This window comes from Erpetoichthys calabaricus, chromosome 4 (genome assembly GCF_900747795.2).
Source record: "Erpetoichthys calabaricus chromosome 4, fErpCal1.3, whole genome shotgun sequence".
NCBI lineage: Eukaryota > Metazoa > Chordata > Cladistia > Polypteriformes > Polypteridae > Erpetoichthys > Erpetoichthys calabaricus.
In genome coordinates this window covers 243,317,912-243,390,000 of record NC_041397.2, presented here as the reverse complement: position 1 = coordinate 243,390,000, position 72,089 = coordinate 243,317,912, and the positions used below count along the sequence as shown (strand labels likewise).

At 40.9% G+C, this 72,089-nt stretch overlaps 2 protein-coding genes across 2 annotated transcripts in view; both read right to left on the bottom strand.

The window, feature by feature from the left end:
* Positions 1 to 14,754: 14,754 nt before the first annotated feature.
* LOC114650704 (G-protein coupled receptor 83-like) lies at positions 14,755 to 54,106 on the bottom strand. The gene is made up of 4 exons (XM_028800508.2): positions 53,235 to 54,106; positions 52,874 to 52,999; positions 25,632 to 25,765; positions 14,755 to 16,230 (listed from the first exon to the last, which is right to left on the bottom strand). Exons 1-4 carry the CDS (start codon positions 53,613 to 53,615, stop codon positions 15,603 to 15,605), a joined length of 1,269 nt encoding a protein of 422 aa, XP_028656341.1. The 5' UTR covers positions 53,616 to 54,106; the 3' UTR covers positions 14,755 to 15,602.
* A 15,595-nt stretch (positions 54,107 to 69,701) lies between these two features.
* Positions 69,702 to 72,089, bottom strand: part of mre11a (MRE11 homolog A, double strand break repair nuclease) — a 144,281-nt gene continuing 141,893 nt past the window's right edge. The window contains exon 20 of the mRNA XM_028800506.2: positions 69,702 to 70,428. Within this exon, the coding sequence (XP_028656339.1) occupies positions 70,372 to 70,428 (57 nt within the window). The 3' untranslated portion in view covers positions 69,702 to 70,371. The remainder of the gene's footprint in view (positions 70,429 to 72,089) is intronic.

Here is a 72,089-nt window from a genome sequence, read left to right as displayed (position 1 = left end):
AACCAACTCAGCAACAACTTCATCGTCCTACTACCCTACCAAAACGTTTTGAAGATTTTGCAATGGGTTAAAAATATAACATTGATAACTTGTTGGTGTATTTTCTTGGTTGCAGATTTACGAGGCTGGAAACGAGGATGTTTCTTTCCTGAGGGAGGGAGTAATATAAAGTTACAGTATGTTGTCACTTAAGGATTAAATTAGAAGGGTAAATGTTCATTATATTAGAATAGGGATAGGAATATACCTACATCTGCGGTGGGTTGGCACCCTGCCCGGGATTGGTTCCTGCCTTGTGCCCTGTGTTGGCTGGGATTGGCTCCAGCAGACCCTTGTGACCCTGTGTTCGGATTCAGCGGGTTGGAAAATGGATGGATATACCTACATTTACACTTGCAATGTTCACTTCCCTGTTAAGCTGTAATGCGTTAGAAAGTAGTGTTTATAAAGTTAAACATTCAAGATCTGGGAGGATATGTGAGAAGAAGCAGGATTGTTGTTGCATTGATTTGGCCCAGCCATGTGCTAGCAGCTGCAGAAAATACAGCATTTTTTTTTTAAAACAGAAATCTGCCTCCATCCAGATCTTTTTGTTCCTAAAAAAGGATTCCATCCATCTTAGAAAAGAAACCTTGTTACACTGTAATAACACAAAAAGGAAATGCGTTAGCTATTAAAATAAGAGAGAGAGAGAGAGAGAGAGAGACGGTGCTGCGTGGTAATCTATAGCAGGCCAATTAAATGCCTAACCACATGGCGGCTGCACATTTGTGCAATGCATAATTGAATGTTTACAGCATTATTCAAAAGTTTAAAAAGTTTCATTTTAATTTCCCAGCTTGATTGTAAACATACTAGTTTATGAATATCGGAGTTCAAGGACTTAAAACAATTATGTGTTCAGTAACAATCTGAACAATATAGCTAAAATAAAGCATGCTTTATGCATTTATATGCAAACACATTCTAACAGCATTGAAACGTTTCATTAGCGTGGAGATGAGTCATCAGCACTATGAGCTGGCATGTGAAAGACAAGAACAACAGCTAGTGAAGCAACAGCAAGGGGTCTGCTACCCAAAAGAGCAAAGTAAAAAGTAAATCATCCATATTGCCACTTACTTTTTAATATTATGCTGTACAATATACATAAAGATATTGTTATGACACATATCTAAAATGACAATGGGCTGTCTTTATAATTTTTGTCATTGCTGTTGTCTTAAAAGCTACACGTAGTACATGAGTTCCCAATTCAGGAAGATTTTCAATGACAGGAGCACACCAAAACTGATCAGGACATATTTTGAAGTGTAGCGTTTTAATTTTTCTTGTACATTATACAACAGTGAACATCTCAATGCTTCTTAGTGTTAGGGGTTTTCTTATGCGTAATTGGTACTTTCTATAAAAAATTATTTCAGCTTCACAAAACCTTAATAATATAATTTATATTACAATCTATTTTTTATTTGCCTCTTGTTGACAAAAAGAGCAATGGGGCAAATAGCATAATTTAAAATGTAATCAGTTATTAATTCTTTGCATTTTCAATGGATAGTATAGTTTTTATTGTTTCACCTTCTGTAACGAACATAACAGATTAATTTAAATGACAGTTTAACTAAGATTGCAGCAACATTAAATATGCTAACAAAAATACAATGGAGATAAATAGCATCATTTAAATAATGTTTATTGTGAACTCTTGCCATTTTCAAATGTATAGTTTAGCTTTTAAGGTTTCACTATTTTTCTTCTTCTTCTTCTTTCAGCTACTCCCATTAGGGGTTGCCACAGCGGATCATCTTCTTCCAAATCTTTCTGTCCTCTGCATCTTGTTCTGTTACACCCATCACCTGCATGTCTTCTCTCACCACATCCATAAACCTTCTCTTAGGCCTTCCTCTTTTCCTCTTCCCTGGCAGCTCTATCCTTAGCATCCTTCTCCCAATATACCCAGCATCTCTCCTCTGCACATGTCCAAACCAACGCAATCTCGCCTCTCTGACTTTGTCTCCCAACTGTCCAACTTGAGCTGACCCTCTAATGTCCTCATTTCTAATCCTATCCATCCTCGTCACACCCAGTGCGAATCTTAGCATCTTTAACTCTGTTACCTCCAGCTCCGTCTCCTGCTTTCTGGTTAGTGCCACCGTCTCCAACCCATATAACATAGCTTGTCTCACTACAGTCCTGTAGACCTTCCCTTTCACTCTTGCTGATACCCGTCTGTCACAAATTACTCCTGACACTCTTCTCCACCCCATTCCACCCTGCCTGCACTCTCCTTTTCACCTCTCTTCCACAATCCCCATTACTCTGTACTGTTGATCCCAAGTATTTAAACTCATCCACATTTGCCAACTCTACTCCCTGCATCCTCACCATTCCACTGACCTCCCTCTCATTTACACACATATATTCTCTCTTGTTCCTACTGACCTTCATTCCCCTCTTCTCTAGAGCATATCTCCACCTCTCCAGGGTCTCCTCAACCTACTCCCTACTATCGCTACAAATCTCAATGTCATCAGCAAACATCATAGTCCACAGGGACTCCTGTCTAATCTCGTGTGTCAACCTGTCCATCACCATTGCAAATAAGAAAGGGCTCAAAGCCGATCCCTGATGTAATCCCACCTCCACCTTGAATGCATCCGTCACTTCTACCGCAGACCTCACCACTGTCACACTTCCCTTGTACATATCCTGTAAAACTCTTACATGCTTCTCTGCCACTCCCGACTTCCTCATACAATACCACAACTACTCTCGAGGCACCCAGTCATATGCTTTCTCTAGGTCCACAAAGACGCAATGCAACTCCTTCTGGCCTTCTCTAAACTTCTCCATCAACATCCTCATAGCAAACAACACATCTGTGGTGCTCTTTCTTTGCATAAAACCAGACTGCTGCTCACTAATAATCACCTCACTTCTTAACCTAGCTTCCACTACTCTTTCCCATAACTTCATGGTGTAGCTCATCAATTTTATCCCCTGTAGCTACTGCAGTCCTGCACATCCTCCTTATTCTTAAATATCGGCACCAGTACACTTCTTCTCCACTCCTCAGGCATCCTCTCACTTTCCAAGATTCCATTAAACAATCTGGTTAAAAACTCTACTGCCATCTCTCCTAAACACCTCCATGCTTCCACAGGTATGTCATCTGGACCAACGACTTTTCCATTCTTCATCCTCTTCATAGCTGTCCTTACTTCCTCCTTGCTAATCCGTTGCACTTCCTGATTCACTATGTCCACATCATCCAACCTCTTCTCTCTCTCGTTCTCTTCATTCATCTGCCTCTCAAAGTACTCTTTCCATCTGCTCAACACACTCTCCTCGCTTGTGAGTATGTTTCCATCTTTATCCTTTATCACCCTAACCCGCTGCACATCTTTCCCAGCTCAGTCCCTCTGTCTAGCCAATCGGTATAGGTCATTTTCTCCCTCATTAGTGTGCAACCTCTCATACAAGTCATCATACACCTTTTCTTTAGCCTTCGCCACCTCTCTCTTCACTTTTGCTCCTTATCTCCTTATACTCTTGTCTACTTTCTGCATCTCTCTGACTATCCCACTTCTTCTTTGCCATCTTCTTCCTCTGTATACTCTCCTGCATGTCCTCATTCCACCACCAGGTTTCCTTTTCCTCCTTCCTCTGTCCAGATGTCACGCCAAGCACTCTTCTTGCTGTCACCCTTACTACTTCTGCTGTAGTTTCCCAACTGTCTGGTAATTCTTCACTACCATCCAGTGCCTGTCTCACCTTCCCCCTAAACTCAACCTTGCAATCTTCCTTTTTCAACTTCCACCATTTAATTCTTGGCTCTGCCCTCGCTCTCTTCCTCTTCTTGATCTCCAACATCATCCTACAGACCACCATGCTATGCTGCTTAACTACACTTTCCCCTGCCACCACTTTGCAGTCTTCAATCTCCTTCAGATCAACTCTTCTGCATAGGATGTAATCTACCTGTGTGCATGTTCCTCCACTCTTGTACGTCACCCTATGTTCCTCCCTCTTCTTAAAATACGTATTCACCACAGCCATGTCCATCCTTTTGGCAAAATCCACTATCCTCTGACCTTCTTCATTCCTCTCCTTGACACCATACCTACCCATCACCTCCTGTCATGACAACATGTCCATTGAAATCCGCTCCAATCACCACTCTCTGTCCTTTGGGTACACTCTTTTTTTTTCTCATCCATCGCACACCAAACTTGTGGGGCATATGCACTAACAACATTATCATCACACCTCCAATTTCCAGCTTCATAATCATTACTCTGTCTGACACAGGTTTCACTATTTTTAATGAATATAAACATTTTAAGAGACAGTAAACTATATCATTCATCAACATTAGATATGCTAAAAAAAATGTCCTCTGAAAATTTTTGCAAGGTTTTATTTTCTCATCAGCGAATTTTATGAACTCTTAATTCACTATTTTTAGGCTGATATGAAGCAGGCTAAGAGATGACGTTTAGTTGCCTCTGTGACTAAGCCCAAATTTCCCCAATCCTATATGGTGGGGCCGAAGCCAACTGAAATTGTGTAGATTCCTGTGTGTGGCAGCCTGCCATCTTTCTATGTCCCCCAACTGGAGTGAAGTTGAAGGCCCTGTTTTGGCTTGCTGTGTACAGCCATTCTAAGCACATATCCTGAGAAGTGCTTTTAGCTGTTAGTCAGAATATCTTGCAATACAAGTAAGCCACTCCTTTGTTATATCTCTATATGTGCTACTTGATCGAGATATCAAACACATTACTTTACCAGACACTTTCTAGTGTCATAATGTTCGCCTTGTAATTTAGAGATCATACAGCGCTCCAGATGTCACCCCACCAGCACATGGAATAGCCTAAGGATCATCTGTCTTTATTTGTGAGTTCACACAGGGCACTAAATAATCAAACATCTTAATGTTCCAGCATACCAAATATATCTTAAAGTCTTCGTCATAAAATGGATTTTCTAGCCCCCAAAACATCTGTTTTTAATTATTTTTTAAACTTAAAATATACATGCCAGAGATATACATGTTGAATTAATTGATGGTGTGAGTGAGTATGGCTGTGTGTGAAGGTGCCCTTCAGTTACCGGGCCAGTTCCAGCCTTTTGCCCAATGCTGCCAGGACAAGCAATAGCTCCCCACAACCCTGAACCCCAGTTAAGCATGTTAGTTAATGGATTTATAATGAATACAAACTTTCGCTTTGCTTATCCAGATGTTAGTATCCCATCCTCAGTAGCTTCTTCCGTCTCCTCATAGGTAACTCAAATATCATACACATCTACCCCTATGATTCTGAGCTGAATTAAGAGGGTTTGATGATGGATGGATGGATGGATAGAAGGATCGTTCTCTGTATTGCACTTTATCTGTGATGGTTCTGCTTCAACTGGAACTGCATCCAGGTCCATCCTGCACTACCATCTATGTTGTCTGCATAGCCATTTCATTTAATGTTATCAGAAAAATCAGCCAGCTCATTGTATATAAATCATCAGAAGGAAAGGCACTATTAATGAACCTCCCCCCCACCCCCCATAACCTGTTTGCTAATTTCTACATGCAAGGTAATTCAGAAACCATTCATACACTGCACATTTGAACCTGCGTTGTTTATATTCTGATGATTTGATGCTCTTAGCATACCTCATTCTTTGAAAGTCAATTAAGATAACCTCACACAGTCGTCTGTTATGAAGTGTATTTGTAGCTTTGTCACTAAATTTCTACGTATTAATACCACCTGGCCCGCCCCAACGGCCAGCTAATAAACAGCTGCCTAGTTATCTTGTTGTCTTTAATGATAAATGTCATCCAGTCTGGGCAATTTAACTGTTTTTAACGGTTTAATTTTTGTAAATCACTGAATTGTTTAATACAATCAAAATATTCCCTGCAGTTGCTGGCAGGTCACTGACCCCTTTAAATGATGATATTTTTGAATAAAAAAATTATACAGAAGCCATCAACACAATTAAACATCCACATGTACAGTTTGCACTCACCACACTCGAACAAAAGCCGGCGTGTGAGTGACAGAGCAATTAAGTGACGCCCTACACTAGGGTGCTTCACGCGGGAAGTGGCTCCACTCGACTCTGATGAGATATGTCCCAGTCATCCCATTAGAGCTCTCTAACCCTGAGTGATGGAAAACACTTTATTATTTCAACTCTGGCTCTGCCACCTATTTAGCATATCAAATTAAAATGCAGATAGCATTCATGGGATCACTGCCAAGTGCATCATAGCTGTTTCACAGTAAAAGTCCTCAAACAATAAACTGCTCCCTTTTGTCTTGAAAGTTCGCTTGTTCAAAAGCACAAAGGCAACAATTGAGAAAGGGGCAATGAGCACTGACTTTGGAGGTGCAGTGACTCCAAAACCTGCTAATGCTTTGATCAAAGATGAAATGATTATGATGGCCTAGTTGGATGTTGTCCACAGACAGGATATGGCAACTTTGTTAAGTGCACAGTGAATTAGTCTCATTTATGTCCTCTAAAGACCCTGAATTTATCAAGATATAAGATTGACAAGGTGTCCATATTGGTGCACATACAGAAGTAGTGGGAGTAGAGCAGTTAGAGGTGGCCTCAGCACTAGGCTGAATTCACACTTATAGTACAGAGCTGATCTACTGTTGTCCATCCCATCCATTTAGTCGATTCAGGGAGGGGTCCACTTCTGCCATGAAGGGGCATATGTGATTGTTAGTGGTGCTCAGACATATTGCTGTACTTGTATCAAGTATTTATATTGAACATGTCCATGCAGCATTTTGTGGCATCCAACCACCTGATGTTTCTACTCCTTCAGTGCTTTCTTCTTCTTCTTCTTTTGGCTGCTCCCGTTAGGGGTTGCCACAGAGGATCATCATCTTGCATATCTTTCTGTCCTCTGCATTTTGTTCTGTTACACCCATCACCTGCATGTCCTCTCTCACCACATCCATAAACCTTCTCTTAAGCCTTCCTATTTTCCTCTTCCCTGGCAGCTCTATCCTTAGCATCCTTCTCCCAATATACCCCTCATCTCTCCTCTGAACATGTCCAAACCAACGCAATCTTGCCTCTCTGACTTTGTCTCCCAACCGTCCAACATGAGTTGACTCTAAAATGTTCTCATTTCTAATCCTGTCCATCCTCGTCACACCCAGTGCAAATCTTAGCATCTTTAACTCTGCTACCTCCAGCTCTGTCTCCTGTTTTCTGGTCAGTGCCAGTGGTCTCACTACCATCCTGTAGACCTTCCCTTTCACTCTTGCTGATATCCGTCTGTCACAAATCATTCCTGTCACTCTTCTCCACCCATTCCACCCTGCCTGCACTCTCTTTTTCACCTCTCTTCCACAATCCCCATTACTCTGTACTGTTGATTCCAAGTATTTAAACTCATCCACCTTTGCCAACTCTACTCCTTGTATCCTCACCATTCCACTGACCTCCCCCTCATTTACACACATGTATTCTGTCTTGTTCCTACTGACCTTCATTCCTCTCCTCTCCTCTCTAGAGCATATCTCCACCTCTCCAGGGTCTCCTCAACCTGCTCCCTACTATCGCTACAGATCACAAAGTCATCAGCAAACATTATAGTCCACGGGGACTCCTGTCTAATCTTGTCTGTCAGCCTGTCCATCACCATTGCAAATAAGAAAAGGCTTAGAGACGATCCCTGATGTAATCCCACCTCCAGCTTGAATGCATCTGTCACTCCTACTGCAGACCTCACCACTGTCACACTTCCCTTGTACATATCCTGTACAACTCTTACGTACTTCTCTGCCACTCCCGACTTCCTCATACAATACCACAGCTCCTCTCGAGGCACCCAGTCATATGCTTTTTCCAGGTCCACAAAGACGCAATGCAGCTCCTTCTGGCCTTCTCTATACTTCTCCATCAACACCCTCAGAGCAAACATCGCATCTGTGTTGCTCTTTCATGGTCCTTGATATCCCCCTTATTTTGCTTTATGTTTCTTAATTCAATGCAGCTACCCCTTGCTGCTTTTCATTGATCACTATAGAGCTAATGGATGCCAAACCCCAGGTGTCACAAAGCACACCAAGCTGTCATGTTGAGATGTATTACTGGGCACCACTCACCTGATCTTGAGCCCTCTGTGACTCTACACAGTTCTTGTCATCCGTCTTTCATCCTCAGGCTCTTTCTGACCACAGAAGAGCAGACATACCTAATAAATCAATAATTCATTGTAAAAAACACTTTCTCCACAGATATAGCAATTGAAGATACCTTATCATTTTCCTGTTGTAACGTTTCACATCCTAGTTTGTAAGACAGGTAAATAACCAAGCAAAAAAAAGATATGGATTCTAGGAGGAGATTTAATGAGATACTAAATTTAAAGGTACTGTTTCATTGAAATTAAAAGTTGTTGGTCCTTATGCCAAATTAGCCACCATGAGTCATGCCAAGTACAGTGCGTACACAGATAGGAAGATATCCTTAGTATAAGTAATTAAGGTCTAACTTAAGGGTTTTTGATCTGGTATCCTTTTCTGGGAATAAAATGGCAGCACATTCATTTTTCTCCCTTTGTTTTTTTTTTTTCTTAAAGGGTTTGATACCCCCTGCTTGTCCCAGTATCATGCTGCTGTAAAGTTGTCCTAAGGTGTGCATTTAGACTATTCATTCACAAAGTGAGACAACCTAATGTGTTCTTTCTAGTCACCAGTGAACAGAGCGGAGTGATCATGATGAGAGTGATGGAGGACTTAATTCTGTTCTTGTTCAGGGCTGACCTGTCATATAATCCACTTAAATAACAATGCAAGTCATCAGTCCACAATGCAGAGCAAACTCCTCAATGTATCAGAATTAGAAATTAGACTAACTAGCAGTCATTCAATCCAGTCACGTTAACCCAAAAGATGACCTGTCTAGACACTTTATCCCCATCCCACCCTGTGATTACCTAAGTTCAGAGGCCGTTAATAATGCAAATAAAGAGGCAGCGGATCGGTTTATCGCAGAAATTTGGGAAAAAAATGTAAAACAAATAAAATTTTCATTTACCTGTTTTAGTGCCCCTACACAGATTAACACGGCAGCAGTACAAGGTTTTAGCTGCGTTTTCAGCTCCGGGGTGTTCGAAGGGCTGCCTGGAGGCCTACAGGTGCTTCCAGAGCAAGCAGTGGGGTGCAAACTCGCCGACGCTTCCGAGGACGTTTTTTGAGCGCGCTCACGGTTTCTGACAGCCAAGTGCGGTGGCGCGCTTCCGTAACCGCTGGAGGAGAGAGGGCCGCGAAAGTGATATACTGTATTTAAAATCAGATGAACAGGTCTCAAGGATTGACAGCCTCGTTTTAAAGTAGCTGGCAAAAAGGGAATTCACAGGTGTGGCAAAGTATAGAAGTGGAAACGGAAGAAAGTAAAATAGTACTTACTTGACAGAGGCTGAACGTGGAGCCCGTAAGTCACCAAGACAGAAGGGTACGCGCGCGCGCGAGCGAGCGAGACAGCAAGAACATTTAAATAGGGGGGCTGTACCTGATTAGGTTCTGATGAATGGTGCACGTCCCGAAATGTCTGATTATTGGAAGTCTGGGGGAAACGTAAAGGCAGATCGGATGGTCAAAAGGGCTCGCGATATAAAACCAGGGTCCGAACGCCAGAGGTCGTCTTTTGATCAGGTCTTCAGGTTTTAATGCAGATCGGTGCTACTAATGTATTTAACCGAGTACTGGAGATACGTACTGTTCTTTGTGTATATAGTATTTGCTTAGTTTATTCATTTTGTTTTGATTATTTTGTTTTTGCCTGTCCTTCGTGATATCTTTTGTAGCTGGAGGAAGGAGGTGGAAGAGTTTTTTTTGTTCTGTTTTGGTCTTTTCTTCACTTTTGATTTGGAAACCACTGTAAATATTATAACACCTGCACAGATTTTTCTTTTGGGAAGTGTCTTTGCACTTTACTGTGTCTGTAAATATAAATATATATTTTTTACAAGACATTTCTTTGTAAAATAGTATGGACGCTACTGGAATATAACCAATTCCTGATTTTGAATTGTTTTTGTTGTTTTTGTTGTTGTTGTCTGGGTCCCTCTTACACCATCCCTTGGTTGCTCTGTCTCATCTACTGACACCCCAAGTCGGGAGTTATACAACAGGGTCCTTACCCGGGGTGTGACCCCCCCCCCCCCCTTCTATTGGACAAACAGAGTTCCAAAAATGGACGAATGAATACTCCCCTCTTTCATTATCAAAACCTGTCATCTTGGCATAAATTCTACTAACTTAGTCAAAGCCTTAGCACAGCTGCCTCACATCTCCAGTGGCCCAGAATCAGATCCCGGCCTGCATGGAGTTCACATCTTCTTCCAGTTTCCCTGTGGGCTTTACTCTAGATACTTCAGTATTCCTGATACATTCAGTGATATGCAGTGCATTACTTATTAGCCCATTCCATTACCAAGTAATACTCTGCACCTGTAGTATCCTATCCCTTTTAATAAATTGTCCCACTATGAAAGAGGTGGATGTGAACAGCTTTGTTTCCTTCAGCCCATAGCCTTCCTAATAATGTTTTCTGAACTTAAAAAGTCTTCTGTCCTTTGTATCTTTGAATTTGCTTTTTCCATTCAACAGTGTGTGGCTGCATATCCTGGCTTTATACTAAACTAGATTGGATGGCATGGTGGCTCAGTACAGGGCACATACAAACACAGTAAGAGGTATTAAATAACCTGTACAAGGTGATCACTCATGCAGGTACAGAGAGAACATGTAAAATTGGCCACTATGAGCCTAAAATGCAAATGAATGTATCAACATGATGTGGAATCTTCCCTATTACCAGTTATCTTCAGATATAGTCCTGGTGTCTGAATCCACCAAGCAAGTTGTGCTTCTGGAGCTAATAGTCCAGTGGGAAGATTGTTTGGGTGAAGCCATCGAAAGGAAGCTCTCCAAGTACCTGGAACTGGTCAGCATCTGTCAGCGGTTGGGATGGAGTGCTACGTGTTTCCCAGTTGAGGTTGGGTGCAGGGGATTCACGGCCTGTTCTTTGGTTAGAGCCTTTAGCAGTTTGGGCATCAAAGGAGACAGGAAGAGGAGAGCCATCTGCAGCACCACTGAAGTGGCAGAGACGGCCTCAAGATGGCCATGGCTCAGGAAAGGAGAGACATGAGGTCAGAGCAGCTAGCTGTCTGGACACAAGCTGGGATCTGATCAACTCCAGTGGGGTCATCTGAAGCAGAGTGTATGATATTGAAAGACATTAAACACTCGATGATCCCAGGAGCATTACTGATGAAATGTCCAGACTGAGGCATCAGCAGATGGATATTCACAACACTAACTAAATAGCCAACAAGATGAGCCTCGAATGTAGTCTAATCCGGACCGATCAAGTCATCCCATTTTTCATTACATTAATTATTAGCTCATCCCATCTCCCCTTAGTGCCTGTAGTATTACCATCCCCAACACCAATTACATTAATGATCACAAATGTGAAATTGAATTTAATTATTAGGTTAAAAAAAAAACAACATCCAGATGTACTTTAGGTCTGTCAAGTCATAACATAATAAATTACATTTTTTACCATAATAGATAGACCTGCCCAGTGAAGATTAGACCTTTTTAATGATCCTGTTATTGGTTACATTATTTATTAGCCCATCCTATTACCAACAGATACTCCATACTTGTCGAAATCCATCACCAATACAATTTACACTATTGGCAATAAACAAACTAGTTTTTAGGAAAGTAACTCATTTCCCTGATAAAGTCAGGCCCTATTGAAATACAGCTTTAGAAAAGGAAAAAAGAAACTCATAGCTCCCTGTATAGTTTAGACATGTCAAGTTATCCATTTATAGATTTTAGAAACTACCACAAAGGATATGCCCTTCCCAAAGGTTTTCCATAACTGCCAAGTAATTCCATTATAAATTACATTACCAGGCATATGCCCCATCCAGCCTCACCTCGTGTAATCTATCCCTATCAAGCTGTCCCTTTATAAATTACATTAATTACTACAACAAACACCCTCACCTCCAATAATCTACACCAGTCAATTTATTCTGTTATAAATTACATTAATTAGTATATTAAACACTCGTCCTCCATTATACCCAGTGTACATAAAGCTCGTCGTCACCCATTTAGGAGTTACATTACAGCACATACAGCACAATCAGCACATCCTACACCACCAAGTGAGGTCCATACCTGTCAAGTCACCTGATCATGAATCACGCTAAATTATTAGACCACCCACTCCCCTCCACCTGGAGTTGACAAGGAATGTCAAGTCATAAGATTCTAAAGTACATTCCATGCACCCCCGTCCCCCACCCTTTACTCTTATTTATACCTGTCAGGTCTTCAGCTGCCTATTGTGGTCCAGACCTGTCATTGCAGTTCCATTATACATTTTATGACATAATTAGCAAAATACCTGCGCTTCGCAGCGGCGAAATACTGCTTTAAAATTTTTATTAAGAAGAAAAGTAAACCTTTTTAAACTGAGGGAAAATATACCAATAATAATTATTTGTTAAGGATCTCTTTGTATACCATGTTGTCAGTTCGGCCCTCCGGTTGTAATATGACCAAGCTGTACGCTGAGCTTACTCTTGAGCATGCAACGTATAGTTGGCCATGTGAAAAGCAATCTTGCCTCAAATCAATGCCAACCTTTTGTAGGGTCTGTCCCTGAGAGTTATTGTCATTGCGAAGCAGAGCCTTACTGGAAATTGGAGGCGTTTGAATTGAAATGGGTTTCATCGATAACTTCGCATCCAGCTTTTGAGAGTTTAAACATTCATAAACATCAAAGTGTCCACTACTCAAATCGTCACCTGTGAATCTAAGATGTTTAAGAGGCATTGGCGGTTGTCCAAAGGTGTAAAATATTTGGCCATTTCGGTACACTTGAAAGCGACAACCGAACAATTCAGCGGCAGCCATCAACTCACATGCAGAACCATAGGTGAGGGCTTAAGCATTTCACTCTTATAGTGCTCCTGTGTAGTATAATTATCTCCTGTACCGTCATCAGTCCACACCTTGAACCTGTCCCAGTTATTCAATAAATCAGACACAATGTTCCTCCGGATATCAAGAGTGAGCCTGATATGGCCGTGCAATATGTAACACAGAGAATGGAAAAGGCAGTCGCCATCTCTGGACATGGAAACCACTCGGTAAGTGACAGTTGTTTGATCGATGGTGATCACCTCAATAGACATGTTAATGGGGGTACGGTTGGAACGATAAAGGAAATGGGTACCTGAACAATGTAAACTAAGTGTAAAATACCTACACAATAACTATAATCGTAATAAACGAACAATAAAACAGCGGAGAAGCCGTGAATTAAATAAAAAGGCTGCAGTTATCAGCAAGGAGACGTGAATACCGTGGTGAAGCAAGGAAAGGAATGAAGAGACTGGAGCGACGGACGGCCTTATATCGGCAGGCAGCCAACTATGTGGGAGGCGTGGGGATGGGGGACCCAACGCCGCCTCACACGGCAACCGAGCTGCAGGCTATGAACGTATATATGTACGTAAGTAGGATTCAGTTAGCATTGGAAACCCGAATACCAAATTTCTTGAAGATGGGCCCGTAAGTAACAAAGACCGTTGGAAAGTTCAATATGGTGGCAGACAGTGGCACCATACCACCGAAATAAGTACGTGCATCGGTTTCGGTTAGCACAGGGAAGCCGCCTACCAAATTTTGTGAAAATGGGGCCATAAATAAGAAAGTTTAACATGGCAGATGTTGTTGACCGTTACGTGTAGAATTTCTAAATGAAACCTGCTTAACTTTTGTAAATAAGCTGTAAGGAATGAGCCTACCAAATTTCAGCCTTCTACCTACACGGGAAGTTGGAGAGTTAGTGATGAGTGAGTCAGTGAAGGCTTGGCCTTTTATTAGTATAGGCTAGTTGTTTCAGGTAAGGTAGACAGAAGCTTTGATGTAAGCTTATTTTACTTACTAATTATGATTATGGAGGGTGGTCACATGTTGCATGTTGATTAGCACATGCAAGTAAGAATTTCACTGTACGTGTGACAATAATTGCCCTATAAATGTATAACAAATACACCACCACCTAGTGTAGTCCAGACCTGTCATGTCATTATAAAAAAGTTTCTTTTACCCCCATTGTGGTTCACTGCCCTCAAGTCCTACCATTATAATTGACCGAGATTCTGAACCACCAGTGTTGTTCAGACCGACATAAATAAATAAATTTACACCATCCCAACCTCACCAGCCTGGCAGTCTTCACCCCTCTACAGGAAAAGGGTGGTCCATTGGATGGCAAAGACAGGAAAAGTAAGGAATCTGGGCTCAGATGAACTGCAATGGAGGTGAGTGCCAGACAGAGTTACAAGAGGAGCTCTACCTTACAGAATACATTTCAGCTCACCATACCACCTTAAGAGGACAGCAATGGACACTCCCTGGCCTCCTTTATTGACCTGTGCTAGGGTTTCACTTGCAGCTTTGTCTGATATTGCGGCTTAGAGGTAGAGGTAGTCTCCCTTACCTTTTGGCCCAAAACATTACTCTTACAGTGTAGCTACACCCCTGTCATTTTAGCTTTCTACACTGTCACACACACGTGCACATGGGGGGCAGTCAGTGGGCTTAACTGAATGTCGTATTCAGAGACAAGGCTTGACTGGGTGCACTAATTCTCTTTCTCCTTCCCCTACAGATCCCCAGAAGAGAAGCTGCTATAACTCCGCATCCGGTTCCTCCACAGATTCCACTTCCGGACACAATCCCAACCCACCTGTGACATCACTTCTGAAAAGCTCAGAAGACACACCTCTTCCTCCTTCCTACCCATAAAACCCTCAATGCTTCAGTTCTCACTCAGTCCCATATTGGACACAGTCTCGATTGACTACTCACTGTTTTTTTGATAAGCCGTTTATTCTTATTTCAAGTATCCCCCAAACCTTTTCACACCTCCCTTGTCTTTTTACAAAATCCTGACAGTGCCCCTAAATTTTCAGACATGTAATATTTGCAAGCTTGCTGTTTGAAAGCCAGTTCCCAGTGCTCCCTTCATTAAGTGAGCCACACACTTTTGCACAAAGCAGATTTTAGTGACAGAGGGGTTAGGAGCAACACAAAGGAACTTAGCACCGTGGAATGAACCACAAAGTTGCCATTTATTATGAGTACACTTCCTGGAAATGGATATTTGAACAATGAAGGCACACGATAGGTGCTTGTGTTAAGATGTGCACCAAATGACACAAACAGAAGCTAGCCTCATGCTGGCATCTCTCACATTATGGGAAACAGCAGTGAGAAGTAACATTCAGTCTCACCCTAATGAAGGGTACCACTGTGCATTAAAAGAGGCATTTCTACAGGATGGCCTTCTTAGGAAGGTCCATGTTTCTGGTAGATAAGAGAATGCCTAGCCATCCAGCCAAATGTCACCAGGCATATAAGGTGCCAATTCACAGTCTATAAAGAAATGGGTTAAAATCATGCTAGAATCCGACCTCTAGGCCATGTATACAAGTAGATTTCATGGCTATTTCTTGTTGACTAACTGACCGCCACAATAGGCTCAACTGATGAAATATCAGTTTTTCCAGAATGGATATTGGTGGTAGAGCGCAGACTCTGGGACTCCTTTACCCTGCTGTAGCTAGCATGACTCTCAGGCCAGGCAACTCGATGGTGTGATGCCGCTGTGGGCAGCATGTGATCCTGAATACTACTAGACCTCTTGCAGATGTTCAGGAGGTACTTGAGTTCAGAGCGGAAGTTCTCATTGAGCCAGCAGTAGATGAAGGGGTTGTAGCACGTGCTGCTCATGGCCGTCCAGTGAAAAGAGAAATAGAGGGCATTGCTGCTGCGAATAGCCTGGCTGGACAGGAGGAGGACATAGCAGTTTAGAGGGAACCAGCAGACAGCAAACACCACCACAACCACAACTAGCATTTTGATTGTCTTCTTCTTCTTCCTTCGGTGGGCAAAGTACTGCTCCGTGGTGACATCCCCAATTGCATTGCGATGCCAGAGCCTCTTAGCTACCAGGGCATAGGTGACCGAAATGATGAGTAGAGGCAACATGTAGAGCAGGATAAAGGTGGCCAAATCGATATATTTCCAGTAGAGGTCGGAAGGCTCAGGAAAGTCGGGGACACATAGGCTTCTGATCTTGTCCTTACTGCAAGGAAACAAGAAAAAGAGTGAATGGGGGCCTCTATGTTAGAGGAAATAGGCATAAACACAGTGAAGAAAGGGTGAACATGTTCCCAAGAATTGATATAGGTGTGCCAATGGGACCTCCTTAATCCCCTTGGGATTAATAAAGTATCTATCTATCTATCTATCTATCTATCTATCTATCTATCTATCTATCTATCTATCTATCTATCTATCTATCTATCTATCTATCCAGATCTGGTGGAAACTCACATCTGACTTTTGAGAAGGTGACTTTCCACAGAACACCAAACCACTGTAGCCTGGGTGACTTTGGTGGCAGGGGAAGTGAAGTCTTATATTACACAAAGAGATGAAAACATAACTGTGCTAATTAAAGTGACATTCCCACCTCACGTCTCTTGCCACATTCAGTATACAAGGCCACCTCAATGAATGCAGTCCTGTCAGGTTATCTGGATATTTGTCTGAAACTGGAAGGCCACAGACTGGCTGTTACCATCATGGAGGTAGCATTTAGAGTTCATCACTCATTGGGTTTTGCCTTCATCCATTAATGCTGGACTGTGTACCCTGCATGCTAAACACTTACATTGCAGTCTTATGTATTCAGAAGTAAATCTCTCAACCTTTTGTGCCAGAACTGCTGCCACATATTTTCTGATTTTACTCCATTTTGATGGCACCTTGGATGCCCACTTCATGGGCCCTATTCAACAGTGACCGTCCTCAGACTCCAGCTTATCACACTGGTCACCTCCCTGTAATGTTAACTAGACAGACTTGTGTATTGACAAATACAAAGGTGATATCTTCTTTCCTTATTAATAGTAAACCTGTACCACCCACCTAAAAGTATCTACAACATATTTAAGAAAATCCAGACGTTAAGCCCTTCCGGGGTACTGGCAGTCTCTTCAGTGTTTGCTAATACTTAGGACCATGAACTAGATTAAGCACTTCTGCGATTGCATGTATGAAAGTAGGAACAGGTGCGTTATTTTCAGGATGCTTCTTTATACATATAATGCAGTATGGTTCCTGCTTTAATTTAGATTGTCCATCTGTACGTGTGTTGCTTATTTCATGTAAAATAATGACCACTGATTGGCTAGAATTGGCAGAGCTCTTCTCCTTAAGCTCATACTCCTGGCCCACTATGCACCATCTACGTATCGAGACATTTACCCATACAGTAGTGATCTCAGCCCATTTTCTTATTGTTTGATTTAAGCATCTAATGACAAACTGATGAAGGATGTGGCAGCATACTCAACTTGAAAATATTAATATACTAGATGTAAATATTAATTTCATTTAAATATGTACTAGATATGTCCAATGATTGCTGGGATAAGCTCAAGCTGTCCTGCAGCCCTGCAACCCTGCCCTGCAGAAGTAGGTTAAGAAAATAGACGGGTGGATGGATAATAAAATATTTGGCTTTACAGAATGGAATACGAGATCGATAATACTGTTTGAATGGTTTGTGTTGTCTGCTACAAGCTAAGATATAGAAGAAATATCCTGACCTACTGGATTACCTTGCTATTTTGAGCAGTACAGTAGTACTAATGAGTCAGTAGTAATGACTTCAAATGGCAGGTTTTTTTGTATTTGCTTGGATTTTCTTCTTTTTATCTTTTGCATTTTTTTAAAATACTTTACTAAAGTTTGAAATTCATTTGCATGGATTTGAAGTTTGTTCTTTGTAGCTACATATAATACTAAATGACCAAACCTGTGCTATTCCAGGAGTTGCATGAATATAACCCAACTGCAACTACAATGTCTATTTATTAATACTTGGCAAGTAATCCACAAACATGAGTGTCTTTTCTCTTGTGAGCTTCTGCTTAAGAAGCTCCTTTGTTTCATTACCAAAGTCCAGTGTGGTGCTGAGGTCTCACCCGTTGCATGGCTGCACTCGGGTCCTAACCTGGGGTCCTGAGTTGGTTTGTCACGTGGTGGGTGCAGCAATGCGCTGTATCAGCGTGTGCTCCTAACCTCTCCTCTCCTCATAGTCCAGCGGTGGGCAATGTCGGTCCTGGAGAGCCGCAGTGGCTGCAGGTTTTTGTTCCAACCCAGCTTCTTAATGAGAAGTGGATTATTGCTGATGTAGCACTTACTGCTCAAGTGACATTTTGATGCTTCATTTTAGTGGTCTCGCTTGTTAAGGTTCCCCACCCTTACTTGCTTATGTATTTCAATCTTAAACAGCTGCATTCAGTGTTTCAATGGCTCCTTATCAGCAGTAAGTTGTAAAAGACAAAGCAGCCAGCAGTTCTCCATCTTGCTTGTTTACATTTACATCTGTGTGTGTTCATTGTGCTCTGTTTGATTTATTAAAACACTGTATTACCTTGCTATTTTGAGCAGTACAGTAGTACTGTACAGTACAGTAGCACTTACAACAGAATAGAAAAATGTGACAGACTGAAAATTACACAGTTTAGGCTTCAAATCATTTTGACAAAATACTTGGAAAGGGAAAAATCTACGATATAAGAACCTTACATTGTAGACTAACAAGACATACAATTAAATAAGATCTGAGATTGGCAAGGATTGGTTTCTAATTAAGTAATTGCATTGGCACAAAATCCTGCACCCACTACAGCCCTCCAGGACTGACATTGCCCACCCCTGTCATAGTCCAACAGAAACATAAAAACATAAATAAATAAAAAATAGTATGTGACATGGGCGGCACAATGGCGCAGTAGGTAGCGCTGCTGCCTCGCAGTTGGGAGACCTGGGGACCTGGGTTCGCTTCCCGGGTCCTCCCTGGGCAGAGTTTGCATGTTCTCCCCGTGTCTGCATGGGTTTCCTCTGGGCGCTCCAGTTTCCACCCACAGTCCAAAGACATGCTGGTTAGGTGGATTGGTGATTCTAAATTGGCCCTCTGCGGTGGGTTGGCACCCTGCCCAGGACTGGTTCCTGCCTTGTGCCCTGTGTTGGCTGGGATTGGCTCCAGCAGACCCCTGTGTTTGGATTCAGCGGGTTGGAAAATGGATGGATAGTATGTGACATATTATTACATAATGTGGAATGAGTTCTCATAAATGTTGCATCCTCATCTTACAAGTTTTATTTTTTCTGGTTGCTTTACTATATTTTTACAAATATTTTTCCGGATATAACAGCCTGCTCAAAAACGCTTTGCGTGTATAGTAGGTCACAGCGGACATGTCCAGTTTAGAAACTCCTGGTCTCTCTAGACTCCGCACACCGTGCCACATTCAGGGCTTCATCACGTCTTCTTTTAAAAAGAACAAATTCTTTAGAAACCCTTCTCTTTCCGTGAGCCCCAGCAGGCCCTACCCCTGTCCTGTGCAACCCTGATGCTGATTCAGGGCCTTCCAATTAAGATGTTGAAGCCTGTGGGGTGGCGCACACATTTGCCCTTTTCTTCTGTAACACAATGCACATTGTTCTTTCTCATGTTCACTGCTTTTTAGCAGTGGCCTCCCCCTCCTTTTTAGTGAGCCCTTTTCTCTAACTCGCTCCCTGACTGAGGACACACTAACCCTCTGGTACTCTACAGAGTGGCCTTTAAAGTTGGAGAAGGTCTTGGAATCACTTCTGAGTTCAGGGTGCGATCTATAAAGTTTCGGACCACTGAAGCTTCTGGAAGCATTTACCCTAGAACCTTGTTTTGTCATACAGTGACCTGTGGATGGTGGCGGGGTTGGGGACTAATGTATCCATGCTGAATTATATGGTTCCATTTCTTTTATTTTTTATAAAAGGTCAATGAACAATCGCAAAAAGACCTAGACAATAAGAGAGATTCTTAAACGTACAGTGAAAACCAATATGGGTTTCTATGTTGTCTTTGCACTCTGCACACTTTGTTATCTAGTTGATCCTTTGTAATATTTTATATTATATATATATATATATATATATATTTTATAACATTTTAATATTGTATATGCATCTGCTTATTATGCAAATGAGTTCACTGGGTGTTACAGCCAGCACTGATACCATTACGCAGTTGCAGTAACCAAACGTGGATAGGATGCCCACATTCAATGTCAATCTGATCCATTTTAAAGTAGCACATTAAATTTAACAGAATGTTTTTGGGTTGTGGGGAAAAACTACATGAACAAGTAAACTCCATAAACACCAAGTTCTAGGAGGTAGGACCATGTTGCTACAAAAGAGTATGATTGTGCCAAGTGTTATGAAGCACGTTTTGAGTTCTACATTTTCCTAGTAAGACCACTTTGAGTGCTAATCTTAAATGCTAGCAACACACTAGTAAATATCTTATATCTTAAACTTTGGCATATCAATTATATTTGTTATGTTCAGTAGAGAGACACAACAAGACTCAGTAGGCCAAAAGGCTCAAGTTTTCTCACTGCTGCTTTAAAAGCCAAAACAGGTTCATGTCAGGCAAAGAGGCCTCTTGCACAATTCAGGTCTCCCACTGAAAACATTTGAATCTGGTAGAGTTTCAACGCCTCCAGTCATGCGCTTCTTACATCTACATTTCAAATGAGAGCAGATGAAGAGCCATCTGCTACCAAAATGTGCAGGAGTATAAATAGACACTCTGCCAAGGGAAACACGCACATCTTCAAGATGATCAGTTGAAGACTAACAGTGTGCAGTGGGACTAACAAATGGCCATTTATATTTTAATGGTCGTCATTACATGAATGCAAGGCTGTCATTGAATTGAAGGTGTTCATCGTGAGGAGGCTGTGGCCTTAAAACCAGTAGGAACTTAGTACCTTGGATTTGGAGAGAACAGGTTCTCCAGGTTGTGTGTTCAGTACATTTATGCTTAGATCTGCAAAAACAGAAATTGACAGAGAAGGTTGATGGGCCTGCTGGTCATTTATTAGGCTCTGAACTTGAACTACCAGAAAAGATTTGTCCATGATGCTTCCCCTCATCTAAAGCTGTAAGATATCCAAGACCTGCTAAAAGATGCACTTCTCTTTGCCTCTGAAGATGTCATAACTTGGTGGCTCTGGTTCCCCAGAGACATTCATTCAGCCCTAATGCTGAAATCAGGATTACAAACTGCTTTCTTCAAATGCTTTTTACAACCACACATCACAGAAAATGTGCAAAATCCATGCAGATAACATCCAGGCAAAGGTTTCCTATGGCACTAGATCCATGATAATTATCACAATGTTGTATAAATAGTAGATTACTTAGTGTATATTCTAAACGATTTATGGTCTGTAGTGCTAGTTGAAATGGCTGTGGTCACTTCTGCATATCCATGCATCAAAGTTAGGTTCATATTTGCTAGTAACTGGTGCTAAAGCATGGCATCAGAGAGTGGCGAGTCTGGCAACATTCATCACGTTGGTCAGACATGCATATAAGGATTTCCACAGGTTTTTCTCCCACATCCCCAAAGACATTCTGGTTATTTTGATTGGCGATTCCCAATTGGTCACTGCGTGTGGATGAGTGAGCCCTGCAACGACCTGGCACCATGTTCGGTGCTTATTGCTGTCCTGCACCCAGTTCAGTTGGGATAGGATTGCCTCCCTCAGTCCCATAACCCTGAATTGCATTAAATAGGTCTGAAAATGTTAGTCTCGTTTTATAAGCTAGTTATTTCTAATGTATGATTGAATAAAGAATCTAGAGAAATGAGCGCTTGTAAGTCCAGTTATCCGGAGTCTATTGGCCAGTCATGGCAAGGTAGGCTTTGGCTCTCTGCAAGCCTAAATTGGATTAAATGGGTTCAGAAAATGGATGGATGGATGGAAGGAGGGAAGGATGGATTTCCTACATATATTTTTACTTTCCCTTCTTGATCTTTGATGTTGTTCATTCTCTGCCATTTTTTCTCTGCTGTATAGTCCTATCCTGCCCAACTGATCCCACATGTGCTCTTATAGTGTCATTTACTTAATGCAAGTTAAACAGCTTCACAAAGGAACTAGGGATGCTGCAAGCTATGAAAAGCACTATATAACATGATGCCTTATTGGTGAAACCACCAGTCGTGTCTCAGACACTTACCAAATCCTAAGGGAATGTATTTCTTCACCTTCTACTTTGTGTATAATTTTACTTACAAGTCAAGTCAAGTCAAGTTGGGGAGCATGCACTGGTGCAGTGCATTGCTGCACCCACTACACAACGAAACAACTCGGGATCCCGGTTTGCAACCCCCCAGGCAGACACGCGGTCCAGTCCCCACTCTCCGGAAATGACCCTCTATCTGCCGCAGCCAGGTGTTACGTGGGCGACCCCTTGGCCTGGTCCAGCCACTCGGGTCTCCAACAATGAGGATCTTATGAGATGGATCACCCTCGGGGAAATGCACCACACGGCCGTAGTGCCGTAAATGACGCGCCCTCACAATGCAGGAAATGTGCCTCATTCAGGACTCCATGAGCAATCACTCATTCGACATAAAGTCAAACCAACGGTACCCAAGGATTGTGTGGAGAGACACAGTACCAAAGGAGTCCAGTCTTTGTCAGAGGTCACTGGATAACGTCCATGTCTCGCAACCATATAGCAAGACAGGAAGCACCAGGACTCTAAAGACTTGGACCTTCGTCCTTTTGCATAGATATCAGGAGCGCCACACACTCCTTTCCAGTGACCTCATGACTCCCCATGCTCTCCCAATCTGTCTACTGACTTCATAGGAAGAGTCACCAGAGACATGAATGTCACTGCCAAGGTAAGTAAACCTCTCAACAAGATTGACACTCTCTCCGCAGACAGACACACTGCTGATGGCTGTGCCCAAGAGGTCATTAAAGGACTGGATCTTGGTTTTTATCCAGGACACTCACAAGCCCAGACACTCAGACTCCTCGCTCAGTCTCTCGAGGGCCCCGATCAGAGCCTCCATTGACTCCATGAAGATCACAGCATCGTCAGCAAAGTCAAGATCCGTGAACCTTTCTTCACAAACAAATGCCCCACAGCCGCTGGACCCCATGAACCTGCCCAACACCCAGTCCATACAAGCATTGAAGAGTAGGAGCAAGAACACATTTCTGACGAACCCCAGAATCAACTGGGAAAAACGCAGAGGTCCTGCCTTCACTCTGCACAGCACTCACAGTACCAGTGTACAGGCCGGCCATGATATCCAGCAACCTCGAGGGGATCCCACGAACCCTCAGGATGTCCCACAGGGCAGCTCGATCAACTGAGTCGAATGCTTTGCGAAAATCGACAAAGGCTGCAAAGAAACTCTGCTGATATTCGTGTTTGCACTCCATGAGGACCCTCAGTGCCAGGATGCGGTCAATGGTAGACTTCTTAGGCGTAAAACCAGACTGTTCTGGCCGCTGGTAGGTGAGCAAGTGATCACGACTCCTATTGAGGACGACCCTAGCAAGGACCTTACCCGGCACCGAGAGCAGTGTTATCCCCCTGTAGTTGCTGCAATCCAGGGGATCACCCTTCCCTTTCCAGATAAGGACGACAAGTCCAGTTTTCTAGTCAGTTGGGATGATGTCAGTCTCCCAAATGGAAGCAAAGGTTGCTTGTAACGCCAGGAGGACAGCCTTACCACCAGCCTGGAGCAGTTCACCCCGGATACCACAGATCCTTGCAGCCTTTCCCCCTCTCAGCTGGTTCACCACCTGTGCAATCTCAGTGAGATTGGGTGGATCACAGCTAATTGGAGGATCAGCCTCCAGAACCGTGGATTCAGAGATATCCAATGTCCTAGCTGGAGGATCAGCTTTGAACAACTGCTCAAAGTAGCCAGCCCAGCGGGTCACAACTGCAGTGTCATCCGTAAGGACCGTTCCATCAGCCGCCCTGACTGCGACTCTCCGAGGAACAGGTTCAGATGTGCATAATGCTTTGATTCCTCTGTAAGCAGGACATGGGTCGCTAGACCACAGATGGTGTGTTACTTGCTTGCTTACAGATTCCTCTAACAAACGCCTCTAACTGCCCTCAGAGCCCTCACAGCCATCCTTCTCAGGTACCAGTACAGACCAGAGTTGCCATTGAGCCGTGCGCTGTGACTCCTCTCGATGATATCTAGGGTGCCCTGCGAGATGAAACACCACCTTCTGGGAACACCGGTAACACCAACACAACCCCCAGCAACCTTCAGGGTCTTGTCACGGAAGGTCTCCCACATCACATTAGGATCAGCAGTCGCACCCAAATCTGCAAGTTCCTCACACAAACTGCATGCAAACTCATTAGAAATTTTACTTTCCATCGTAATAAAAATTGCAATTTATCTCTAACATTGGACATGATGCTTTCTAGAGCCTGGATATGCTGCTAAATAAAATAAAATTGTGGTTTGAAATATGTTTAACTCCAGTCCTAGGAAGCTTTGTGGGCCAACAACTTCTAATACAGCCAGTTCTTTCATGTTTGTGCACAGTCAGTGATGATGGACAGTAGCAGTTCTGGCATTACCACCACCTAGGCCATGGGCTGGTGCTAAGAATGAAAGACAGGTGCCCCCAAATAATAAATGTCTTCTTAACATCCATAATTGATTCTGACACATAACTGAGTAGCCAGCACCAAATATAAGAGACCCATACGTGAAAACCATTAAAAACAATACAAAGGAGTAGTGATGCATGATTAGAAGAGGAAGCTCGGGCTGCCAGATCCTCTGAAAGGATATTGGGTGTATGGCTTTGTAATAAGTGTATATGTTTAATATGTCACTGTGGTCTGTACAATATTTTTTATAAATGTACATTTCTTTCTACTCACATGCACAGTAGGCAGATTTAGCACAGGGGCTCATCATTTAGAACTGCTAGGCAAAGCATAAAACAAGACAGATAAGGACAGCTGGGGAAACCTGCACTATTTTTCGTCTGTCAAAGTCAGCCTGAAATTATATCCTCTGTGCCTTGTTTAGAATTGTTCTATTCACCTAAGTGGGGGCCTGCACATGAAGAAAAGGTATAAAGCCTTGCAACATTGCCAGGCACACCACTAAAGACGACGGACAGATGGGAGATAATGTCATCCGATCCTGAAAATCCTTCCAACGCAGCAACAAAAATGGCAGACTCTATACATCGGGCCCCCACTCTCGAACTGGGTTCTTGTCATTGGCTTCCTTCATCTGTTATGCAGTGTAAACTGTTATTAAAGAGAGATAAGTTATTTCTCCTATGTGATTTCTTACCGCCGTATCACTAAGGGAGGGGTATCACCTTTTTATATCATATCTATATAGTTTTGGGTTATGTAACATGCTGCAATTACAAAAGAACTTATTCCAACAAGGGAGCTAGCACCCCCTGCTTGATACCTGCTCATTAGCAGCTTGAACTGGCCCGTGACTAAGAGTCTGGACAGCACTGTAGTACCCAGGACCAAGGTGTAACGTCTCTTTTTAAATACGTAAAAGAATCCCCCCTCTCATAAGTGTGCCCTCTAACCCTTACATCTCACCTGTAAGCAAACGTGAAAAGCTTCTGATAGATGGCATGAGGAAGGGAAAAGCAGCTTGCCATGATCCAGATGACAGCAATGTAGATGAGCCCTCTAGCCAAGGACATCCGGGGTTTCAGTGGGTGCAGGATGACCTGTGCGAATACATTATGACATATTTAAGTAAATGGCAATCCTGAAGTTCTATTGCGTTAATCTGTAAGAAAAATCAAAACATTTGTGAAAGATAAACCAAACTCATACAGACAGAATGTTGCCATTGAAGGACAAAGTGGCTATTGCCCATTCTGCTAGGCTTTTGTGGCATACCAGTCCTGTTAAGAACTAAGGGACTGAACTCCACCTGTACCAGGATCTGCCTGCACTTCACCTGATAAAAAAAAAAAGAATTAAATCTGAAGTGACCGGACATCTTTCCAGAGGCCTCTTTGCAGACATCTTGACCTAGAATTCAAGGGATAACAACTAAGATGAACAGAAGAACCCACTTATTAAAAGACACTGATTTTGTAACTGGAACTGACTTTAATAATTCAATCAAGAGAATGTTCAACCTTCCTTTAAAACCATAGGCATCCCTTCTCTCAAAGTAAGCGAGAAAAAGAAAACAGTCAAGAGAATGGCAAGTTGAGAGAAGTTTAGGGATCCCCTCAGGGAGGGGAATTCTCCTAAATAACTGAAAACATCTGAACTCTGATCTTTGAGCCTAAAAGCAATGAGACATTCTTTTTTTGGAGCACCAAATTTAACAAACTCTTATCTTTGTAGACCAGAAACTGAGACCCAGTCTGTCAAACCAAAGCTGGGTGCCAGTAGCCTGATGAGGTTGAGAAGCCATGACTTCAAGTGGGAAACTTCCACATCTCAACTCTTGGGCCAGACTGAGTATTGCTTTTTCCTGATGAAGTGTCCAAAGATGGCAGAAAGCAATCTGAGGAAAAAGCAGCACAGCACTGACAAGGATCACACAGTAAAGAGAAAGAGTGCATTCCAACACATGAAGAATCGTCCACACAAACCCAGATCAACAACTCCATACCAAGTATCAATAATATCTGATGTTGTATCATAAACCTATCTGTGCCAAGATAAAAAAGAATTAGGAACAGCAGTAAACAGCCAGCCCATAAATTATATGTTTGTCTGTCTAGTCTGTCTGCCTCCAGTCTAATATGTCAATATATACATTATATGCAGTTATCATATTTCAAAAATCCTTGTGTTTAACAATAAATAGTGTTATTCCATTTCTTAAATCGAGTATACCTCAGTTACCTTGATATAAGTCTAAAGGCCAGAGACCCGCCTGCTACATTAGAGAAAGGTAAGGTAAATAAAGTAGGAGCCTTGCTAAATTATTGGATTAATTACCAGTATTGCTATCAGATTGTGTTTCAGACTACGAATGCTATGAATTATATATATTATATACACACACACACACATATATACACATACTAGGGAGCTTCGCTCGCCAACCACCCAAATAAATTTGAAAAAACCTGAAGTAAACTTTTTTCACGTTGTCATTATGGGGTGTTATGTGTAGAATTCTGAGGAAAAAAATGAATTTAATCCATTTTGGAATAAGGCTGTAACATAACAAAATGTGGTGGAAAAAGTGATGCGCTGTGAATACTTTCTGGATGCACTGTACTCATTTGACCCAAGCCTGTGGGGGACTTCCCTGGTTATGCCACTTTGATCCTACATCCCAAAAACAAGACCAGTAAATTAACTGGCATAACCAAACTGTTCCAACATGAGTGTTGTGAACCACCAGGTGCATACAGCCGCCCTAACCCAACACAGACAGGCAGAGACACAAGTATTGCACAACACACACGTTTTATTTACAGTCGGGGAAGCATTTCTTCTTTGCTCCCCCAAGATACAGCACAATGTTGACAACACCAGCACCAAATGCGCAGTCCAGCACAAAAGGCTTTCCTTTTTCTTTCTCTTTCCTCCTCCACTCCTCCTCTTCCTCCCGACTCTGGCTCCCTGAATGGAGTGAGGCGGCTCCTTTTTAGCTGGTCCTGGACTGTTCCAGGTGGCTCATTGATCGAACCTGGAATCGCTCCCAGGTGTGGCGAAAGCCCAATGTAGGGTTCTGCAGCCCTCACTGGAGGCCCCCATGGAACCCAACAGGCTGTGCCAAGCTCCAAGACCCAGCATACCCTGTGGGAATCCATTGTGCAACAGCTACCCAGGACAGCTGCCCTCTAGCGTCCCGGGAAGGTATTGCACTGCCGATGCTCGGTCTCCCGGTCCTTCCACGCAGTTGGCGTCACAGCCAGGTAACGGCCGCGACCACCCACCAGAGTCTATGTTCTGTTCAGAGCTGGTTGCCTTTTTGTGCCAGTAGTGCTGGCAAAGGTCCAGGTTTCTTACAATCCTGGAACTGTTCAGAAAGTGGACTGATGGATAAATTAACAAGTTCATGATTAAGTTAGCAGTTAACAGATAACTAGAGAAACATCACTAAAAGGCGCAATATAATAGCCACCTGCTCTATGAGCCCAATCCCTGGTTCTCTTTTCCTCTTTGCCAGCCCCTTCTCCCCAAACCCAATTCCTTCAATGGATTTCTGTTTACAGTCCTTTGACATGCAGTCAACCTAACTGACCAGGCTAACGGAGTGTGCCGGCCATGTATTGGCATCACTTCCAGAAATGTTAAAAATGGCTAATAAAGGTGTTGCAGTAGTTTTCTGAATCGCTTCTTTGCCGTACGTATACTGTAGCAGTCAGAGCATATAAAATATTCCTGGACCCTTGACAGACAGAGAACAAATTGAATTTGCGTGTAGCACCCAGTTCGTCAAAGTCTCGGTGTTTAACTTATCAGCTATTTTCCTGAGCTGTAGTACGCATGCTCCCGTGCTTCAGGTTCATTCTGCAATTCAGTTCTAACACTTTGTAATTAAGTATGTCTACTTATCTGAAAAAACAGAACTGATTCGCTACTAAATTACCGCTGCCCTCCTTTTCTTCCTGTATTTCTTTCTCTGCTTTTTGCTTCCAGGCATGAAAATTCTCATCATGATTTACGATTTGTATGATTACATACAAACACTGCCGCAATAGGAACATGCCTCCGACACCCAATCTATTGGTTTATGTATGAACACTATTGGTTTATGAATATTTACTATCGGTTTGCGTGCATACTTAATTGGTTTGCGTGCGTACAATACTGGTTTCATTCATATGAACTATATTGGTTCGTGTCCGTATATTATCGGTTTGTGCATGAACTATATCCGTTTGTATATGTATAGCACTGATTTGCATATGAACTATATTGATTTGCGTGTGTATATCAGTGGTTCCAGTACGTTTGTTATTGGTTTGTGAGTGAACTGCATTGGTTTTCGGTTGTATGTTATCGGTTTGCGTATGAACTATATTGGCTTGCGTTCTGTGCCGGTCTAACGATGGATTTGTGTATGCACTATATTGGTTTCATGCACGTCTTATACTGGTTTCATGTGGGTAACACATCGGTTTTGCGCTTGAACTCTATTGGTTGTATGTGTGTTCCATGTCGGTTTCTCGTACGAAACATACTGGTTATGCGTGCACACACCATTGCAACTCTGTGTATGAACTATATCGGTTCTGCGTGCAAACTATATCGGTTGTTCACGTGATCTTCAGTGGAAATGGGCGGGGCAAGAAACAGGAACTCAGGGGCTGGTAGTGTCATGGAGCGTGTAGAGAAGCGGACAGGAGACAGATCTGGGTTTACTTTAAACAGCGCCGTATTTTTTTCCGCACAATAGGTTTGGGAAAGGACTTGGTGGTAATTATTACTATTTAATAGAATCTGCCATTGAGTGTGTAATGAACACAAAGCTGAAGTTAAGTACGTATTTGGTCGTCTTTTTATTCGCTTCCAGCTACATGCTCGCTTGCAACCCGCGACTGTACTTTTTCATTTACATTTACATTTACATCATTTAGCAGACGCTCTTATCCAGAGCGACTTACACACAGCTTTTGCAAGCTAGTTACTTATTCTAAAGGCAAAATATTCTACATTTACGACTGACGCCTTTATCCAGTATAACATTTAGTTACTACTGGTCACATTTCTTATGCCCAGCGATCCCGCACCGTGCCACCTATTCAGGTGAAGTGACATGCTCATGGTCACACAGTGTCACTATCAGGACTTTAACCGAGAAATGTAGGATTTAGAGGACAAAGCCCTTACCACAATGCCCCAATGCTTGCATATCTGCAATGTGTATATTATTTGACATAATATAATCTTGTCCAGGACAGATTCTTTTGTTAAAATTGAGTGTAACATTTTCAACCCGTTCAAGTCCTAAATCTGGGATATTTATTCTTTCAAATAATGTATCAGTTTGCAGATTAATGTACACGCTGTATAATATTTTGCCATGCACTTAACATTGAAGGAGAAGCTGGTTTGTGAATAAGTAGCTGACTACAAGCATATGTGTAGCTAGGAGTGAATAAAAAGCCACCTGAATGTGTACCTAACTTAAGTCCCGTGATCATTTCAGATGTTAAACGTTAATCATCACCAAGCCCTTTCACAAACATTAAGTGGCATACAAATTATTCCATCCTCTTGAAAGTCATAATTTTCTGCAAGACAAAAGATTTATACACATTTATTCATTCAGTATTTTTCTTATGCTGTGACAAAATAAACCATTTTCTGTAGACGTTTAACTGAAGAAGAAAAACTCCAAAGTTAATGTTTGCATAGGTATTTAAACCTCTGTGCTTTGGAAGCTCCATCATTACACCAATGACAAATTAATTACAAAGGTGACAGTCATTTAACAGTCATAATTAAACATGATGAGGTGCTACTTGTGAGTCCTTTCTGTCTCTCTGGATATAAACCGCCCCCTTTGTAAGGGTCGTAATCTTTGGTGGACAGTCACTGCAAAAATGAAAACAAAGGAGCATTCTACTGATATGAGAAACAAAGTTATTGAAATGCACAAGACTGGGAATGACTATAAAAATATCAAAAGAGTTTGAATGTCCCATTGTGCACTGTTGCATTCATCACCAGAAAGTGGAAGGCTCATCAAAGTACACAGACTCTGACTAGAACAGGCTGTCCCTCAAAACTCAACATCAGAGTGAGACATCAACTGGTGAGAGAGGCGACTAGAAATCCAACTGTCACTCTCAGACGTCTGCGATGATCTTTAGCTGGAGTAAAGGTGCAGGGGTCCACAATTTCAAGAGTTCTCCATAAAACAGGCTTCTATGGGAGGGTAGCATGAAAGAAGCCATTCCTTAAGAAGGTCCACATAAAACAATGTATGGCGTTTGCCACAAAGCATGAGAAAGACCCAGTTAAAATGTGGGAGAAGGTTTTATGGTCATATGAGACCAAAATAGAAGTTTTTGGACAGACGTAAGAGGTATGTGAAGTGTAACACTAACATTGCCCAGGCCTCAAGAAACAACATTCCTACAGTGGAATATGGTGGTGGCAGTCTCATGCTATGGGGATGTTTTTCATGTGCTGGGTCTGAGAATCTTGTCAGAGTTGAAGGGACAATGGATGGACACATATACTGCACAATTTTGCAAGAGAACTTGTTCCAGTCTGCTATGAAAGCTCAGGAGAAGATTCATCTTTCAACATGATAATGACCCTAAGCATTAGGACAATGTGACACTGGGATAGCTCAAAAACAGAAAGGTGAATGTTTTGGAGTGGCCAAGTCAAAGCCCTAAGCTTAACCCTGTTGAGAATCTGTGGCACTGTTTGAAAACTGCTGTTCAGAGGTGCCATCTCACCAACATAGAGGGTCTCTAGAAATCCTGCCAAGAAGAAAGGGGCAGAATCACTCCTGAGCAATGTGCAGAACTGGGGCCTACTTACAAAAGAACGAAGGCTGTTACAGCAGCAAAAGGGTTCTTGACCAAGTATGAATGTGTTGGGCTTGAATACTTAATGCAAACACCAACTTTGGAGTTTTTCTTCTTCAGTTAAATATCTACAGAAAATGGTTTATTTAGACTTTGGAAATGTATTGTTACAGCACAAGAGTTCACATTAAAAAGAATGAATAAATAAATGTGGAAAAATCTTTTGTCATACAGAAAATTAGGATGACTTTTAAAGTGATTGAATACTTTTGCATGTCACTGTTTGTTTCTGAAAGGGCTTGGTGGTTATTATTTTTAACAGTATTTTCCCGTAATTCTGAAATATTCACGGGGCTGACATGAGGTGCACATTCTGCTGGCTTTTTATTCAATCCTAGCTACATCCAGTATATGCTTGCAGTCAGCTACTTATTCATACAGCTTTTGCACACCAGCTTCTTATTCTAACAGCATGGCAAAATATTCTACAGCATGTACATTAATCAGAATCATTACAAACTGATCAATTATTTGAAAAAATAAATATTCCACATTTTGGTTCTGCACAGGTCAAAAATGTTAAACACAACTTTAATTTAACAAAGGAATCTGTCTTGTCACAAAACTGTGAAAATTAAGGTGGCTGAACGTGATTTAACACTTTACAGTGCCCATGATAGCACAGTAAATCCTATTTATCAGATACTGGAGTGGAAATACGCAGGTACTCGTACCTGGCAGGGCAAAAATCGGCTGCATCTTAAAAAACGCATATGCCTTGTCACAAAACTGTGAAAGGTAAGGTGGCCCAATATGATGTAACTCACATATACTGGTCCTAAATATGGAACATTTAGCTTTTCAAAGAATGGACACGATCATATCATGTCAAATAATATGCACGTTGCAGATGTGCAAGCAGTGGGGCATTGTGGTTAGGGCTTTGTCCTCTAAACCCTACATTTGTCGGTTCAAGTCCTGATAGTGACACTGTGTGACCATGAGCATGTCACTTCGCCTGTCTAGGCGGCACGGTGCGGGATCGCTGGGCATCAGAAATGTGACCAGTAGTAACTAAATGTTATACTGGATAAAGGCGTCAGTCGTAAATGTAGAATATTTTGCCTTTAGAATAAGTAACTAGTTTGCAAAAGCTGTGTGAAAAAGTACAGTCGCGAGTTGCAAGCGAGCATGTAGCTGGAAGTGAATAAAAAGACGACCAAATACGTACTTAACTTCAGCTTTGTGTTCATTACACACTCAATGGCTGATTCTATTAAATAGTAATAATTACCACCAAGTCCTTTCCCAAACCTATCGTGTGGAAAAAAAATACGGCGCTGTTTAAAGTAAACCCAGATCCGTCTCCTGTCAGCTTCTCTACACGCTCCATGACACTACCGGCCCCTGATTTCCTGTTTCTTGCCCCGCCCATTTCCACTGACGATCACGTGAACAACCAATATAGTTCGCACGCAGAAGTTCATACACAACATTCCAATAGTGTGCGTTCGCAAACCAGTATGTTTCATACGCAAAACCGATAGAGTGCACACATAAATCCAGCATGTTACTTTCACAAAGCCGGCATAGTACGCCACATAAAACCGGTAGAAGACTGACAAGGACTCAATGTAGTGCATACACAAAACCAATAGCGTTCATATGCGAAACCGATATATTACCCATGTGAAACCAGTATAGTGCATATGAAAAACCAGTGCTATACGTAAGCAAACCAGTAGTATACGAACACAAACCAATATAGTTGATACGCAAACCAATGCAATTCCCTCACAAACCGATAGCAAACGCACGTGAACCAGTAATAAAGTTCAATTCAATATAGTTCATATGCAAACCAGTGCTATGCATATACAAACGGATATAGTTCACGCACAAACCGATAATATACGGACACGAACCAATATAGTTCATATGAATGAAACCAGTATTGTTCGCACGCAAACCGATAGTAATCATCCATAAACCAATACTTTACGTACAAAAATATATGATTTTTGGCCTGTTTGGCCCCTCATACAAAGGGGGTTTCCGCGGATTTGTTCTTGCATTGAGCACCAATGTAGATGGATGTCGGAGGTGGAGCTAGGCGATTGTTTTCCTTGCCAGTTCTGCCTCAAAGCTTGTGGAGTAACGCGGTAAAAGTAACGCAACAAGAATTTTATTGAAGCTAAAATACCTGCGTTAGGGAAACTTAATACTCCAAAAAAAAATATATATATATATATATATATATATATATATATATATATATATATATATATATATATATATATATATATATATCAGTAACGGCGCACTGCATGATAACGTGCAGTGAATACACTTGACTTGAGCATTCCTAGTTTTCATCCTCTTTCTCTGTAAGTTTAGCATTCGTTTGCTCAGAAGTTGATGCACTTGCTGCTTCCTGAGCAGCTCTTCTTTTCTCCACCCTAGCGGCCCGCTTCTTTTCTCCTTTCGTCGGCACTTTTCGCGTTAAAACTGATTAAGTCAGTGTTTGTGTAGCAATTACTTAGTACTTTTTTAATTTTTCATTTAAGCTGGCACTTAAGTCTTCAATCTGCCTCAAGAATGATTTAAGATATGAAGAGGCAGGAAAAGTGACGGCGAAGGTGGCGGTGATGACGACGGCGACCGTACGCATGAGCTGCACGGCCACCCTGCTGGTCGCTGCCGAGAGTGGACTCTACAATAAAATAAAAATATAGAGGAATAACCTTGGCGGCACGGTGGCGCAGTGGTAGCGCTGCTGCCTCGCAGTTAGGAGACCCGGGTTCGCTTCCCGGGTCCACCCTGCGTGGAGTTTGCATGTTCTCCCCGTGTCTGCGTGGGTTTCCTCTGGGCGCTCCGGTTTCCTCCCACAGTCCAAAGACATGCAGGTTAGGTGGATTGGCGATTCTAAATTGGCCCTAGTGTGTGCTTGGTGTGTGGGTGTGTTTGTGTGTGTCCTGCGGTGGGTTGGCACCCTGCCCGGGATTGGTTCCCTGCCTTGTGCCCTGTGTTGGCTGGGATTGGCTCCCAGCAGACCCCCGTGACCCTGTGTTCGGATTCAGCGGGTTGGAAAATGGATGGATGGATGGAATAACCTTGGAGGTCAATAATCACCCCGAATTTCAGGTGAATAGTTCAAACAGTTTGCGAGCTACAGGTGATTTAAAATCCTGGACAGACAAACGAACAGCCACGGTAGCGTATTATATTTAAAGATATATATGTGTGTGTGTGTGTGTGTGTGTAGCAAGCAATCAAGTGAAAATAGTTCAACAATAGTAAGAGTAAATGTTATCCACCCAGCATAGGATCACAGGTAGCCACTGATTATCGCAGCAGCACTTGGTGGAAGGTTGACGTGATGGACGATCTGGATCTGCGCAGGTCTCACTAGCACAACCAATCAGAAAATAGTGTGCCACGTGCAATCCAGTAAGAGAAACCCATTAATAAAGAGTCGGTTTAGGAGTTGGTCTCGTCCGTTATAGAAGATGGACGTCTGAAGCAGAGCTCAGCGGCTTTATTTTCCCACATACTGTATTTCATATTATTTAGGGGTATCCTGTATTTAACCCGACCAAGGAACTTCCACTACAATATACAAGCATGAGTAACAAGAAGAAAAGTCAGAAAGAACCGGAAAAGAAACTTAAAGCTGCTTCAAAGTCTGGACAGACATCCGGCCCGAGCGCAAGGTATGGTCTCTCGGAGACTGACCTGGAACAGGCAGACGAATGCGCAGATCTCCATTGTATCGTCTCCAGTCGAGAGTGAAAATGGCAGCGAAGGTGCAAGTGATACAGGTCGCGATGGATCGCCGATTTCTGAGGATAATTCGAGACTAGAAAAGGCCATGCAGGATGTGCACTCATCTACTCATCGCGAGCCCGCAGCACCTGCTGTAACAGGAGCTGCATTTCCACTCGCTGAGCACGAAATCCGAAGTGAACTGTCCGAACTGAAAGAGATGATTGCTACACTGGCTGCCGCCGTGGCTACGGCCATAAATGAGCTTAAGAAGGATAACATCGAGCTTAAGAAGGATATCATTGAGATTAAAATGGATAACAAAGACCTGGTAACGCGTCTATTTAAACGTTTTGAGGTGACCTTTAAAAGCATGTTGGAGAAATTAGAGGAACACATCGAAGAAAACAGATCCAATCTGAAAAAACTTGCCGATCAGATGAATGACGTTACAGATCAGGTGGAAGACGTTAAGCAGGCATTCACGGCTCGAGCTGAAACAGCGGAACAATTGGCGTCTAACGCAGATGAAAAAGCTACAGCTGCGAATTCCGAATGCAAAAAACTCGGAGACAGACTTGCAGCCCTGGAGGATGGGTGCAGAAGAAATAATATAAGAATTGAGGGTATACCTGAGAAACGAGAAAGCTCAAGCCCAGTGAAATTTGCAGTAGAATTACTCACTTAAATAATTGGAGATGATTTTAAATTCGACACTGAGATAGCAGCAGCCTATCACATATACAGATCAAGCACCTTTAAACCCAGGTCTTTTATTGTCCGCTTCGAGCGATTACGATATAAGCTTGATGTGATGGCACTTCTCAGACACACGCAAGAGATTATATTTGAAAATAATCTTATTCGTATTTTCCCCGACTTCTCACCATTAACAGCTGCAAAACGCGCAGCCTACTTTAACAATAAAAAGTTGCTACAGTAAGCCGATATCAAATACAGCCAATAGTATCCAGCCAAACTGAAAGTGGAGGTTCAAGACCAATATTATGTATTTTCAAGCAAGGAGGAAGCTGAAAAGGAACTAAAGAAGCGGTCTCTGACACTCTTTTGAAAGTTAATAAGGAACCTTATCCTGTCATGGCATGGGAAGGACCTATCATTTGCTGTCGGATCATCTTTTAAAGAGACTGGTATTATAATTATACATCCTTTTCTTTACTTGGACACTATATTTTTAAGTCTTAATTACAGTTAATTACAGTTATAGACGCGAGTGTGTGGAAGTGTGGAAGTAATTAAAGTAGGGGTTTTTTTTGTTTTTTTTACTACCCTAAAGTAGACTGTTTAACATCATACCCTTGGTTTATTGCTATTTCTACTATTACATTAAGATTTACTATGTTTATCCTAGACCACTTTTTAAAATCATTCCCAGGGTTCATTATTTTATTATCTTAATATCTTAAAATTGCTGAAGATTATTAAGCTTAAAGACTGTTAATGATTATATTTTTGGCAGATAGTATTTAGACTTCAGTTGCAATAGATATCTCTACTCTGTTTTAATTCTCAAACGCCACTGCGTTGTGGGGTTGCTTTGTTTTGGACATGCTTTGTCTCTTTGTATGTCAGAGGACTGGGACATTGCTAAGTGGGATCAAGCCTCATGTGGGGATAAAGGGGGGAGAGAAGGAGAGCAGGCTATATCTAATCTATTCTTCTAATCTTTATAACTATAAATATCAATGCAACAATGGGCTATATGGCAATAACTCATGGGGAATTTTGAAAATAAGATTAAAACTGCCTCACTACCAGTTAAGAATATAAAATGACATTAAAAACTCAGAATCAATGTCTCCATGATGGGACAGTTAACTTTTTGAGCTGGAATGTTAAAGGCCTGAAACACAAATTAAAGAGAAATAAAGTATGCTCTCACCTAACAGGCTTAAATGCTAAAATAGAATTTTTACAGGAGACCCACTTACTAAGCAAGGATCAGTTCAGACTACAAAAAGACTGGACCGGCCAAATTTTCCACTCTAGCTTTATAAAGTAAAACTAGAGGGGTGGGAATTCTCATACACAGCACAGTCCCATTTGTACCATCAGATGTAGTATCGGACCCTGAAGGGAGATATGTGATGGTCATGGGCAACTTATTTATCAGTAAAATGATTTTGATAAATGTTTATGCACCCAGTGTCGATGATCTATTTGCATCCATTCCCAATGTGAACACTCATAAAATTATAATGGCTGGGGACTTTAATTGTGTTTTAAATCCACTCTTAGATAGGACTCCTGTGACAGGGGGGACAACATCTAACACTGCAAAGACAATTACACAGTTTTTAACTGACCACAATTTATCAGACCCCTGGAGGTTTCTTAACCCAAACTCAAGAACATATTCGTTCTACTCACCAGTACATCATAGCTACTCAAGAATTGATTGTTTTTTTTATAGATAATAATTTCCTGCCTACAATTAAATCGTGCAAATACGACACAATTGTTATCTCCAACCATGCCCCTCTAGTCTTGGAGCTAAAATCATTAAGCCCCTCACACTCACTTCGTAGATGGCGTCTTAACCCTCTTCTATTAGCAGACGAGAACTGCATAGAATTTATATCCAAACAAATCAGCTTCTTCCTTGAGACAAACACGCACACAGAGGTTTCTGCAGGAACACTCTGGGAAACTCTAAAGGTCTTCTTAAGAGGACAGATAATTTCATATCTTTCCCACAGAAATAAATTAGAAACCAAGAAAATGTCAGAGCTAAGAAGCGAAATTACTAGAATAGATGAAGAACAAGCTAGGCGTCCAAGTGAAGCTCTTCACAGAAAAAGGCAGGTCCTGCACACAGAACTCAACATCTTGACAACTAAAGAAACTGATCAACATATTTATAAGTCAAGACATAATTACTATGAACACGGAGAAAAAGCTAATAAGCTTTTAGCTCAACAAATTCACAAATAAGAAGTCCGCAATGCAATACCAGTAATCACCAACACGAATGGAGAAAAAAAATCATTGACCATAAAAATATAAATCACACATTTAGAGATTATTAAAAATCCTCATATTCTACTGAGTTCAAGGAAGACAACACACAATCTAATGCATTTCTGGATACATTACAGACACCACAAATAGATGCTTTAAGTGCTGAGGAACTGGATAAACCTCTGACGCTATCTGAATTACTAGATGTTATAAAATCACTTCAAAACGGGAAATCAGCAGGCCCTGATGGTTACCCTGTAGAATTTTATAAGAAATTCTCCACTCAGCTAGCTCCCCTCTTATTGGCAACACTTACAGAAGCTAGAAGCAATCAAATTCTACCTCAAACGTTTCGTCAAGCATTAATCACCGTCTTTCCTAAACAAAATAAGGAAGGCCGACACCTATCTTCCAATCTCAAACGCCTGTTTAATGTAATATATTCACCAGCAAAATCAAACACCCCAGAGATATTACTATCGTTAGACGCAGAAAAAGCATTTGATATGACTGAATGGAACTACCTTTTCACTGCATTGGAGAAATTTGGGGTTGGCCCGAATATTTGTGCATGGATCAAATTACTGTATACCAATCCAGAAGCTTCAGTTTGTATTAACAACATTTGCTCAGACTACTTTAAGCTAGAACGTGGCACCAGACAAGGATGTCCCTTGTCACCACTGCTGTTTGCAATTGCCATTGAACCACTGGCAATTCACTGTCGAAATTCTTATCAGATAAATGGGATTATCAGAGAAGGACTGAAACAGAAAATTTCTCTATATGCAGATGATATGGTTTTATATATATCAGACCCAGAAAACACTGTCCCTGCTGTTTTAACAGCACTAACAGAATTTCAAAAGATATCTGGTCTCAGAATTAATCTGAATAAAAGTATACTCTTTCCAGTGAATTCACAAGCATATAATATTAGATTGGACACCCTACCTTTTACCATAGCAGATCAGTTTAAATACCTAGGGGTAAATATCACAAGTAAACATAAAGCTTTTTATCAACAAAATTTTGCCGTCTGTATGGAAAAAATTAAGCAAGACTTGCACAGATGGTCAACCCTTCATCTGACTCTAGCCGGAAGAATTAGCATTGTCAAGATGAATATCCTTCCTAAACTTCTTTTTTTATTTCAAAACATTCTAATATATATCAATAAATCGTTTTTTAAACAGTTAGATTCAACAATAACCTCATTCATTTGGAACTCAAAACACCCACGTATCCGAAGAGCGACCCTACAAAGACTTCAGGCAGAAGGTGGCATGGCTTTACCTAATTTTCAGTTTTATTACTGGGCAGCAAACATACAAGCCATAAAAACCTGGACACAAATAAATTAACATACACAGGCTTGGCTCGCAATAGAAGTAAAATCCTGTAGTACTTCTTTATACTCCCTGCTCTGCGCTCCAATAAATGCAAGTTATCGCAAATATACTAATAACCCAATTGTGCTTTACTCACTCAGAATATGGAACCAAATTAGAAAGCATTTTAAGATGGAAAATCTTTTATCAGTGGCACCTCTGCAAGAGAACCACCTCTTTCAACCCTCACAAACCTATCCAGTTTTCAATACCTGGCTAAGATTCGGGATTAAAATGCTCAGAGATCTTTATATATTTGCATCTTTCAACAATTACATTCCAAATTCAACCTCCCAGCTACACATTTCTTTCACTTTCTTCAAATTAGAAACTTTGTTAAACAGAAATTGCCCGATTTTCCCCACCTCGCACCCTCCACCATGCTGGAAAAAATACTGCTCAATTTTGAGGAATTAAACACCATTTCCGCATTATATAAAATCTTATTAGAGTCCCTACCTTTCAAAGACCCAAGAGGACATTGGGAAGAAGATCTCTTAATAAATATATCAGAAAAGGAATGGAAGGTAGCAAAGCAGAGAATTCACTCGAGCTCCATATGTGCAAAGCATAGAATTATTCAACTAAAAATTATATATCGAGCTCATCTGTCTCGCTTAAAACTGTCCAAAATATTTCCAGGGCAAGATCCAACCTGCGAACGCTGCAACCAAGCTCCTGCCTCACTGGGTCACATGTTTTGGGCCTGCACCAAACTAACATCATTTTGGACCAAAATTTTTAAGTGCCTTTCAGACAGCCTTGGGGTCAAAATCCCTCCTAACCCATTAACAGCTGTGTTCGGTGTTTTTCCAGACGGACTTGAAGTCGAGAAGGACAAGCAAACGGTGATTGCATTCACTACACTTTTGGCACGCAGACTTTTTTTGTTACCGGTAAATTGGAAGAATCCTAACTCTCCTCTGATAAGTCAGTGGGAAACCGATGTTTTATATTATTTGAAATTGGAAAAATCAAATTCTCAGAGGATCTGTACAGAATTTTTTCAAAACCTGGCAGGATCTAATCAATAATATTTTAGAATAAGAGAAATAATTATTACCGCTTTATTTTCCTTCTCCATTTCTTTCTTTTTTTTTTTTATTTACCTATATATATTTCTTCCTTTGTTTTGTTTATTTTTGCCCTATTAAAAAGCCCTAAGCAATTCTCCTTTGGCTAAGCTCTCCTTCTCAAGGGTGGGGTTTGATTTGTCTTTAATTCTTTTTTGTTATGAAGTAATCTATATTGTATGGAATGATTACAATAAAATTAATGAATTTAAAAAAAAAAAAAAAAAAAAGGTCGGTTTAGTTATAATCCTGTTGTTTCCAATATGTTGAAGCAGTGTGATCAGGCTGAGGCAGTGGCCAGTGTTCATACCGCAGATTTTCGGGGGTTCTGGTTGGGAATGGAAAAAAACGATGGCTGTAATTTAATTCACAGCACCAGAAGATCTAAATGTATTTATAATCACAGGAAGGCTCATATCTGGGCTAGGATTTAATCAGTGCCTGAAGTGAAAACAAATAAGCGCCGGTAACTTCTATTTTTGTCAGCTTCCTGGTCCTTGGTACTCCTTACCTTGCATTTCAGGTTTTACAAGATTTCCTAATCAGAGAGCGAGAGTGAGGGCAGAGGGATTGAGGTGTGAGGCGGCAATGGTGGCTGCCTTTTGGAGTGTCGATTGGGATGTTATTCATAAATTAGGAATGAGAGATGTGGAGTCGGGTCTGATAAATGTTGAGCGGGATATGTCGGTACAAACATTAACTGCATGCAGGGCTAAAATGGAATAAAGCAGGTACGTTGAATGCCTACTTCAAGCACTAGAATTAATAACAAATGCTGGCCAGGAAAAGGTGCAGTTTTTTCATACAAAAAAAGTAGCACACTGTAACTCATATTTTATAATAAGTAACTATATACAGTATGTGCCATATTAACTAATTTACATTTAATAGTAATGTTCCCCAAGTGATATATTAACTCATTAAACCACATTATAAACACAATACATTAATTTTAAGCACAAATCATAATTATTCAAAAAACAACAGACTAATAAGTGGCTATTTCAAACATAATAAATCTATTTTACACAACACAACAAACTAACTGAATAAAATGACAACAAAACAAGAGTAATTAAACTCATGCATTACGACTGTGTTACAAAGTTTAGCAATAGATTAGTTTGGTGAACAGTATAATTTAAGTACATTCAAAAACAACTCTAAAAGAATTCAAACAAACCAAATCCATTTGTGCATAAAACTAAACTAGTGCCACAACTGGGACAAATCTCAATGAAATAAACAGAATAAATGGATTTTAGTTAAATACAAAGCAACCAAAAAAGGAATTCTGGGTGAAATTAACAAAGTCAAATACAACTTTGTCTAAGTTAAAAGTGACAGGTGCAGCAATTTCATCCCTAAACAAACAACAGTTTAAGGAAATGTTTTTGGAAGGACTGTGCCATTATTGCATTGAACTTCCATGCAGCTCCATTCATCCATCCATATTCTGAGTTCTGAATGAGATGCCAGTCCATCGCAGACCACAAACTCAAAGCAGGAGAATATTCTCCATCCACTCTTATCCAGAGTATGGATGAGGAGAAGCAGGAGCCTATCCCAAGAAATACCTGGCAGGAACAAGCAGGGCACCAGTTCATTGCAGGATACAGACACAGACATCAGGGCCAGTTTAGCATTGCCAAGGAGGAAACTGGAACATCTAGGACTTGAACCCTGCCTTAAAATGCAGGATGAAATCACCATTTTAGCTTTGTGCACACTAGATGTTTGTGCTTCTCGTGAAAAGCTGTTCTGCATGATGCTGGCCAGACATACAAGGGTGATGACTGCACATCTACTGAAGATTTATTAACTGGTAATATTCCATGTAGCTAATTTGTTGTGTAATACAGGTTTCCAGTGTAAGACTGTGCTGCGGTGGGATGGGGTCCTTTTCAAGTTTGTTTTCCCACCTTGAGCCCAATAATGCATGAGTACTCTGCAAGCCAGAAACGGATAGCTTCAAAGTCTGAGGTGATTTTTTTAATCTCACAAAAACACGGTGCTACTTCAGATTCTTATTAATTTATTAATGATGCTTTTTGACACCAGAGCTTTCTCGACAAGCAGCGGGTGTAAAGCACAAACATCTTTAGAGGGCCTTGTCTGCTTCTCCCTGTGAAAGTCGAGGAGGCAATAGGCTTAGGTAAGGAAATAAGCTAAAAGGGCAGGCAAGGCTTCAGTAGTTCACACTTAACATGATAAAAACAAATCCATCCATCCACCCATCTTCCTAAGCCGCTTATGTTTGATATCCCAGTGTGGTTAGGGTGACCAGAAGTTCCTTTGTTTTCGGGAGAGTTCTGTTTTTTATGCAGTGCGTCCTGGAATTTAACAAAATGGCGCGTTTTTGTTGGACGTTCATTTAATACAAGCGCACAAAACCCCAAGGGGGGCAAAACTCTTTGAATTAATATACATTTTAGAACTCAAATTAATTCACATCTGCTAAACTCGCTGAGTTAGAGAGTTATGTTCCGTTTTAGAACTCCAAGTTATGGCTCAGAGGCAAAAGATTAAAGAAAACAAGTTTGCAGCACGTGAACGCCATCACTTCAGAACCGCAGGGCGGACAGCTCCTCGTAGGTAACACCCGCGAAAAACATGGGGGGGAAGGCAAAGTATTTAGGCCATTACAATAAAAGCCAAAAGCTATTATAATAGAACATCATTATATCACTGTCGTGTGGATTCCTTTTTCTTGGTTCCTCAGAGTGAAATTACGAGAATGCAGTTTTCTTCATCGTGAATAATACGAGGCCCCCCTGATCGACTAAAATTATAGGTCACGTGTGCACTTGGTGCGGGGTCTCCGTGTAGTCTCTGCATCTGTGGAAGCTTTCTTGAAAATCTGGGAGTCGGGAGAGGCGCACCACACATTGAATTACTGCGTTCCGAGCTCGCGCGTGTGTGTGCGCGTGCACAAGCGAGCCTCCCCGCCCCCTATCCGTTGTTTGACGTCTGTAGGAAGGCGCCCCAAATACAGTAAACGGCAGTTAATCCTATTGGGCAGGTGTCGTTAAATTCTGCTGGATTGTTGTACCTTGGTTCCTAATTAGTTAAGGAAATGATCTAGAGATCAAAAACAGATCTATAAGCAGGCGCACACAGGTTAACATGGTTTCATTTTGAAAAGTTTCGCTTCAATGAAAAGTTTTAATATGTGTTTAAGGTGGCGTAATGTCAAGCGTCGGAGTTTCGAATCTCGCTCACAGGCGCCGTCATTGTGCATTTTCCTCATCTTTGTGTGTGTTTATCCTCGGGGTTTCTTAACAAATACGCGAGGAACACGCTACTACGTTGTAATTCTAAATTGGTCTTGCGATGAACCAGTGTCCTATTCATGGCTGTTTCTTGCCTTGCGCGCGATGCTGCGGAGGAAAGGTTCCCAGATCCTAACCCAAAGTTGATTAGAGTGGGTTTGAGAGTATTATTTATGTATTAAGATGATTTTTCCATGCAGATTTAAATTGTCCATATTTCATGGGGGTGCCTATGTGAGAAAGATGTAGGAGAGACATATGTGAGGATTGTCCATGAATATGTGTGAGGGAGTGAGGACTCGGGTTAAACGTAGTGTTGGGTTAACAGGCAAGATGCCAGTTACTGTAGGTCTGCACCAAGGATCTTCTTTAAATCCTTACCACTTTGACCTGGTTGTGGATGGGTTTCATCATGGGATAAAGACTGTTCCCACTCATCCATGCTTTTTGCTGATGACATTGTTTTATATAGCACCAGAAAAGATGAAGTGGAGTGGAAGATAGAAGAGAATGGAGAAGGGCTTTGGAAATTATAGGATTGAAGATAAATAGAAAGATGACATAATATGAGAGGTTTAATGATGTTGAACATTCAGAGGTTAGCCTTCAGAGAGAGCTGTTGAAAAGAGTGGATACATTCCAATATCTAGGATCAGTGGCAGCCCAAGATGGAAAGCTAGATGCAGAAATTACCAACAGAGTGTAGTGTAGATTAGAAGAAGGTATCAGGAGTATGGTGTAATCAGATAATTAAAGATAAGGCTTTAGGAAAGTGGTAAGACACACAATGATGTATGGAGTTGAGACATGCAGTAAAGGGAGCACAGGAGAAGAAGTTAGACGTGCCACAAACGAAAATGTTATGATGGATGTGTGGTGTTACAAAAAAGGACAGAAAATGAAATGAGACAATCAGAGGTACAACAAAAGTACGAGAGATATCTAAGAAACATACAGGCAAGTAGGTTGAAGTGGTATGGACATGTGAAGAGGGGAGACAATGTGGGCAACAGCGTGATGGAAATGGAAGTACAGGGGAAGAAAGAGAGAAGCGAGGCCAAAGTGGAGGTGGATGGATAAAAATAAAAGAAGATCTGAAGGAAAAACATCTGACTGGGGAGGAGGTGCTGGACCAAGTTGTTTGGAGGAGGTCGATCAAGCACCTCAACCCTAAGGAGGAAAAGATGAAGGGGAAGAAGAAATGTGTGTATATCTCCACTGATTTGACGGTGCTACGTGAAGTGGTTCGCTCAAGTTTACACTCCAGGGGTACTTAAGCGGACTGAACCATAACATCTCCGGAACTGCTTCCATTAAACATTATTTATCTACCTGGAGATTCTAAGTAAAACAGAATTGATGTCTTTGGTTTGCTCTTATTAAAATTACGGTCTGTTTTGAAGATGAAACAAAAAACAGAAGTAACGGAAGAGAGTGCAAATATGGTGGCACTCAGGAAAATGAAATGCTTGAAGTATAAAGACATCTTACTTTAATCAGGCAAATGCAATCAACATCTTTGTTTTACCACAAACATTTTTTCATTAACAAGCCGCAATTTCAAAGCTGGCTCATATTACAGCTGTCATATGTTAGTCAATAAGCTTTTAATCTTACAGGATGTGAAAAGGCTCAAATAAAACAAATATGTTACAAGAGCAGCACTCGCAGTCAAACACCGGAATATTCACTCAACAACTAAAACGGTGCAATTGGCGTCGTCAGAGTGGATGGCAGGGCCCTCGTTTCGTGCGATCTCAGAAACTCCACATAAATTTCAGATCGAAGGTAACACTTGCCCTTTGTGTACTGCTATTCCATAACCGTTTGAAGAGGCTGATGCCTAAATACATCGTCCATTTTAAACTTGTCAACAGAAGATCGGTAGCTTTTTTTTTTTTTTTTGCATACAGTTTATTAATGATATAACCAATTAATGGTCACAGGAACAAAGCCTACTTCGCAGGAACTGGACAAGGCCCGATTTATGCCTGGGCAAAGTAGGCACAGGCCAATGCAGACACGATATATTGGGGGGTTGGTGGACGATTACAGTACGTCAGTGACGTCACTATTCTATACATTTAAAGACCAGTATTGCAAGGTAAACGCTTGTCCTGCGTAACATAGACATACTCGTATTTATGAAATAGCATGTGTCCATCAATATGTTGTCGTTACTGCATAGCCGGTTCAGAGAGGTCAGTTATTTGATCGTATGTGTGTAATCTATTACTTGTCTGACATAAAGCTGCTAAACGAAAGACAGAACAAAATTATTTCAATAAATAATGGGTAGCCATGGGGAGGTTTACGAGAATTTCACTTGAAGAAAACAGACTGTAATAATAATGACGAGGAGCCTGCGCAAACAGATTCGTTATCATGTTGTTCTTCTATCTGAAGAACACAAGCCCGAGGGCAAACTATAGCAGCACTTCGTCAAGATCAAAGGAAGATGACGGATTGGTGCGCCGTTTGCCAGATCGAGCAGATCTCCCTAAAAAGACGCCCCATTTAGATCAGGACACAATGAGTGGTAAAACATTTATAATTACTGATCTGAACACGAAGGGTCATTGCTTGGAGCAATGGATGCTACATTTGATTTCAGCCTAGTTAAAGACAGAATTGCACAGCAAGCTTACTTCAATGATATACTGAGGGAGAACGGCCGCTGTTAAACTCCTGCATGGCCTCCCGTGGTCCGCCCTTTCGCGGCGAGAACAAACAACTTTCTTCTCCATATAATGTCGTTTTTTGGAGTGCCTAGAGCATTTTACAGATGCAAATCCTGCGGGAGGAAAAATGACCTGTCCTTCATGACGTGTGACGACTTTATTCACGTCATGTCTGACTAAAGTGTAGATTTTATTTTTTTTCATGAAATTAAAAGTGCAAAACATTGTGGTTGTAGATTCCACACCAGACGTCACTCACAGGTTGCACTGATTGCAACTGTACTGGTCCGTTGTGTCAAGTTATGGGATGCCAAAAATAATAAGAAGAAAATATTAACACCACATCACTCCTAAACATTTCACAATTAGATTAAAAAAAAAAACATCTTGGACATTAATTGGCGGTGGTCTGCATGGGGGTAGGTTTAAGGGGCTCAGAAATCCAACCACAAGGCTCAGACTCAAGGTCAGTTTTGAATCGCCGACCAAATGTATATATTTTACTGTTTTCATTCCAAACGTTTATTTGCATTTCATTAAAAACTTTTAACTGCGCAGGTCATAACCTTTAGTTGCCTGCCTAAAATGCCGGATTAAAAGACCCCCCCCCCCCCCCCCCCCCCAAGAAGACCCTGGATGACTGAGCGCCATACCTGAGGACTTTTTAAAAATGCAGCGCGCGGACACCGGCTCGTTCAGCGCAGCAGGGCATTTCGTTTAGGGGTAAGACTAAATCAGCACTTCCTTGGGGGTCCCCTCTTCATCATTTCGACTGGTGATTTCAGGACCGTTTCAACGAAGAGTTCCACTTGGACATGTCGACGAGCTGATACTCCACCTTGTAAACGAGCGAGGCGAGGAGGGGGCTTCCTGAAAAATCCCCTGTGATCGCACTTAGAAAGCCAGGATGGTAGATCCACCGGTGACAAAATACGGTTTTCTCCGAGCTCTGTGTCCCTCACACAGCGTTAATTCGAATTTAAGAAGAGAATTGGTGTGTGTGTGTGTGAGAGTCAGACCCGCGATGGCGGAGCTCACAACTTGCAGATAATGAAGACATGTTTCAGTTGTTCTAATTAGCCTTATATTAATCCTCTTCCTCATCGAGGGCCCGTAAAAAAACTCGAGTTTTAGATCTTCGTGATCTGGAATACTGGGAGTTTATTTGTGCCAGGATGGCAGTGTCAACATCTATTAAGGTCTAAAGGGGTAAGCGCGGTTCTTCAGAGCGATGCCATAAGGGTTCCCAAAAGAACAATCCACAGGTATGTTCTAGAAAGAATTTATTTAGATCAGTTAACAAGTTTCATAAATAACCATGAATTAATTGACAATACACTGACAATTAAGGTGCCACCGTGGTTCTTCAGAGCGATGCCACAGGGGAACAATACTTGGTTCCGCAAAAGACTCATCCACATGATATTCCTGAAAGAACCTTTATTTATTTATATAGCTGTGTAACACGCGGAGTGCACTGAATAACCATGAATAGATGGATGGATGGATGAAATGCCAATGGCTCCTGATTTTAAAAGGACTCTTACTTCAAACACAGGCTAAAGCGGGTTTTCTTAATTTGTTAGTGACATGCAGCCTACCATACCTTAAACATTTCAGATTTGTTTTTCAACATATTAGGACGTTTTTCAAAGCACAAAGAACCAACTTCATTTATGGAGAGAAAGAGAACCCTTCCAAGAATGAAATGGTTCATTGTCAAGCAGGAGTTCTACGAGGATCCACACAAACCAATAAAGAACGACAAACTGCCATTAAGGAACCGTTACTTTTAAAAGTGTAGATTTGTGAAACACCAATGGCTTACTGATTTTAAAAGGACTCTTTCTGCATACAACTCAGGTGATCTGTCAGAATTATCCTCCTGTACATTTAAGATTTCTGTTTTGTCAATTGGAACCTTTTCAAAGCCTAATGAATCAACTGTACATAAAGAACCCCTCTGGTGCTACGAGGAACCGCACAAGCCAGTAAGATGCCATTTAGGATCCTTTTCTTCTTAAGAGTCCACGTGATCCACTAGGTTCGCTGTGCTGGATTGTGCCACTGAAAAGAATGCATTGCCATTGAATGTGAGAAGCACTTTCGTTATTTCAATATTGTTAATGTACATCGCTATAAGAATGTGTAATTACCTCAGAGGCGGCCTTGGGGGTGTGCGGGGCCTAGATCTGGCCAACCCTACGCGGGTCCGGTTACGTCAAACGCTGTTACCAGTATGTATGGACTGTATAATCTTAAACGCGAATTTAACAAAAATAATGTTAATATACACCAGATTTTCTCATTACAGTATTCAGCTAAATTTTGGCAAGATAACACGCGGACTTTATCAAAATATAACGATATATTAAAAAAGTGCAATTCATAATTCATGACAATACCATGACAGTGCGAAAGGCAATGCGGTGTCATACGGAAATTAGCAGAAGTATACTGAGAAGTATAGTGCGAGTCACGATATGCAGGTTGTCATAGTCAAGTTGATGTCACGTCAGCCGGTTAGCATTAGCGATACATGTTTTTGTGCATTAATATTCGGACATGTTTATTGCCTACAAATAAAATGTGAGTTTCAGTGTCTCGACAGGAAGTGTGAAATTAATGTAGAGGTGTCATCATGAAATCTCTTACCGGTTTCCAGGTTCAGAGACGAAAATCCACTTTTCTTGCCTTCCGATTGGAAAAATTGTTGATGACATCTTCGTGGTCTGATCTGGATGCAATGTCTTTTTCTATAGATATGAGAAGCCAACACAGCGACCAATGGGCTTATTTTAGGAAGGGATTATACTGGCGACCCTTTTCGGGCGATGAAGGTGGACTATGGAATGTTTTCAAAGATGTACCCTGAAAAGAGGTTTTAAATGGCTCCTCTTAGACGCGTTTCAAATATATACTACACACACACACATACACTGGAGATAACTTAACAAATCCGCTTGAACGGGACACGCGGACCTCAAAAGCGAGGCCCCATTAGCCCCACTTGCCACCCCCAGACGCCGCTCTTGTTACCTTATAAGTGATGTCAGACTCAATCTCATACACACGAATAAGACAACATCCTATTGATTTTGGACTACTTTGTTGCCATTGCAGTTTTAGACGCAGTATTCCACTCGGCGTTAAGCTCACTGCCGGCAGGTGTTATTTTCAGAGGTGGTCGGACCGTTTGCGGAGCTCACTTGCTTTTTCGTGATTTTGAATTCGGTTTCCGAGCTCACAAGCGTCAGTGCTCATCAGCCGAGAAGGCTCGCAAAACCATCGACTTCGGGGTTTTTAAGTTGCCATAACATACGAAATGGAATTACAGCGTACTGGTCTAAAGAATGGCACCTTTTATTTGTGACTGGATTTGCTTTTTCTTAGATGTAAACTAAAATATTGGTGCCGAGTTAAATTACTATGAGTTTCCTTTCACATCCCAAAGACATGTACATTTGATCTGCGGTTAAATGAGAATTACACATTGGTGGTAGTGTGTGCGCCCTGATGAGTTGGCACCTCATGCACTGATGCTGCCGACACTCCTATAGCTTAAATTATCTGGGTGGAGGGGCATTTTGGAAACAAAATCTTGTAAAGATTAACCTCTCCTCCTGCCCATGCCTTTTCCAAATAGCATTTGCCTGTGTAGATTGAGAACTGACCCAAATCGGACAGGATTAACCAGTTAGCGTGCAATTTATTTGATCAAGCGAGTACAGGATGAAATATTCATCTTTCTTGGCAATCCTAGATTTTGCTGAAGTATGACAAATGGGTAACCATGGCCATTCGTCTGAAGCAGATGTTAAAATTTGAAGTTTCTCTCCCGATTAGGTTCAAAAGTGTATTTTTGTTTTGCACAACAAACGGCACTGCCCACTGTTAATCAACATGGCACAAACACAAAAGAAAGATTATATAATTGAAAAGATCGATAGAGATGCTGCAGTAATGTTCTTACTTTACTCTTACATTGACACCTCATCCATCGCTTACCGACTTGCGCTTCCTCACCTCACCTCACCTCACCAGGCTTGTTTGTCATAATGAATGATTTTTCTAAACCTGCGACTTGGACACTGACCCACTAGGTCTACATATTCTAACAATTCTTGCTTCCAAATTCACCTTTACATTTCGAAGAAACAGACTGGAGTTTACATGTTGATATGTTTTACATATTCTGCCCGAGTGACTGCAACCATTAATCGCTAATCAGTAATTTGTCTTCTAGCACAGGCAATGAAGGGGTAATTTCAGTCAGTCAGTCATTTTCCAACCCGCTATATCCTAATACAGGGTCACGGGGCTCTCCTGGAGCCAATCCCAGCCAGCACAGGGCAGGAACAAACCCCGGGCAGGGCACACACACACACTCTCTCACCAAGCACACCCTAAGGATAATTTAGTATCGCCAATGCACCTAACCTGCATGTCGTTGGACTGTGGGAGGAAACCGAAGCACCCGAAGGGAACCCACGCAGACACGGGGAGAACTCCACGCAGGGAAGCGAACGCGGGTCTACTTACTCGCCACCGTGCCGCCCTATGGGATAATTTGTTATTGTTAAAATGAATTTGATAACAGTGAGCAATTTTAAAAATACAATAACAGGGTAAGTGAACTGTACAGTGCTACGTAGTACATGGTGCGCTAAGTATGCTGTTCACAAGGTGGCGCAGTGATTACAGTACTTCTGAACCCTAGCAGCCTTAGTAGGATACCAAGCTGAAGTCCACGCCGGGTACTATCCTGAGCTGAAACGTTTCGTCCTCTGTTCTTGTGTTCCCACTCCCCGACCCCCTGTTTTGGTTTTTTTTCCCTGCACATCCCAGAGATGCGACCCAAATTAGTTGTTTTGCACCCTTTTATATTTTGCGGGATTCAAGCCACTGTGTGTGTGACTCTCATGAAAACAACTGCAGACCATTAGAGCTAACTCCTGGATATCAAGATTTAATAATTTACTGAACCCTTTAAAAGCAATCCAGGACCTGGATTGAACGGAGCGCCAGTATGTCGCAGGGTGCAGTCACAGTCATCCCGTGCCAATTAAATCTTGTGGCTCGTCGTTGGGTTGTGGGCAGAGAAACAGAAATACCTGAGAAAGACCATCTGCACCCTCTACAAATGATGACTAAAATTGTCTTCTGGAGCTGGGAAGCAAGAGCGCTAACCACTGCGCCCACCTGCTATTGAATTTTGCTTCCAGTTTAAGTTTACGATTACCTGGTTTAATGGCATTGAGAGCGTCTGCGAGGATTTCCGGAATCATTCGGGCATTGTTTTTGTTATTTTCCCTTCATGCCGAAGTTTGTTAAGGTAACCAAGAAAGGAAACGTAACAACGGCGTAAGACTTGCTACGCAGGCAAAGAGTCTCCATCCGTATAGGTTAGTGCAACTAAACGACACTCGTCTGTTTTTTTTTTTCTTGTTAGTTTACACAGCTGCAAAAACACAATAGCTTATCCTGGTGTTTCTTTTTTATATAATAAAAAAATTGGCACGATATGAAATGATAAATTCACCGGGTTTTATTAGCGCCAATTGAGAGAACAATTGCTGGAGTGGCTACAGCGAGTTGTATCCGAAACAGCAGTGTGCGCTTGCCGAGTTTATTTGTGATGTGCCTGGATGTGAGCGCCTGTAGAATTAACTGTGCAATGGCGAGAGCAGCCACATAAAAAAAGCAAATCAATAAGCGAAGGAGTATGCGCGCGCACCCGACTGTTACCCTCGGCGACTTTAAGACCGAATGCCTGTGCGCGCGCCGGTATTTCTGCAGGTTTCCATGTTGGTGAATCACTTTTGTGGTGGCGACCGATCATAATCTCCAATATTAAAAAATGTATGAATAACTAGAGATAGCTAGACTGATAAATGGTAATCTAACTCTGGCGTTCATGCTGTGCGTAATTGTTTACGTACCTCTTTGTCCTGGGGTGCACCTGCTGGGAATGGAAATATCTAAGATTTAAATCACTTTAAGGTTATGTTAGGTAGACTATTATTCCAGGGGAAAATGTAGTCGCAGCAGGAAAGTACAAAACAAAGCATTGTTATAAAGATACAAGAAAATAAGCCAAGACACAACAGCTGAAATCCAGTGCGACTCTTTACTGTTGGGAACCTAAGCCTGATGGCAGCAGCTGGCTTTAAACACGGGGTTGGAGCGATCGGTCCCATACCTGATGTCTATCCAGCGCGATGGCAGTCAGGGTCAGCGTGGAGACGTGCAGGGAACAGTACTGGACGAACCTGCTCACGTGGCACATCGCCCTCCCGAAAACCCAAGTGCTGTTCACAAAGCGGACCTGTAAGAAAAACAGAGGGTTACAGGGTCCTGGATTATTAACAAAGTTATGCCAGGCAGCTAAGGGGACATGCGACCAGATAACCACACGTTAAGTAAAGCATGCATGGCTGAGCATCGCTGGACTGCCCAGCGCACCACAAGCCGTTTAAAGTAGATCAGGTGGGAGACGAGTTCCAGTGTGTCTCACGGAGAGTGCCAGTACTGTGCATTGTAGCTCTAAAAGGTCAACGTACCAGAGTGAAAGGCGTGTTGAGCAAGGTGATGAGGATGTCCGCGATGGCCAGGTTCACAATGAATAAGCTCGTGGCCGAGTGCATCCGCTTGTTCTTCATGACCACATGGCACACGAGCGTATTGCCAAAGAGAGAAATAACGATTATGAAGGAGTAGGCAACAATGAGTAGAGCCTTGACAGTCGGATTTTGTGATTCGATTCCGTATTTCTTCTTTCCCACCAGGGACTGCCATTCGGCCATCGTGTTGTTGTCCAGTCTAAATATGCTCGAACTGTTGGCACCTACAACTTCCAAAACTGAGCGGTTGAAAAGCCCCTCTGACGTGATGAAACTATCCGCCAAATAGGTAAGAGGAAGCCAGGCGTATTTAGTCAACATTTCAACTAAAGTTTTTCTTTCAGATATTTGAAGCCAGTAAACAGAAAATAAAAACGCAGAAGAAGCGATTTTAAAATCATCCAGCTGTAGCTGTCCTCGAAAACTGAGATTTCTCTACTGGGACACCCCGAGAAGTGCGTCTCCTGGAATAGAAAGAATCCGTCGGCAACCTTGCCTTTCTTTGAAATCTCTGTGCTGCTAATGAGCCATCTAAGATGGTCTACCTGCCCCTTCTAGGGATTTCCCACATCGCCCACTTTCTTCACTGGGACACCCCGAAGCATAAACCTTTAAATCTCCACCTAGCGCGTTCTTCACCTGTTGCAGATCTTTGACAAATGCGCTCCTGCGCCTCTCGACTGCGCTTTTCAATCGGAGCTGCTTTCCAAGCTGCGATTGGTCTCCTGGCAGTCCATTGATTCTGACGTCAAACATAAACCAACTTTTATAATTCTCCGGCAGCAACAATAATCAGTTTGGATTTTAGGGGCTGCTTGAAATGAAGGAACGAAGCAAGTCCCCGCTTTCACCCGTCAGCACGTCACTGTCTGAACGTGTCTGGCACATCTTCTTGTCAGCGCAGCAGGGCGATTTACAGACACGATCTGCGACCCGACCGCACCCTCAGACTCTAGAAAGGTGGGCGTTGGGCTCTTCTCACAAGGACTGCTTCACACGGGAGGCGCACGCGGTGCTCTCAGCTCACAACGAACATCTGGCGTGTGATGAAAAGCACCGAAGTGGAGTGGGAAGTGACAGTGAAATATGAAGTGGGATAAACAACCAACATGAGAATGTCTCGCAAAATGAGGAGTGCGAAGTCTTTTTATGCTGCTGTTTAGTGTCTGCCAGTTAGATCCTACTTCAAGGAAACGCGTGTGTTCGGTACTATAAACGTGGAGGGATAACATGATGTGCTAACGGGTCAGAACAAGTTCCTAGCAAAATACTAAGCGTGCAGTATAATATTTAGATCGGATTTCTCCAAGCACTGCTTGTGTGTAGGTTGCATGTTCTCCCTATGTCTAACGGGGTTTCCCTCGCTCATCCCAAAGACTTTCATGCGACTCTGAAACTGGTGAGTTGAGATGTGTGGGTGAGTGTGCCCTGTGATGGAGTATTTTAGCCATGTGCCTAGTGCTGCAACTCTGAACTGGAAAAGCAGGTAAGAAAAGTTACGGATGGATGATTTGTTTGATGACACTTCCACCAAAACTGTCAACAGAGTTAGACAATAAATGCAGATTTAGTTCAGTCTGCTGGTCTCTGCGGATTTCCAGAGCCAAGCTCTGCAAGCCACGTCTGTCTTGTTTAAATAATGAATAAGTGAATCAGGACTGTCATCCCAGAATGTTTCAGCATGCTGCATTTGAAATTCAATTCACTCTTAAAAATTCTGCAATGGCACTCTACTGGGTTATGTGGCTCCTCATAGAACACTGCTTGAAAATTAACCATCTTGTTCTGTGAAGGGTTCTTTGGGCTCTGAAAAGATTCTCAATATGTGGACAAAACAGAAATCATTAATGTACAGTGGACATTTATTGGCTTCAGGGATGATGCTGCCTTGGAGTTTTTGTTTTCTTCTCCTCTGTTGTCAACTGGCCATAGTCTTAAAAGATGTTTCCTGTCTGTTTAAACAGATTTATGTCTTTATGTGTACTCAATTATGTAATTAGTAATTTATAAAATGTGTAATTGATTGTCTTGTGGACTTGTCACATCACTTTGTGCTCATACTCAGTGAAGAGCAAGGTACACAAACAAGCTGAACCGAATCACTGAATGATGCAGCCTGGTTGTATTTGCCTTACTGCCTGCAGATAAAAGGCAGACATAATATAAATATTGCCAGTTGTGTTAGCTATACCTTTGTGTATACAATAATACTGAATGAAAAGAATGATAAAAAAATGTTTTACTGTGTTACGTGAATATGTCTGTTTACTAAGATAACTTACTCCTTTGCCCTACAGATGTTGAAGTGGTACCAGTCAAGATAAACCACATCTCATTTATAATGAGACGTTCGGTCAGATTAATAAACCTTGATGTACATTAATGAATGATCATAAAGAATGCCTTTTCCCACACATTATAGTGGCATCCAGGAAGCCCATAAATTCTAAGCAGAGACTATGCCGAAGTGACATTCATCCAGTTTCGTCCAGTTTTAAATCATTCGGCCAACCTGAAGCAGCCGCCATGTTACAAGGTCTGCAATTTCTATGCTTACCCATTTGCAATACCAGGGTCTCCTCCCAGCTTCCTTTTACTTGAAAGCAATCGTATTCGCAGACCAAATTACACCCTATTAAAGGAAGATGACTATGACTCAGTTTCCCAGAAAAATAAGCCTCTTCTAAGTAAATTACACCATTAATAAGAATAAGAGCAAACCATTCTGCAGAGTACATTAAAGCCAGTTTAAATGGGGAAAACATCCATTTTGAACTTACAACTTAAAGTGACATTCTTATATAAAGCCAGTTATGAGGAAAATCCAGTTTTGTAATTCAGAAAAGTGACAAAATTCTTTAATACGATGTAACAAACATAACATAATATACTTAACCCATATAACCCAGTTTATAGTTGTGGGGGCTTTAAACAAGAAACTGCCCTGAAAAGTCCATCACAGGGCCCACTCTCACACTTATGCTCCCAATACAATAAGCAGTGCCACTCATAACAGGGAGATCTGAGAAAAAAATAATAATGACAAATAACGCTTGATTTACATAAGCAACACCACCCCGATGGCCCCCCAGCCACTAGTACTCTAGTTTATCTTGGGGGTCATTAATTCAGCTCAGACTGCAAACTTGCTGCATATTATTCACAGAAGGCACCGCAGTCCACCTTAGGTGGTAAATATAGTCCAAATTGTTAGATATTTAGCAATAATCATGACTCATAATCTGAAGAAAACAAGCAAAAAAATTCTTTAACAAGAACACAGGGATGGAAACTTGCTAAAGGTGAAGTTTTTTTCATACAGAGAACATTGGCACATTGAATAAATTACTAGGTAGTGTGGTTGATGGCAGGACTTTTGGGACCTTCAGATCTCAGCTTGTTATTATTTTAGAGAATTATTATTATTATTTAGCTCGTTGGACTAAATGATCTGTTCTTGTCAAAACTGTTGTAATGTTCTAATACAATGCATAGACATTTAAAAGTGTTGTGGCATTACCAGGTAAAAGATAATGAACTAGAATATTACATACTTTGAACTTTTAATCAATTGTGCAGATTAACCAAATATGTTAGTAAGTTACAATTTAGTGCTTCCTCTCATTAATTCACGATGTTAGTTTCACAATGTCGGAGTGAAGGCTTGAGGCAAACATGACAACATTTCCAGTTTGTTTCTAAGTCAGTCAGTCAGTCTTTGTCCAACCTTCTATATCCTAACACAGGGTCACGGGGGTCTGCTGGAGCCAATCCCAGCCAACATAGGGCGTAAGGCAGGAACAAGCCCCAGGCAGGGCGCCAGCCCACCGCAGTTGTTTCTAAGTTAATCGTATAATTTAACAAGACCTCATCTGTTGTAGATGGCATGGTTAACTCATTGGGACGAACACGTCACTTTAAATGATTTACTACTAATCTGAAAGTGCTTTTAAAGACAGATTTAATCAAAACATTCCGTCATACATAATCCAGTTGCTGGATGGGGTTGGAGGTGCTCGAGATTTCCCCCAGAAGACCTGTTACAGCATGGAAGAAATACAAGGATAATTTGCAGTGTCTAAAGTTAAATAAAGTTTGTCATAGATCACAGTTTTCATTTCCACTAATTAGGGACCATGCACCAAAGATCCTGGGGCCTGCAAGTCCTATAAACCTTGCTTAGATTTCACACAAAAATTTTGCTTATGTTTGAAAGGACAACACAGTGTATGCACAAAAAATATTTGAATTTCTAAAACCATATGTGCCATGGCAGATTCCATTATAAATCTCAAATCTACTTAAAACTCTTTGCTTGTGCAAATGTATTTAGCCACTCTCCATCTTCCGGAGTGACATCTTTACTACAAACCATGGAAGAATGCAGAGGATGAAACTTCAGTGAACATGAGCATGAGGTATTTGAGTGAAGTGGAGAACCTTAAAAACATTCCTTTTGATTGTCTTTTGTCTGTGTCTCAAACAGAGAGAAGAAAACCAAGTGCAACTGAGTGCAGAGAGCAACCGAAAAGTCCCATCATGCAGTGTTTAAACCGCTGCCAGTAGATGGCATGAATCAATGCAAGCTCTATGTGCAGAACTGTGAGACAATACAAACATTCTTATTGAACTTGCAAAAAATAAAATCATTTTGCAGAGTAAATGTCAATGTTGCATTAAATACAAGTTTGTTTATTCTTGACGTACAATATCCAAATGTCTTTGAATTGCCATTGTGTTGATGTCGTAAAAGACAGGCTAAGATAAGCACATGGATGACCCAGACCCTATCTCAGGTGGCCGAAGCAGGCCAGGTTTCTACACTTTGTTGTTCAGTACTGCACAAGCCATCACAATGCAGCAAACCTTTGTGGGGCTGTACAGTAGTGTGCCACCCAACACGCCCAATTACTGTCATCGCTACCTTTTAATGAACCAATGGTCCATTCTATCACTGATCGTGTGCAGAAGTGCCTTTCATTATACACACAGCATGACCCTGAAGTCTGATTCCCACACTATTTGGTAAAACAAAGAAATCTTAGGTTTAGCCAGGCCACCTCACAACAACATTAGTCAGACACATTTGAGCATCACATATTAGTTGTATATTACTTGAATGAAAATCTTTTCTGTTTGCAAAAGAAAATTAATTCTGTGACTGTGCCTTTATTGTAACATATCTGTAGTCAATTGTACCAAATACATGAGGAAAATCAGCTGCATATTTCCTTTTGATCTCAGCTTCCTTACCTTGACCGTAAAGAAACTGCATGTACCTTGGGAGCATGTTGATTATACCATTCCCTGCAGATAGTATGACACAGCTCATGTATGTCTGCAAGATTCCTAACTGGTCATCCAGTTCATGTTGAAAAGTGCCCATTGCCAGTTGTTAAAACCTTTAACAGAAAAGGGATTGTGTGATTTACATATAATGGTATCTGTAATTTAGGCTCCAGTTAAGCACACAGCTCCAAGAAGACAGCTCTAAGAAGTCTAAATCAGTCCTTAAGCCAACCATCATCATGAACCAAAAACTCTTTGTGATCCTTGATAGCCTGCCATCCTCCAAAAGAGCTAACGCTGCCATTGCAAGTCATGTCCTACAACACATAGCACACCCTTTTTTAGACAAAATGGATAGGCTGTACACTAAGGCATTTTAACATTAAGCTTATGCATTAAGGTGTTATTACCAATGTTAAAGACCGCTGTATTGAGAAAACATGTCAGGTAACTTTGACATAATTAGTTAAAAAACATCGGGATGTGACTGACATGTCACTGAGATGCACAGTGAAAGAAGTCTTTTTGCTCATTTTATTGTCTTGCTGCCTGTAGTTGCTAAAATGCCACCAGCAAAAAAAGTTTGTGTAAGACTAACAAATGGTCAGACTAGTAGCATCGTTAAGCTTTTGTGTAAATAAATGGTTTACACACGTTTTACACATAAGACCCCAGGTCTCTAATGTTTTGTCTCATTCTTTTTTTTATTCTTCTTCTGTTATGTTCATATTATTAAAACTGAATGACACAGAGGTGGGAGATTTGCTGGAAAAACAGACGGTCATCAATTTTATTAGTGATTTATACACTATATATATATATATATATTGCAGCATTCATCAAAACATTTGTGTTACTGGTCCCTTCTCCTTTCATCATAGATAATTTTCAGCATCACTGAATTTGCACAATGAACAAAACATAAATTTTAAATTGTTACTATTTATAGTAAATACTACAATCATTATTAATAGCTATCTAGTGTGACAACAAAATATGAATCGTCGATTTATAAAACAGTGTTCCGCTGGCACCAGTGTTATTTAGATTTTTTATAACCTAACTGAGATATCCTGTATTTAGTCAACCTGGGAAGATTTAATTACTGGTATACATGTGCAGGAGACCAAGGGGTCAGAAAGAGTAAAAGATAGCTAAAGCTCCATCAAAGTTTGAGACGGTCTCAATTTCATGTTACGACCTGCCACAGAATTGGAAGAAACAGGCGAAGGGATGGATCAGCCAGGACCTCACACTGTAGCATCTGCTCTGGCCAACAATGAACATGGAGGCAAAACTGCAAGTGAAGCGGGCAATAAGAATTTACGGATCTTAGGTGGGATACTGCAACCAAGTATGGTCTCTTTATCCCCAGTGTCAACTACTACAAACACCACCTGTGAGTCAACAAAATCAACTCCAACAGGATACATCACTCCACTTTCAAAGCTTGGAGAAGATAGAAACATGCTATCTGAGCTGAAGGTGGTAAGACCAAAAATAAATCAAGACCATAAATTATCTCAATTTTAATTGTTACTACACTGTGTTTGATGGGATTGTTTTGGACGTGCCTTTTCTCTTGGCATGTCAGAGGACTGGGACTTTGTGAAGTGTGGTCCAGTCTCACTTTGTGAGGCAAACTGGAGGAAGACAAGTTGAAAGACAGCAAGCTATTTCTTTTTTTTTTACCACAACAACTGTAAGAGCCAACACAATAATAGACTCCTTAGCCATAATACCTGATGATAATATGATGCCAAGATTAAAGCTATTGTATGAAACAACATGCTTACCTTTATTTAAGATTACAAAATGTACTCTAAATTTCAGAAACAGTGTCTCTCTGACCAAACAATGAATTTGTGAGCTGGATAGTCAAAGGTCTCAATCACAATCTAAAGAAAAAAAGTATTTTTCTCACCTAACAGGCCTAAATGCCAAGCTACTATTTTTACAGGAGACTCACTTAATAAGTAAGGACCAATTTCTGTTACAAAGAGATTGAATCGAACAAATAATTCACTCTACAGGTGTGGGAATCTTAATGCATAAATCAATCAAACATTTTTTGTAACAGATTGTAGTATCTAATTCTGAAATGGTGATATGTAATCGTGATGGGTAATTAATTTAAATCTAAATTAGTTTTGATAAATATCTATCCACCTAAAGTGTTAGATAGATATTTCATCCAAAATGCTCCTATTCCTAATATGATCACTCAAAATTGTAATGGGCAGAGACTTTGCGTTTTAAATCCGGACCTGGATAAGTCTTCTACTACGGTGACGATAACATTTAATACCATAAAAACAATCACACAGTTCGTAATGGAGCATAACTTATTAGACCCATGGAGATTTTTAAATGCAAATTCAAGAGCATATTCCTTCTTCTCATCAATACATCATAGTTACTCAAGAATTGATTATTTCTGTATACTTAATAATTTATTGCCCTCTATCGAATCTTGCAAGTACAATGCTATTGTTATCTTTGACTATGCCCCTCTGTTCATGGACCATAAATGACTATCCCCTACACACTCATTTCGTAGCTGGCATCTTAACCTTTCTGTCATTAGCTGTTGAGAATTGTACATAATTAATCTCTGAGCAAATTGTTTATTTTCTAGAGACAAATGCATCCTCAGAGGTCTCTGCAGGAATACTCTGGGAAACTCTGAAGGCATTTTTAAGAGGACAGCTTATTTCATATCTTTACCACAAAAAGAAATTGGAAACCAAGAAGGTGTCACAGTTAATCAGCGAAATTACCAGAATAGATCAAGAACAAGGCTGGTCTCCAAATGAGGCACTTTATACAGAAAGAGAGGTTTTGCAATCAGAATTTAACCTCTTGACAACAAATGTATCAGAACAGCTCAGCTCTAAAGCGTGGCACCATTACTATGAACAGACTGAGATAAAATCATTGACCATAAAGATATAACCTACACATTTAGAGAGTACTGTAAGTCCTTATATTCTACTCAGTTTAAAGTAGATAACACAAAATCTAATGAGTTTTTTGACGCATTACAAACACCACAGCTAGGTACTCTTATTGTGGAGGACTTGGACAAACCTCTAACACTCTCAGAATTACTGGATGCTATAAAGTCACTCCAAAGAGGGAAAGCAGCGGGCCCTGATGGCTACCAAGTAGATTTTCTAAAAAAATTCAAATACGTTTGCCCCACTATTATTAGCAATGTTTATAGAAGCTAGAGACAACTAAATTCTGCCTCAAACTTTTTGCTAAGCATTAATTACCATCTTTCTAAAGAAAAATAAGAATTTGATACAATGTGTATCATGCAGACCAGTTTCACTTCTGAATAACGATGTTAAGCTGCTCTCCAAATTTCTAGATAGATGGACTGAGAAAGTGCTTCCTTCTGTAATATCACATGACCAAACTGGATTTATCAAAGGCAGACACTTAGCTTCTAATTTCCATACCAGCAGTCCTCAATGCACTAGCAGAATATCAAAAAGATATCTGGACTCAAAATTAAGTTGAATAACAGTGTGCATTTTACAGTGAACTCTCTAGCGCACAATATTAGGTGGATACCTTCCCATTTATTATAGCAGATTAGTTCAAAAACCTAAAGGCAAATATCACAAGTAAATATAAAAATCTTTTTTGAACAAAATGTTGCTATATTATCCACTCAGGTGGTGCAGTAGTAATGCTGCTGCTTTGCAGTAAGGAGATTGTGGGTTTGCTTCTGAGGTCCTCCCTGCGAAGAGAGCATATTGAGTAGTGAGAAAAGCATTATATAAATGTAAGGAATTATTATTATTATTATTATTATCAGCATGGAAAAAATTAAAGATGTGAACAGATGGTCTACCCACCATCTCACATTAGTAGGGAGAATCAACACTGTCAAGATAAACATCCTTCCCAAGCTTCTTTTTGTATTACAGTAATCCCTCCTCCATCGCGGGGGTTGCATTCCAGAGCCACCCGCGAAATAAGAAAATCCGCGAAGTAGAAACCATATGTTTATATGGTTATGTTTATATTGTCATGCTTGGGTCACAGATTTGCGCAGAAACACAGGAGGTTGTAGAGAGACAGGAACGTTATTCAAACACTGCAAACAAACATTTGTCTCTTTTTCAAAAGTTTAAACTGTGCTCCATGACAAGACAGAGATGACATTTCCGTCTCACAATTAAAAGAATGCAAACATATCTTCCTCTTCAAAGGAGTGCCCGTCAGGAGCATATAAAGTCACAGAGATAGAGAAAAGCAAACAAATCAATAGGGCTGTTTGGCTTAAGTATGCGAAGCACCGCGGCACAAAGCTGTTGAAGGCGGCAGCTCACACCCCCTCTGTCAGGAGCAGAGAGAGAGGAGAGAGAGAGAGAGAGAGAGAGAGAGAGAGAGAGAGAGAGAGAGAGGAGAGAGAGAGATGAGAGAGAGAGAGAGAGAGAGAGAGAGAGAGAGAGAGAGAGAGAGAGACAGAGTTTGTTTTTCAAGCAAAAATCAATACGTGCCCTTCGAGCTTTTAAGTATGCGAAGCACTGTGCAGCATGTCATTTCAGGAAGCAGTTGCACAAAAGATAGCAACGTGAAGATAATCTTTCAGCATTTTTTGACGAGCGTCCGTATCGTCTAGGTGTGCGAACAGCCCCCCTGCTCAATCCCCCAACGTCAGGATCAGAGAAAGTCTGCGCAAGAGAGACAGAGAAAAGTAAGTTGGGTAGCTTCTCAGCCATCTGCCAATAGCGTCCCTTGTATGAAATCAACTGGGCAAACCAACTGAGCAAGCATGTACCAGAAATTAAAAGACCCATTGTCCGCAGAAATCCGCGAACCAGCAAAAAATCCGCGATATATATTTAAATATGCTTACATATAAAATCCGCGATGGAGTGAAGCCGCGAAAGGCGAAGCGCGATATAGCGAGGGATTACAGATCATCTCCATATACATAAACAAATTGCTCTTTAAGAAATTAGGCTTAGTTTTAACCTAATTTATTTGGATTTCAAAACATCCACACATCCACAGGGTGATTCTACAAAGAACTAAAGCAGAAGTTGGCATTGCACTACCTAACTTTCGATTTTATCACAGGGAGGCAAATATACAAGCTATTAAGACCTGGTCAGTGCAGATTGATGAATATACACAGGCCTGGTCTGCAATAGAAATAAAATCTGTACTTCTTTATACACCCTACTTTGGACCCCAGTAAATAAAAATTATCATCAATACACTAATAATGCAATTGTCCATCAATCACTCAGAATATGGAACCAGTGGAAGAAGCACTTTAAGACAGAGAAGCTTTTATCTGTTACACCTCTACATGATACTCACCTTTTTCGACCCTCTCAAATCTACACAGTATTTAATGTTTGAAAAATGTTTGGGATTAAAACACTTAAAAGATTTGTATACATATAATGTCTTTGCATCTTTTGAACAATTATGATTCAAATTTAACTTCCTATCAACACAAAATCTCCACTACTTTCAAATCAGAAACTTTGTAAAAGGAACCTGCCCAATTTTCCTTACTTCCCACTCATTTCTATTTCACAAGAAGTCGCCCTTCCAGACAGTATTGAAGATTTAGACAGCATCTCAATAATATATAAAAATATTTTAAAGTCCCTTCTTTTTGAAGATCCTAGGGTACGATGGGGAAAGGATTTTTCACTTAACATCCCAGAAAAGAATTGGTAGGCAGCCATGCACAGAATACACTCCAGATCCATATGCACAGAGCATTGTCCAAAATGTATCTAGGGCAAGACAGAACATGTGAACATTGCAACATTGCAATTTAGCTCTAGACTCACTAGGCCACATGTTTTGGGCATTCGCCAAAGTGATATCATTCTGGAAAAATGTCTTTGAATGCCTGTCAGAAGAGCCATGGTGTCACAATCACTCCTAAACCATTAGCAGCTGAATTCGGTGTACTTCCGGATAGGCTTAAAGTGGAGAAGGACAAATTGATTATAATTGCCTTTACCACACCCTTAGCATGTAGACTTATCTTAACTGAAAGAATCCCAGCCCACCCATTATACGTCAGTGGGTAACTGATGTTCTGTACTATTTGAGGAGAGTTTGGGAGTATGCGGGTGACACCTTAGCACCACACTTGAAAAGTGTGAAGTTTTTTTTTTACGTTTTAACGTCATGCCCACAATGAAGCAATTGCAGGTTAAGGGCCTTGCTCAAGGGCCCAACAGAGTAGAGTCACTTCTATACTATCTGAAACTGGAAAAAAATTAATTTCTTAATTAGAGGATCTGTTCAAAACTTTAAAATGTTTTTAGAATAAGCAAAGGACATTCTCCTCTCTTTGTTGTTTTTAAAGATTTGCTACTGCTGTTAGCGCTCCTCCGTTTCCCTCGGGTGGGGGTTGAATTCTGGTTTGTTAAGTTAGACTTGATCGTATGGAGATTTTTTTTTTCTTCAAATAAAAAAGCTACAGTTCTCTACTTTCACAGTATTGTAACATTACCATCTACACGTTTTACACTGAAACTTTTACATTTCAGCAAAATCAAGGTCATAGTGTTTAATTGCTTTTTAACATGCTGTGGTAAATGCATTACACAAATCCTAAATTTGCAGCTACAGCAGTCAGATGCATATATTTAATTTGTGTGTACTTTCTCAGTATTTATTCTATTTATTATGTGTAAATATATAGATATATAGTGGGTGTGTCACTGTTATCATTTCAAGTTAATTTTCTAATTTTTGGATACAAAGCCCTAAGGTGATACTGGGGTCTTTCAGAGTTTCGCTCGTACGATTGCAAGATTTATTAACAAGAGGTCCCACAGCTGTCCTGAGGTTGGTGATGTTGCCATCTGCCCGCTGTGTTTCCACACTTCTTTAGACCTTCACTATGCATGTTAGGTTGACTGGAGCTTTAATATGACTGCCTGCAGGTGGACAGTGTTGTGTGTGACCTGCGATGGATCAGCAGACCATCAATGGCTCAATCCAGCTTTGCGTTTCATGAAGTGTATGTGTTTAGTGTCTCAGGGACGTTTAATATTTCCACTTTTGACAATGGCAACAGATGCCGAGCAAATGAGGCACACCAGCCTCGTTGAGCTCATTATAGACAGAATAAATGTGTACTTATCTGTCCAGTCATTTTGGAAGACTCTGGTTTCACTGTCAACGTTTCTCATTTTTGATAATCCCATCTGTTTCCAGTCATTCAAAATTACATATGCCTGTGTGTCATTCTTTTTACGTCTGTACCTGAATATAGTGTGCATACACATGTGTGGTCATATAGGACCCAAAGGGGTTTACTGAGCTGGCCCTGTAGTGCCTTTTAAATAGTCACTATCAGAACAAAATAACAATAATAAAAAATAATGATTGAAGTTTTTTTTTTTTTAATTATATCAAAAGGGTCTGCAGTCTATATAGCCTCTAGCAGCCCAAGCCAACCACAGGGGATGCACAAACCAGTGTGTTACTTTGTGCCGGTCCCAATCCTGGATAAATGGGGAAGGTCACGTCAGGAAGGGCAGCCAGTGTAAAATTTTACCAAATCAATATGTGGACAAATTTCCATACCGGATCGGTCGAGCCCTGGGTTAACAATGACCGCCACCAGGGTGCTGGTGGAAATGGGCTACTGTTGGCCAAAGGAGAAGAAGAGGGGGAGACGTGTCTGGAGGAAAGAGAAGGGGAGAAATGTAGAGTGGAACCGAGGGTAGGAACTTTGAATGTTGGCAGTATGACTGGTAAGGGGAATTAGCAGATATGGACAGAAGGAAGTTTGATATATTGTGTGTGCAAGAAACTAAATGGAAGGGGAGTAAGGCCAGGTGGATCGGAGGTGAATTCAAATTGTTCTATCATGGTGTGGATGGGAGGAGAAATGGGGTAGAGGTTATTCCGAAGGAACAGTATGTCAAGAGTGTTTTGGAAGTGAAAAGAGTGTCAGACAGAGTGATGATTATGAAGCTGGAAATTGGAGATGTGATGATGAATGTTGTTAGTGCATATGCACCGTAAGTTGGGTGTGCGATGGCTGAAAAAGATGATTTCTGGAGTGAGTTGGATGAAGTGATGAACAGTGTATCCAAGGGACAAAGAGTGCTGATTGGAGCGGATTTCAATGGACATGCTGGTGAAGGGAACAGAGGAGACGAGGAGGTAAAGGGTAGGTATTGTGTCAAGGACAGGAATGTCAAATGATAGTGGATTTTGTGAAAAGGATGGACATGGCTGTGGTAAATACGTATTTTAAGAAGAGGGAGGAACATAGAGTGACATACAAGAGTGGAGGAAAATGCACACAGGTTGATTCTTCTGCATAGGATGGATGTAATCTATCCAAAGGAGACTGAAGACTGCAAAGTGGTGGCAGGGGAAGGTGTAGTTAAGCAGCATAGGATGGTGGTCTGTAGGATGAAATTAGAGATCAAGAAGAGGCAGAGAGTGAGGGCAGAGCCAAGTATCAAATGGTGAAAGTTTGGTTGAGTTTAGGGAGGAGGTGAGACAGGCACTGGATGGCAGTGAAGAGTTACCAGACAGTTGGGCAACTACAGCAGAAGTAGTAAGGGTGACAGCAAGAGGGGTGCATGGCGTGACATCTGTACAGAGGAAGGAGGAAAAGGAAAACTGGTGGTGGAATGAGGACATGCAGGAGAGTATACAGAGGAAGAGGATGGCAAAGAAGACGTGGGATAGTCAGAGAGATGCAGAAAATAGACAAGAGTACAAGGAGATAAGGTGCAAGATGAAGAGAAAGGTGGCGAAGGCTAAAGAAAAGGCGTATGAGTTGTATGAGAGGTTGGACTCTAAGCAGGGAGAAAAGGACCTGTATTGATTAGGTAGACAGAGGGACCAACCTCTGAAAGATATGTAGCAGGTTAGGGTGATAAAGGATAAAGATGGAAATGTACTCACAAGCGAGGAGTGTGTGTTGAGCAGATGGAAAGAGTACTTTGAGAGGCTGATAAATGAAGAGAATGAGGTTGGATGATGAAAGGATAGTGAATCAAGTGCAACAGATTAGCAAGGAGGAAGTAAGGACAGCGATGAAGAGGATGAAAAATGGAAAAGCCGTTGGTTCAGATGACATACCTGTGGAAGCATGGAGGTGTTTAGGAGAGATGGCAGTAGAGTTTTTAACTAGATTGCTTAATGGAATCTTGGAAAGTGAGAGGATGCCTGAGGAGTGAAGAAGTAGTGTACTGGTGTCGCTATTTAAGAATAAGGGGGATGTGCAGAACTGTAGTAACTACAGGTGGATAAAATTGATGAGCCCCAGCATGAAGTTATGGGAAAGAGTAGTGGAAGCTAGGTTAAGAAGTGAGGTGATGATTAGTGAGACATCACATGTACCCATGGAGCTACCCTGGTATTCTTATTGCCCAATGTTTCAGTTTATCATCCTCCTTACAATGAACCTCCTCCCAAGATGGCATTATAGCAAAGTGACACAAGCTCCCTTTCAATATTTTCAGGTATTGTGCCATATCAGTTTGTCACTCAACTTTAACAAATTATCCCAGTTTCTTTTGATGAGAAACATTTGCACAACATGGAACTCTTACTATCACACTACACAGCTTAGGAGTTGGACAGTGTTCAAGTAATGCCCCACACAGAACTTTGAAAGTCTGGTCATAAAATCTCAATCATGATTTCATCTGACCATAAAATCTTTTCAAAAAACATAGCTCTGTAGTATCTCAATTTAATGTTTAAGGGCAGAGTTGTGTTGAAGTTTGTTTTCCAGGCCATAGCTAAATGGTTTGATTCAACTTCCATCACTGGATCACTTACTCAAGTGTGCAGAGGGATATCTAAATTCCCTGGTATTGTTTTGTATTCTTTTCCTAATTTATGACTTGCATTTTTCTGTTAAATCATCAGAATGTTTTTTAGTCTTCATTTTCATACTTCCAATTCACTGTGTGACCTACTGAATTCTGAACAGAATGCAGTTTTGATCCAGGAAATGTAGCAATGACTTCAGAGGTAGTCAGAGAGAAGTCAGTAAGAAGAAAATCAAAACACTTTAAAAAAAAAAAAAAACAATCAGCTACCAGAACATTGGAACTTATGTAAGTAGAATTTAGTTTTTCACTTCAAAATACCTGCTGACAATTCTCTCTCACGTTTTTTCCTGAGTATATGAATTTTCAATAAAAAAGCAGACTGATACAAAATATGTAAATTACTTTTAACGAAGGAAAGCTTTGCATTCTCATTGTAATGCATTTTCATAAGATTATTTTGGTGTACCTCTTCCAAAAATATTTCACCCACCACTTTTATAAAATTGCCGAAAGCAGAATACTTCAAGATTAGCTTAATTCCATTAAATGTTTTGTACTTAACAGCTTTTACTGACAGGCTTCCTTTTATAATAGCACATTCATATTTGTTTCACTATTCATCATCATCATCTTGACTGTTTATCTTAATGAAAACTGTAGTAGCAACATGGTGGAGTACACTGTATAAATAGCAACCTCTTCCAACACCTCCTCAATAAGTTTCAAGTGCTCCCATTACAGCTGAGACATACAGAGTGTCCAAGATCTTCACCAAGCAGGCTGTATCTTGCATATCTTCCATGAGAGATGCCCAAGGGTACATTCTAACTACATGCCCAGTTCATCTCAACTGGTTCCACTTGACTGTTCAAAGTACCTTTGGAATTAAAGAGCTCCTTACACTATCACAGAAACTTGAGTGCAGCAGCTCTGTACAGGAACTTCACTCGGGCCACTTTCACTGTCTTGAGAATGGGAGAAGCAGAAACATGGTACACATAGCTTATTAACACGGTCAAAACATCAGGAAGCCAAATACCCACTGTAAGAAGAACTAATCAGATTGTCCATACCTGCTGTTTCAAAAGATAGCCAAACATGAAGAATTTGGGTAGTGGGCACTGGCAAAATGATGGGCTTGCACACACTTTTTAAGTGTATGGCTTTGTCCTGTATGACAGAATTCAAAAGGAATTTTAAATATATAAATAAATCAGCAAGGTGATCTGTAAAAGTAGATAAGAGTACAGTGAAGCAAATATTTATATTAAATTCACTTCAACAGTTCGTGGAGAATTGCTAAGGGGCACACTTCTCTTGAGCACTTTTTATTTATTACAAGTGATAGTTGGTGTGAAAAACTTGAATGACCATGAAATGCACAAAGTGTCCAAACCCAATGAATAAATGCAATATATTTTTCCACTACACAGGGCAAAGTAATTTTGTGTAACTCCTAGAAAAGCAAAACACAGAAAGAAAACCTTACGGCACAGACAGGCTAATAAAAAGTAATTTTTAAAATGCTGCCCCAAAGTCTGTAACAAACAGCAGAGAAACTGATAATGCTGCTCCTCATGCACAATTAGCAGTTTGCTTATTATTGCTGCACAGGTAATAATTGTATAATGCTGTCTTCTGAAATATCCATAAGGAATTTGCAGTGGCCTGTAGTTCAGACTGGCAGAAGCACAAATATCTGGCAGATGTGCTCTTAACATGGAATCCTCCTGGAACATGAATGGACATCAAATGCAGCACTGTTTTCCATGTCAGAATAATCATCTGAACCTTAAGACGGGTATTTTTATGAACTAATCAGTTGAAATCAGCACAGCAGTTATCAGCACTCCAACAAGAAATCTTTATCTCCTTCAGACCTCCAGTTAAAAAAAAAAGTCTATGAGGCCATCATGAATATAGAATGCATGTCTGGACTTTGGTGCCTCCCAAAGTGATAAGAAGTGTGCACTGCTAACAGTTTACTTTCTTCTCCCCCTAGAATTTCCTTTTGTAGTCTTAAAGGGGTCATATTCATCCTAAAGGAAAGGGATAGAATAAATATCAGGTTTAGTAAATTGCAATATAGCCCTAGTAGATGGCTTTAGGTTTACTGCTAGATGACAATCATAAGAACATTTAAATCATGTGAAATGTGCATCCCTCATGGATTTTCTTACTAGACAAAGAAAAGCACAATCCTGCACATTAAACAGATGAGATGATGAGACAATTGAATGAAAATTAATTTTATTTAAATTTAGGGGGGAAAAAAGTCATTTTTGTAAATGTTAATTCTGCAAATAAAACAGCAATGGCAGCTCTCTGCATCAAATTTAGATGTAATCTTTGTTAAAGTTAAAATCCAGCTTTTCATTTAAAAGTTATGAATGACGAGATCTTCTTCCTTTATGTTTAATAACGTATTACTGACTGTTTCTCAGACTGTACACTGATAAAAACATACAATCATTCTTAAAATTCCCATACAAACACAATCTAAAAGACACAATGTTAAGCTAAAGATACTCCAAAGCATTGAAAAACCTACCAATATCAAAGAAATTCCATTAATTACTTATGTTATATTTTGTGATATGTTTATATTGCATTTTTTAGTATTATAGGAATTGCTGTGAACAGCTATTACTAATTCTTTTAGAAGAAATGGCAGCAGGCCTCAAGATTACCCTCTGCAGATCCAAATATAAGATTTGGCTTCTAATGGCCTGATATTTGTATTGAGGTGGCTAGATGGATGATTGGATATAATCTCTCTACACAAAACATTAAGTGGCTGCTGGTGCTATAAGTAAACTGCAATTAATAAATTTTGACCTCAAAAATGACATTTTGCACAAAAAAATATGTTAACAAAACTTACATGTAAAACAGCTAATTTAACCTGAATAACCAGGCAGGATGATACATAGATGAGGCATAGCAAATTTACACAAATGTCTGATGAGAGTGGAACAAACATTTTATACTTCTGCTATGTAAAGTGGTATCCTCAGCAGCCAATAGCTGGAGTAGGTATATACAAACTAAAAAAGAATGATTGTGAACATTTGCTGAGTAAAGCCATTTTTAATGATGTTTTTGTTCCTGATGCCAAACAGGATGTCACTTTCTAGTTAGCATGGCAGTTAAAGAAAACCACTAGACTTGTGGTTTATAATAGCTATGAATGGATATCCATAGCCAGCTACCCTTAATGTTCCTGATAGCTTCCTATGCAGTCAGACCGATTTCAGCATTAAAATGAACACAGCATGCAGAAGCAAGAGTGAAAAAGTTTATGACAACAAAAAATGAGAGTCCAATGCCACTACTGAAAAAAGTATTTTCAATCATTCCAGGAACTGATATTTCTTAAGTTGTTACAGCTTTTCAACTGAAGTGCTCACTTTATAACAGCCATGTAATCTTTACACAAGTAGTACTGGTCAATTAATGGGCATTGCACAGACTTAGAATGCCTAGGGCTACTGATGGTCACCAGACATCTAATAGTCCAAGACCAAGCCTCTTGATGCAACCCTTATTATATCAAAGCCACATTAAATATAAATTTTACTCATTCTATCATGGAGTGTGATCTGAGCTTAGTGTAGCACAGTCCACACTAGACATGTCCAAGGGTATGGTAATGGGCGCAGAACAAAGGTATTGGTGTGGGTTTCTATGGGTAAGGGTA

Excerpts from the sequence above, each read along its gene's own strand:
- LOC114650704 (XM_028800508.2), bottom strand. The coding sequence starts at position 53,615 with ATGTTGACTAAATACGCCTGGCTTCCTCTTACCTATTTGGCGGATAGT. Across the intron at positions 53,000-53,234 it reads TCAACACGCCTTTCACTCTG|GTCCGCTTTGTGAACAGCAC; the intron begins GTACGTTGACCT and ends TTTTTCTTACAG. Across the intron at positions 16,231-25,631 it reads CTTTTCACGTTTGCTTACAG|TAAGGACAAGATCAGAAGCC; the intron begins GTGAGATGTAAG and ends GTTTCCTTGCAG.